Source organism: Carettochelys insculpta, chromosome 1 (assembly GCF_033958435.1).
Source record: "Carettochelys insculpta isolate YL-2023 chromosome 1, ASM3395843v1, whole genome shotgun sequence".
Taxonomy (NCBI): Eukaryota; Metazoa; Chordata; order Testudines; family Carettochelyidae; genus Carettochelys; species Carettochelys insculpta.
The window spans coordinates 136,176,235-136,248,323 of record NC_134137.1 but is presented as its reverse complement, the minus strand read 5'-3'; the positions used below and the strand labels follow the sequence as shown (position 1 = coordinate 136,248,323).

The 72,089-nt window shown below is 45.8% G+C and overlaps 2 protein-coding genes across 2 annotated transcripts in view; both read right to left on the bottom strand.

Moving 5' to 3' along the window:
* The window catches only part of ASMT (acetylserotonin O-methyltransferase), a 25,238-nt gene extending 13,842 nt beyond the window's left edge, over positions 1-11,396 (bottom strand). The window contains exons 1-4 of the mRNA XM_074983320.1: positions 11,325-11,396; positions 9,347-9,521; positions 6,886-7,015; positions 4,192-4,260 (exon numbers count right to left, since the gene is read on the bottom strand). Coding sequence (XP_074839421.1) covers positions 4,192-4,260; positions 6,886-7,015; positions 9,347-9,521; positions 11,325-11,396 — 446 coding nt within the window. The remainder of the gene's footprint in view (positions 1-4,191; positions 4,261-6,885; positions 7,016-9,346; positions 9,522-11,324) is intronic.
* A 6,825-nt stretch (positions 11,397-18,221) lies between these two features.
* Positions 18,222-31,511, bottom strand: AKAP17A (A-kinase anchoring protein 17A). The gene is made up of 5 exons (XM_074983318.1): positions 31,412-31,511; positions 28,897-30,113; positions 24,073-24,221; positions 22,364-22,604; positions 18,222-20,320 (listed from the first exon to the last, which is right to left on the bottom strand). Exons 2-5 carry the CDS (start codon positions 29,656-29,658, stop codon positions 19,421-19,423), a joined length of 2,052 nt encoding a protein of 683 aa, XP_074839419.1. The 5' UTR covers positions 29,659-30,113; positions 31,412-31,511; the 3' UTR covers positions 18,222-19,420.
* Between the last annotated feature and the right edge of the window lie 40,578 nt (positions 31,512-72,089).

Sequence of the window (72,089 nt, the reverse complement as noted above, 5' to 3'; positions counted from 1 at the left end):
TACAGCCTCACTCTTTTGAAAGGACAGGGTCAGGATAAAAAAAAAAAAATCAGGCACCACAATGACTGCTCTTTCAAAAAAAAAAGGCTGTGGGGAGCAGCTACACACTTTCTGTCACACAAAGTTTTCAAGAGAAGGTGCTGTTCCTGAACCAGGAGTGGAAGAGCGCTTTCCAAAGGAGCTCTGCATTCTTTTGATTTAATTTCAGAAGAACACTTTTTGTGTGTAGACACTCCGCTGGATATTTCGAAAGAGTTCCTTCTTTTGAAAAATATTTTGTAGCCGTGGCCTTTGTTATATTATTTGGAGTCACAAGCCGCGTCTACACGTGGCGGGCGCTATTTCGAAGTTGACATCAACGTAAGGCAGCGAGACGTCGAAGTCGCTAACCTCATGTGGAGGAAGCTGAGAGAGCGTGCAGGCGGCAGCCCAGCCACGCGGCCAGCCTGCATGCCCCTCTGCAGCCACAGAAACCCCCCACCACTGCAATGGCCGCCTGCCAGCCCCCCAGGTGCCCCCAGGCTGGGAAGCGGCAGCGGGGCCCCTCCTGGACGGAGGCCAAGCTTCGGGACCTGCTGGGGCTCTGGAGTGAGGAGGAGGTGCTCCAGGTAATGGGGAGCAAGAGGCGGAACACAGATGCGTTCGCTTGGCTGGCCGAGGGCCTGGCCGCCTGGGGTCACCCTGCCTGGCCACTCCTGGGGGATGGGGGCGGACCATCAGGTATGTACCCCCCTGGGGTTGAGGGGTGGGGGTAACAGATATGACCATGCCCTCCACATGCCCAGATGACCATGGCCCCAAGGACAGCAGTGGCATGTCCCTCAGAAAAGTGCATCAGCCCCTGCCCCCCCAGTACGACAGTGCCATGCCCCATCCCTGGGGATGGGGGGAGCGGAACCTAGGGTCCCCCGGGGGGAGGGGGTGGGACACCCATCATCATCATCAGCATCTCCCGGGGACGGGGATGGGGAACCAGCAGCAGAGGGGTGGGGGGACAAGGGCCACGGCTCTGGGGTCACACTAACGGCTGTCTCCACTCTTCTTCCCCGCTGTGTTCCGCAGCTGCACCATCGGAGGGACCGGAGAGCGCTGGCGAGGTGTCAGTGGTCCCGGAGAGCCCACCGGGGCCATCAGTCCAGGCCAGCCCCTCGGCGGAGCACCGACTGGCCCCAGGGCGGGGATGACGGCGGAGCCAGCACTCCCGGACGGTGATGGACCCCCAGCTGCTGGCGATCCTCTGGCGGCAGCTGGAGGTCTCAGAGCAGCGCCTGCGGGTAGAGGAGCGGCGCCTCGAACTGCAGGACCGGGCGCTGGCCTGGCGCCAGGAGGCATGGGGGGCCTTTATGCGCACGTTCGAGCGCATCGCGGACCACCTGGCCCCCCCCATGCCGCACTGGCTGCCGCTCTGCCCACCCTGCCTGCTCCACCCGCTGCTCCACCCGCCGTCGCACCTCCATCCGCCACCGAGGGCCCTTCTGCCGAGGGGGACCTGGGGCCAGCTGACACCCGCCGGCCATATCTGCCGGTCTGCCCGGCCCCCAGCCAGCCCTGGCCAGGGCTGAGGCTGAGGCGCGGGTCGCGGACGCCCACCCCCAGTGCTGGACATTAGGGGGTGTGGGGCCCAGGACGTGGCTCCGCCCTCCCCCTTTGTACATATCCCCTTCACTTGTCTTTTGTAAATAGTTTGTATTAGACCCCTGTTATGTTATGATGATACCTGCCCCCCTATGTAAATAGTTCTCCCCTTCCTTGTCTTCCCCTTTTTTTTCCTGTCATCTTATAATACATATATATATAATATTTATTTTGGCTGTAAATAGTATGATTATAATAAGAGTTCAACGTATTCTGGTTTGACGAACAACATCTGTTTTTATTTACAAGAAAAGTGGGGGGGGTGCTCTTGGGTGCTCTGTGGTGTGGGCGTAGGGGCAGGGAGTGTTGTGGAGGATGGGGGGGGTGCAGTGGGGGGCCTGCCAGTGTTCACCCTGCGGCCTCGTCGAACTGGGCCCGCAGGGCCTCCCAGACCCGGGTCCCTTTGGGGTCCACCTGGCGACTGGTGGCAGCGGGTGGCTGCACATCGGCCCTGCCAGCCTCCATAGCCCAGCCCTGAAAGAATGCCTCCCCCTTGCTCTTGACGAGGTTATGGAGGGCGCTGCATGCGCCCACAATCTGGGGGATGTTGGTGGGGCCCGCATCAAGGCACCTTTGAGGCGGCCAAATGTGCGCTCCACCACCTGGCGTGTGTGGTTCAGGCGCATGTTGAAGCGCTCCTGGCTGGCTGACAGGTGGCCCGTGTAAGGGTGCATGAGCCAGGGCCAGAGGGGGTATGCCGCGTCTGCGATGACGCAGAGGGGCATGGTGGTGTCCCCCACAGGGATCTCCCGCTGGGGGATGTAGGTACCTGCCTCCAGCTGGCGGCACAGGCCCGAATTCCGGAATACCCGGGCATCATGGGTGCTGCCAGGCCAGCCCACATATATGTCCAGGAAGTGGCCCCGGCTGTCCACCAAGGCCTGGAGGACCACTAAGTGGTAGCCCTTCCTGTTTAAGCAGCATCTTCCACTGTACTCCGGGGCATGGATGGGGATGTGGGTCCCATCCAGAGCCCCGAAGCAATTGGGGAAGCCCAGGGTGGCAAACCCCGCGATGGTGGCATCCGGGTCCCCAAGCCACACGAGCCTGTGGAGGAGCAGGGCATTGATGGCATGGACGACCTGCAGGGGAAGCATATGGGAGAGCACCAATGAGGGGTGTGCAGGGTGTGTGTGGCCCTCCCCTCCCAGGGCTGCCTCCCCCTCTCCCCGTGGGTCCTCTTACCTCCATGAGGACAGCCCCGACGGTGGCCTTGCCGACGCCAAACTGCTGGCCCACGGATCGGTAGCTGTCTGGAGTGGCCAGCTTCCAGACAGCGATGCCGACCCGTTTCTCCATGCTGAGGGCACGCCGCATGGCGGTGTCCTGGTGCCTCAGTGCGGGGGTGAGCCACTGGCATAGCTCCAGAAATGTCTGCCGGCTCATCCGAAAGTTCTGGAGCCAGCGGTTGTCGTCCCACTCTCCGAGCACCAGCCCCTCCCACCAGTCGGTGCTCGTGGGGTAGCTCCACAGCCGGCGGCGTGTGCAGCGGGGTGGGGGGGCAGGAGGCTGCAGGGGTGGGGGTTGCTTCCTACTCCCCTGCGGGCAGCTCCTCCTCTGTGGCTAGGATGTGCTCAGCTGCCTCCTGCATGGCATGGAGCAGGGCGAGCACTGCTCCTCCAGGGGCAGCTGGGTGGACCTCTGGCTGCTGCTGCTGCTGCTGCTGCTGCTGCTGGGGGTCCATGACTGCGTCGCCCGAGGTGTGTGTGCCTGTGGCTCTGCAAACTGCGTGCTGTGCAGGCTGAGTGTGTCTGGGAGGGGCCCTTTAAGGGAGCGGCTAGCTGTTGCTCCGGAAGTGCTAGTCAGCCCTGTGACCCTGTCTGCAGCTGTTCCTGGCACCCTTATTTCGATGTGTGCTACTTTGGCGTGTAGACGTTCCCCTGCAGCGCCTACTTCGATGTGGTGCTGCCCAATGTCGATGTTGAACGTCGACAGCACCAGCCCTGGAGGACGTGTAGACGTTATTCATTGAAATAGCCTAATTCGATGTCGCTACATCAAAATAAGCTATTTTGATGTAGCTTTCACGTGTAGACGTAGCCACAGAGTTTAGGAAGTAATTGCTTGAAACACAGACAGCTGCAGAATTTGCAGGTTGTCTATTTTATTCTATCACACAGAACTAGCTACAGCCAGCCAAAACTGGGCTAACTCCTAAGGATCCAACTCGCTTACTATAAAAACAAGATTTAACACTATGACAACACAATACACAACAATAAGTAAATCCACCCTCTTACATACACGTTTACATTTTTATGAGACAAAAGCTATTACACTTAGGATATAGCAGAATGTTTTGAGGTTACTCTGAAGAGTTCCCAGGCATTTTCATTTAATAGAATTTTCCATTACCAACTATTTTACATAACATGTTTTTCAGGATAGTTTACAAGTAAGAACTTTATGCTTAGATACCAGTGCCAAGCACATAAGAAAGACCAGACATTCTCAACATGGGATACTATTGAAACAAAGGATTTTTCATGTAAAATATCATTTCACCTTCAAAATGATAAAACAAAAAAGTCATCCCCACGCTAAGCTGATCACTACCTGTAGAGAGCCCCAAAGAGGTCTTCTGATGAAATGCCAAATGCTCGCTCATACTGGTTTTTCCCATCCCTTAAAAAAAAAAAGAAAGGTTGTGAGCATATTTTTGGTTTAACACATTGCTGCATTGGTGGCTGTAAGTAGATCCCACTAATGGCAGGGTTGCCCCATGGCTAGGCCCCCACAGTTCCCAGGGGCCCAAAGTGTAGGACTCCAGCCCTCTCACTACAGCCTGTAACTTCAGTTTGGGGCATGGCCCAAGGGACTAGTTTTCCCCTCCTCACAGGGAGGGTTCTCTGGGATTATGCCCCTTTGAGCCTGGGGAGGGCTTGGAGGGTGCGTCCTCCAGAGGCAATTCTGGCTCAGGCCTTGCAGGTATCTCAGCCAGCTCCTGCCTCTTGGCTGGTCACCCCTGAACTGAGCTAGCTTCCCTCCTTTTATCCAGCCTCCAGGCCTGACACTGGCAGCAGGTGAAATGGGGTGGGGCTAATTACGCAAACAGGCTCCATTTAGCCCTTGGACTGCCAGGCCTTCCCCTCACTCCCTTACAGTGGCAATTTGGGTACATTACGCTATCTGTTGTATTAAATTTAAGGAAGAAGGGAATCACTGCCGGCATTACAAGCAATTGTCCTTCGTTTGCTTGGCTCATTCAGAAAGCTGCATGTGCCACACCAAAAGACTCAAAAAGGAAATCAGTCTACTTTGCTATTGCTTAAAGTTCATTACTGGACACATCTAAGATGAAAGAAAGACAACTGTTACTTGATGTGCCAGAGACAGAGCTCAGCTTCTCAACTGGGGTAAATCCATTAGAAGCTGTGCTGATTCAAACCTGGTGAACTTCTGGCCCAATATAAACTGATTTCCTTCTTCACTTGCTTCTGTCTTTGGCAACAGAATCAAACAGGGTCCCTGCAAGTATCCTTCAGTTAACACTATTCATCATCATTTGCATGATGAAACAAGGTTTCCTTCCACAGAAAGTGTCCTAATTAAATGTTCTCCTTGGGCAGAGCCATCCCATCCATATGGGGGACAGCTGCCCCAAGCCCTACTCTGTGGGGGAGCCCCATAGCAGCCTCCTCAAGCATCCTATGGATGGGACAGTTGCCCATGTTAGCTGTGGGGTTCCTGGCAGCTGGGGGGATTACTTGGAGGGGCAGATGTGGGAGCAGCAGGGGGCAGCACTCATCACGTCAGTGGGACCCAGAGCTTCCTGGAAGTCTGCTCTGCTGCCACCTTCCATCCCATTGTGCTCCACTTCCCTGTGGTGAGGTGAAGCACTACACCCTGGCCCCAGCCCACTCCCCCCTTCCCACCCCAGCTGGCGCCCTGGTAATCCCACAGCTCACATCCCATGGCGAGGGGACTTGAGGGGAATGAGTGCAATGGGGTGGGAGATGAGCAAGAGAGGGGAGTGGTCTGGGGGAAGCAGGGTGGGATGGAACCAGAACAGAGGCACCTCAGGGCCTGCAAAGGATGGATGGCCCTGTCCTTGGTACACACCAAATAGGCATAGTGCAGAAGTGTGTTTCCTCAATCTGCAGTGAGTTTATCCACTGAAGCAGTGACACACACACACACACAGTAGTGGTACTTAGCACTCCAACATGCTCCTGCAACAGCTGCCCACCAACCTTTAATGCCAATAGTCCCTGGCCATCTCTGGGTGGAATTGAACCTAAGTCCTCAGGAGCCAAACACACAAGTATCTACTGCGTGAGCTAGACGGTACATAGCTATTAAACAACGCTGTAACCTACTCGTTCATATCTAGGTTGTGTCAGTGTCACTGCGTGGGACACAGCACTGTGCTCAGAGCAGTGTTGTTCAGGTCTGCGGCCGACAGGAGGGGCAAAGGGAGCAGTTGCCCTGGGGCCCAGCATTCGAAAAGGACACAGAGCTTTGCCTGCCACCGCTACTGCTTTGGCAACAGCAGAGCCTGAAGCTCTGGGCCCCTTTGAAGTGCCCCAGAAGCTTCTGTTCCACCGCTTTGTGCAGCTTGGAGGGAGTGGGAGCTGCAGGTGCTAAGGGCTGACTGCCCTAGGCCCCGCCCCTTCCAGAGCATGGAACCAGCCCCACCCCCAAACTTGCCCCAGGGCCCATGGTGGCTGTTGGCTCTGCTGGTGTAGTGACTTAGTTCTCCTAACTCAGGCAGCGTGTCCCTAAGCTTCAGAGACCTCTGGGTTGATATCTCAAATAAGCCCCCTGGGGGAGGGTTAGCTCAGGGGTTTGAGCACTGGCCTGCTAAACCCCTGATTGTGAGCTCAGCCCTTGAGGGGGGCATTTAGGGACTGGGGCAAATAGCTTTTAAAAAAAAAATGGGGATGGTGCTTGGTCCTTCCAAGAGGGCAGGAGACTGGACTCAGTGATCTCCTGAAGCTCCTTTCAGCTCTATGAGATGTGTGTAATGCAGAGACCAGGGAGTTCTGCAGATGAGATAAATCTGGAGCTAAATGTATAAGACTAGCTGTAGTGCATGAGCTAAAAGCCATATCTTTGTTAGCAAACACTGCAGCAGAATCTAAGTGCCACCAGCTGGGACAGAGTACAATACCCAGGAGGTATACAGGTAAAGGATGTCTACATTTTCTCTTGTTCCTCCGGATTCGCACTGCTTCCAGAGCAGGCTCACAAATGGAGCGAAATGTTTTATTGCAAGGGGTGGTGGCACACAAGATGTTTTCTGCTTACCTCACGGCATCTGTCAGGTAGTGCCAGCACAAATAGACGGTTTTAGAGTAGTACATCAGATTATGATACAGAGATTTGGGACTTGCTTTTGTAAGATAGAGCCTGGAAAGCTCTGTGTTCCTGTAGAATGCTACAAGGAAAAATGACGGTAAGTTAACACTGATACACCTGTCACTGTGCAAAGCCTGTTTCACAGCATAATCTTCGTAGCAAGAGCAATCTATGGAAATGCAGCCAAGGAAACCGCAGGAGGTTTCCCATTTTAGATAATCTGGGAGGAAAAGGGAAAGGCCCAGGGGCAGGTATGCACAGCACCCCACACCTCCGTCAATTTCTGCAACAACTGGCATGAAGGGTTCCAGGGCATAAATATCATACACCATCACCACCAGCCTGTCTTATATGAAAGAGCAAGGAGAATATGTATAAGACACACCACCACAAGGGCATCTCCATCCACTATGCGCTGGAGTGTATGTGCTCAAATGCATTTCAGCAATAACGCCTAATATAACCATCGTTTTCTGCCCAGTGAGGAAAGCAATAGGGAGAGATAAGGCCCCAGCACATTAAACCACCCATTATCCCTAACTTGAATACCTTAGACACTTCTGAGGCCACCTCTTGCTGTGAAGTTCTTTATCCTCACTTGCTATTAGGGGAGTTATCTCACAGATGCAAAGCTCTGGGCATTTACTGTGGTGCTGATCTGTAATGGACAGATATGTGGGCAGCTGTAGAATGTGCTATCTGTCGTAGCAGAGGCAGACCCCCATTGAATTCAATGAGAGGAAGATTAGCCTTTAAACTGAGTCCTCAGCTGTGTGACGGGAAGACGGGGGGTATGGGAAACTCCAGGAGAGTGTAACAGAGAGTAAGCCGTGCTAGTCTATACACTATCAAAACAAAAAGCAAAACAAAAAAACAACCCAGGAGAGTGTGTGTGTGCCCATGCCCAGTCACAGAGAAGAAAAGTGCCTCTCAAAAATCCAGCTCAATTCCACTAGCAAGGTGGATGCTGCCTCATTGTGTTCTACAGCCAGGCTGGTGGCCATGGAAAGAATACAGGTGGCTCAGAAGATGACACAGATTTCTCGGAAATTGTGCTCATGGTGACATGGACTGCAATAGCTGCTTGTAACAGCTCCCCATGGGGACGCTACTGTGGACTATCAGTGTCTTTTTCCAGTGTTGTTTAATCCACTTTGAAAGTGGATCAGGCTAAACTGGAACAAGCCAACTCCTATTCCTGATTCCGATGAGAAGGACAGCCATGGTGGAAGGATGGGGAGAAGGTTCTTCAGAGAGCTTGAGAGCCTGTGTGATCAATGAGGAACACTCTGAGAGGTTGCAAGGGAGTACAGCAATTGCTAAGAGGCTCATATGCAGGGGCCTGGCACAAATGCCGAATACATTTGCCATTGACTAATTTGAATTGATCGTTTGGAACTGCAGATTTTCTTAAACTTTCCAAAGACAAGGTTACAAGTTATTTACTGTTTTGAGACCGACAGGAGGTATGAACAGGCATAGACAGTTTTGTTGACTTCAGGGGTATTCCACTAATGAACACCAGCTGAGGATGTGACCTTATGTCTTTAGGTCAGGAAATCTGAGACTGCACATAATGAAACAGACAACTGGCCAAGCTGGTAAGAGGATTTAAAGTCTCAACTTGTGTAACTAACGCCTGCTTCTGGCCGCCACACTGTACATTCATTGTACGTCTTACAACACTTTCTTAGGGTATGTCTACGCAGCAACATTATTTCAAAAGGAGCTGTTCCAGAGTAACTTATTTTGAAATAATGCTGCCACACACAAAATGCATTTTGAAACAGCACTTTGCTATTTTGAAATACTGCATCTCCACACATACAGCCTATTTTGAAATGAAGCCATTGGACGCACTATGGCTTATTTCAAAATAGGCTCTATTCCTTGTATTAAAAGTCCCTATTTTGAAATAGATCATTCAAAATACATTATTCCTTGTGCAGTTAAGTGTACCTATTTTGAAATAGACCAACTGCTATTTTGAAATTATTTCCAAATAGCAGCTGTGTTGTGTAGATGCTAGGAAAATTATTTCAAACACATTTTGCTATTTTGAGGTAACTTTGCCGTGTAGATCTACCCTCAGAGTCCGTTACAACTAATTTGACTCAAATTCATTTACACCTGGGCAATGAATATGGCTTGTGAATTTCGTCCACAGAATTATAGAGGTTCTGAGGAGAGGTAGAAAAGTGACCATAGGTTTGTTTTACTCTTACTCCTACCCAAGTTCATGTTTTTTTTATAAATCCGTTGTACTGAAGTTTCTCAGATCACATAGTTCCTGATCTCACATTCTGGCATTTTTGCTTTTAACATTATCAGTCTCACTGATGGGACTCAATGAAGCCTTAAAAACAACAGGGATTTAATCGCTAGTTGTCTCCCTGCCCCCCAACATTACCTCCTTCACTTTTAATTTCTACTGCCAGGAGCTTTAATCCCACACAGGCATCGAGTAACCGCTCCATTCCACTGGCGTTGGCACCCAGACATTCAGCAATGGCATCTGAAGGCAGGGGCCCTTCTGACTCCAGCAGGAGATCAAAGACTCCCAGTTCGCAGGCAGTGAACATAACCTGAAAGCAAACAGAGGTGAGGGTAGTGGAGTAAAACATAGTGCAGATATGAGCAGTTCTTTAGGGGAGAAGTGTTAGTCTGTATATACACAGAACAAAACAGCAGTCCTATAGCACTTTAAAGAAAATAATTCTGTGATGCAGACCCACTTCTTCAGATCCGGACGAGTATCAGAATTTTCCAGATCTGAAGAAGTGGGTCTGTCCCATAAAAGCTCATCACCTAATAAAATTGTTTATTTTGTCTTTAAAGTGCTACACAGCTGCCTTTTTGTTTTCCTTTGTGGGAGAAAATTTTACAAGAACTGCAAAAACACCCACTGAAGTGTTTTTAGCTATCAGAATTCTGTGATTAAACTGCAGTTGCTTTTAGCACTGAGACCATTGCTTAAATTGAACTGCTTCTTTCACTTCTGCTGTCTGCTGAACTAATCACATATTAAGGCCAGGTAATGTGCATGTTGTGTTGTGTTATTATTTTTTTATTTTGTTTTTGCCTTTGTAGGTCTTACAGTACCAAAATTAAAGTCACTGTTCTGTGATTACTGGACTGATGATGTGTTGTATTGTTAAAAAAGAAACAATAACAAAAGTCTCATGCATCTAAGTGGAAAAATCCTAAAGGTTTTGGAGCTCTTAGACATATCTAATAGCTTGTGCTCCATTTCTAACAAACGTATTTATATCTATCTAGCATGAAATACAATATTCTACTGCTTATATATCGTTATAGAAAACCTTTAATAAAATGCCACTCTGGTCATTCTAATCTCCAGTTTGCCTTAATCCTTTGCGCAGAACCACAGAGTTCTTCCTTTCCCTCTCAAAGATAACACTTCCCAGCAGAATCAAAATTACTTTCAGATTATCTTTCAAAAATATTTTACAAGAGTAAGAATCTGAAACTGTTGGCCCTCCACTGTCTCACGGAGTGCTTAGAGTACCGTTGTTGTTTGAACTAGCCTATATTCTCTCCAAAGTGGAAACGAAACACATTGGGCATTTAATTCTACACATACCATGAATGCTATTTCTTGTTTTGCTGTGTTTACTTCTGACAGAGCAGGAAATATTAAATAGTAATTGAAAAACATGGTTTGTGTTAAAAAAAAGATCTTCAAAAGAGGAAATGAATTCTCAGGGTTCCCACCTCTGCCCTACTACCATCCTGTTCCTTGAAAGCTGAATATGTTTCCTGCCATCCTCAAAGGATACAAATGACCAAAATAAAACTAGGATACTGTGTTCTCTTTTGCACACAATAAATACATATATGAAAAATTCACTGTAGCTGATAATGTTTCTGCAAAACTGTTATTTTGGTGCTGGATTTTGCAAAAGTCAAAACTAAGGGTCATTTGGATCTGTGGTCTTGTTTATGCAAAACCCCAAACTTTAGAGGTATGGGGAGATAATCTGTTAGCAAATTAGACTGGCACAATTGGGGGTGATTTTAATTTCCGAAAAACACCATTTGGAAAAGTTTATAGTAATATAACTTGGTTCAGATTGGGGGTTCCCTTTACCCAAAGCCCCTACATGCAAGTGGTTTGGATAAATGATCTCAGGATTGACCCTCTCCTTGAAGGTAATATCTCTTGCAAGGTTTTTTCCCCCTGCAAATTATTATCATTTCTTTCAAGTTAAAATTTGACAAACTTTTTGCAGATTGAGCTTAAAATCCGAAACACTTCTATTTAATGTTTCCTTTAGTGAGATGTAACATAATCATCTAAACTGAATTTAGAAATTTTTATCTGCCTAGTTTTAATATAATTTCCAAGCATTTTTTGCAATTCTTACCTTGGAGACCAAAAATCCATGGTTATATTGAAATAAAAGCTGAGGATAGTCAAGGTCTTCTGTGGAGCTCATTTTCTTTCAGCACTCTGCACGAGATCCTTCAGCCTTCTTCATTTAAATAAGCCTCTTTTTAACTGGACACAGATCATGCTAGGTAGTTCGTTAACCCTTATTAGTTGGGGGAAAATATTTTTATTAAAACACACACATAGTTGGTAAAGAATTTTAATCATCCAGTTACTTTAATCATCCAGTTACTTCTATAATTAGATTAGAGAATTGGTATGAATTTATGCATTTATGAGTTAAAATAAAATTTAAAAAAATGAGAAGTTACAGAAAGAAAAATATGTTTAGATGATGGTGTTTACAATGTCAAAAACCTGAATTGGTATGTTAAAATTTATCAAGACACAATAAATCAGTTACATTGATTCAGGGTCTAATTCACAACCATGGTCCAAAGGCAAAATTTTATCCCAATTTTGTGCTATTCTGAGTCAGTGATTTTGGCACCCATGTGGAACTGTAGCTCCTAAAATAGAAATCTTTATGTATCTCCAATCACGTTTATCTGCCAGTGGAATTATGGAATTCCTCATGTCAGCCCAACCTCACAATTTTAAAGTAGAATTTGAAAAAAAAAAAAAAAAAAGGAAAGTGAATCATCAAACCATCCCAAAACAGCTTAAAATTATCCTTTCAGGTGTATATAGACAAGCTTTGTCATCTATATCAGCACAAGATGATCCTCTATTATACAGCAAATATAATATGCAGTTATCATTTTGAAACAATTTTAATTTTTCTTGAATGGCACCGGTAATTGTAAGCTCATATTTTAAGCAAAGGTTCAAAGAATGGGAAAATCTTCAGTTTACAAGCAGAACTCAGAGGTGCTTTGGACCAAATGTGTCCTGTAACCTATATTTTAAACGTTATAATCTGCTGAATCTATAAATCCTACTTTTGTGCATTTATAGTTGACGTTATAAGAACAGCTCGACAGTATCCACCTTGCTACTGGAACTGAGCTGGAAATAGCTTGCCTCTGTAAGCTTCTGCCAAAAAGCTTCCCAAGGTCAGAGAATCTGTGACCCTGGGAGTTAGCTGCCACCACCCAAGTGAGAAAACACCTCTTTAAAAACCAGGAAGACATGCTTGGGATGCCTTCCTGTGGGGTAACCCCAAGCTCTTACCCCTCCCTTAGGAGAGAGAGTCTGAAAACAAAGAGGAAGAAATTAAGTTGAAATCTGACATGCATATACACAGACCCTTCTCTAGGACACAGGGATCAAATTATTGCCTCAAAAAGGAGATTTATTAATAAAAGCTTTACACAATAAAGCATACTTGGCTGCTAGGTGTTACAGAGTAACTGAACAAAAGTTAAATTAGAGCACAGACAATTACTTCCCTGGGATTTAGTTTAAAAGTTAGCGCATAGGGGTGTACATCAGCCAGCCTAAGGCCCACACCAAATCCAACATGAAAATAACCTGGCTGGGTCCTAACATTTCCTTTCTACTTACTTATCTGTATGCTCAGATCTCCTTGCGGCCTGGATATTTACTGAATTCCTTAAGTCTGCTCAGGCTTACACACACACACACGCACACAAACACACACGCACATGCGATTCCTCTGCAGGCAACTGCTTCAGTTAACAACCCTCACCCACCCCCAGCTTCCCCCATTGGCTCATCTGGTCGCTTGCTAACAGAGAACCCATTTTTTCTGGGCTCAGTCCTTTATAGACATTCATTTATGATCCGGGCTAATCAACATCTGAAGAACTTTGCTGTCTGCAGTCAGACCTGTGAATAGGCAATTGCCAATTACGTAAAAAGGACAGTGACAGGTGATTCACTCATGTGACAATCTCCACCTTGAAATATACTTTTAGACAAAGAGAAAAATTGAAATTCCTCCACACTGGAAAGGTGTAAAAAGGGCTCAGAGGTTCCTCCATTTTTGTTTTCAGCCTGCCTTGGAAATTGCCTGATGCACTCTAAAGAGTAACAAAAGAGCTTTACAATATTCTGGAAACCCAAAGCAGCAGAGGGCCATTTCTGACCTTAAGCTTTCACTTGATATAAGGACAACTATTTAGGGAAAGAACTCAGAAGTAACTAGATTCTTATTGGAATAGAATTAGCTGTGCATTTTCTCTTTTGTTTAATTTGGTAATTCACCTTGACCTGCTTGTTTTATAACCACTTAAATCCTACTGTTTTGCTTAATAAAAACTCTTGTTTTAAATCAAGCCCTATGTAAATTGTTATTACTTGGAAATATGCACAGTGATAACCTTCCCCCCTTTTTTCTGATAAAATGGCTTACTTAATGAACCCTCCCTGTGCCAATATTTTGCAGAGAGAGAGAGAGGCAGAATTATCTGGGGTTTTGATCCTTTCTGGGAGTTGATTTCCTGGGTGCTGTGCCCTAGAGCTACACTTTCCAGAGCTACAGGAAGTCTTGTGGCACCTTATAGACTAACAGATATTTTGGAGCATAAGCTTTCGTGGGCAAAGACCTGCTTCATCAGGGTCTTTGTCCACGAAAGCTTATGCTCCAAAATATCTGTTAGTCTATAAGGTGCCACAGGACTTCTTGTTGTTCTCGAAGATACAGACTAACATGGCTACCTCTCTGATACCTTCCAGAGCTGTAGTTATGCAATGTCTGCATTGTTCATTTGGGGGTGGGGGGAGTATCCCCAACTCTGTGCCTTGGCTGTGGGAGACCAGAGGATCTGGCTCAGAAGGACGGAGTGATAGGGAGCCCCAGAGGGCAAGAAAGGGAGTGTCAGTGGCCTAATCAGCACACCAGAGAACATCGCCATGGGTCTTCTGTGACCACACCCCATCACACACCTAAGCTCATGGTCCCCATGAAGTAGCTGCCAGCTGATATCCCAGGTAGGCCGTGGAACCAAAATGGAATACAAGCTAGCCCACCAGGGTTCCCCAATCTCCACAGATGGAAGAATGACCACCATTCAGGGCCAATTCTAAGGGTGGACACTCATGGGACAAGTGCCCGATAATATGATCCAGAGGACCACCCAGTGCAGAATCAGCTCAGCAGAAACTTCAACCAGACTCTCTCACTGCTTAGGTGAGTGCTTAAAGATTGAGCTAGTGGCTATTCTAGATCAGCCCACACTCTCCAGCCTGGCCCTGACGTTCTGAAAATGTAAACAAAATTGTTCCACAAAAGTTTTTGGTTTTGATGAATTTTGTGTTTGCTGATTTTTTTAGAAAAAGCATTTTGGCTAAAATTTCCCACCTCCCCCACTTTCAGTATTGCAGCACAGACTTCAGCCAGTTGAACTGAAAACAGCAGTTCCATTAGCTGGCAACAATTCTCCTTGAGCTTGCAGACTGCTTTTCTTCAGGTAGAGCAGTCACTAGAGGGAAATGAGACCTTAGTCTGATTTTTACCTTAGTTAAAGGTTCACAAGTGTGAAAGTATTTTTGATATTTTATTCTTGTTGTAGTTTTGGCTACATAACTAAACTGCTGGGACTCTGTAAGACTGACAGACCAAGCCAAAGATGGGTGAAACTTGGCTTAATCAACTTTCTATTACCTCACTTGGAGAGCTTTCCTACCATGACAACCAAGCTTTCTTTTGAGGACAGCAGAGATAATCATTTTAGAAGATTATTGCAGGCAAGGCATCAGAGGAGGAGGATTGCAGATATCTGCACTAACCTGCTGGGATTTTGAAAAGCAACATGTTTTCACGTACATTGCTCCTGGGGCTCCTGATAAGACATGGAAGAATTCTAAGAAAATAAAATTAAGGTTGCTTTCATTCTCATAAAGCATCATCAGACCTCTTAGGACAGTGCCAAAACCATGAGATGTTACTTCTAGGCACTTCAAAAGAAAGCCAGTTTCCTCAGATAGTGCCAATATACATTTAGTAAACGTTTTGCTTAACATGCCAGAAGTGATGACAATAATGAGTTTCTCTGCTTATGTTAGATTAACTTTTAACCTAAACTTGGAGTACATGGGGCAAGGGAGAACCCTGACTAGCTGACCTAAGGACCAAGGTATGGTTGGATAAAGGAAAGTGTGAGGTAATATGGAAGCCAGCTGCTGCAGGGCTGGCTGCTGGAGGGGAGCTGGTTGCTGTGGGGCTGGCTGTGGCTGGCAGAGTGGGGCTTCAGGCCCTGCTCAACTATCTGGAAATGTGATTATCCACCAAGCCTGTATTGGATAAAAAAAGAATGTCGGATAATTAAAGCTTGGATAATAAATTTTAATAACTATTTGAGTTTACAGATGGCTTTATTGCAGCAATGCATCTCTTTGATATTGAAATTTCCTGTGCCAAGCTAGCATGCTAATTTAAATTAAAAAATATGTTTCAAAACAGATTTGCAAACAACTTTTTACTTTACAGACATACCTGTAAGGAAAACTCAGAAGGTCCATTCCACTCTTGGCATTCTTGCCATACTACTGCCTCTCCTAACGAAGTTAATTTCATGTTTTAAATGAAAAAAAAAAAAAAGTGTTTTACAGGGTGAGCAGTACATGTTAATTAGGCTAAGAGCCTGTTGACTGGAGAGATTAAACTTCAGTGAACAGGAGTATCTGTTTTAAAGCCACTACAGATGGTAAAGGATAATAGATTAAATAATATCCTTCTGACTATGTGAATGTGATGTTAAGTAGCAAGACTATTTTAATTTAGTAGGAAATCACAGAAATATCAATGGACTTTAATCAGATTGCTCCTGAAAGTCAATCTTGCATGATAAAGTGATTGGATTTTCAGTCAGCAGTGTTTTAAAAAGGAATCTATAAGATTTCATATACATGTAATTTCCAGAACATGTTTTAGTTTCCGTTGGGATCCAAGAATACCTGGTTTGAGAGCTAAAGACACTAAGTCACCTACAAACATACCAGGATACAGACCTAATTCTGAGAAAAGAACCGTTACTTATCCTATAGCAGTTGTGTTTATAGTCAATGTAGCCTGACAGTGGGCTTTATGTCTACACTAGTACCCCCCTCCTTTTGAAAGGGGGATGCAAATGAGACACTTCAGAATATGCTAATGAGGCACTGCAATGAATATGCGGCACCTCTAGGATAATGGCAGCCACGGCACTTCAAAAGTTCTGCTTGTGACCATGCACAGCTCATCCACCCGGGGTCCTTTTCAAAAGGACCCCACACACTTCAAAATCCCCTTATTCCTATACCCAAATAAACCGTGCGCGATTGCAAGTTTCAAAGTGTTGCAGCTGCTATTATGCTAATGAGATGCTGCATATTCATTGCAGCACCTCATTAGTATATTCTGAAGTGTCTCATTAGCATCCCCTTTTCGAAAGGTGGGTGCTAGTGTAGACATAGCCTCCGTGTGCGTGAAGACCTCATGCATGTAAGATTGCCATCTTTTGGAAAACAGTGTCCTTGGGATCACACATTTACCCCATTTCTTAATACTCCTGAGAGAGGACATAATAGGAAGCTGCACCATTTACAGGAGAACATGACCCAAAGGACAGGTCTATAAGTCTGGATAAAGCCAAGTTGAGAACCTATTCATGGACAAGGGACCAAACCTGTGGAAAATCTGTTTAGATCTCTCTGGAACCTGACTGTCATGTTATTGGAAGACACCATCTGACTCTGGATAGGCAGATGAACAGAAATGGCTGCCAGATGTCCTTTAATAGAACAGTATGCCAGGCCCTGGTACTTCAAAGCAGGTAGTCCCAAAGTGACTGGACCAAAGATTGGGAAGGAGAGATGCTCCTTTAGCAGCACAGTGGGAACACCTTGCCTACTTTGACACATAACTTTGTCTGGCTGAGGACTTTGTGCTCCCAGTGTGGATCTGCTGGGCCCTCAGAAGAGGACCATTTGTCAGGGTTGGGCCACATAACATCCCTGCTGTGAGGTGGAGAAATGCAATGAAGGGCAGCAAGATGCCACTGTGATTCTGTGACAGCAGGTCTGGTCAGTCTGGAAGGGATCACGGCCAGGCTCAACAATGTTCTGAACCAAATGTTGGCAAAGCCACACAGGAGTGATTATGATATGCAGAGACAAGGCTCAGTTATTGAGTAGGGTATATCTACACTGAGTTCTTTTGGAAAAATCTAGCCATCTTTGCTATTGCTAGACCAAATGGGAGGACTACAAACTGATATTGGTTGGGCCCTGCAATAAACCAGAAGAAACGTCTGAGCTCCTTGGTGGTGGTATGTAGAAATGTGTCTTTCAGATTCAGACCAGCATACCAGTTTCCTGAATCCAGGGAGATGATGGAGGCTGGGGAGACCATGCAGAACTTCAGTTGCACTAGCTATCAGTACCAGTTCTGCAAGTCTAAAATGGGTTACAGACCACCTTGGGCCTTAAAAATTACCAGGAATAGATTTGTTTCTGTATTCCACAGCACCTACCTTCCCCGCACCTAGCTGTGGTAGCCTCTCTACCTCCTGCATGAGGAAACTCTTTTGAGAAGATTCCCTGAAGGGGAACTGGGGTTGGAGGGGTAGAAAGCAAATGAAGGTTGTAACCCTGTGTCACCATATTGAGGATCCATTGGTAATTCTTCCACTCTGCTCTGCGCTGGTCAGAGTATTGTATCCAGGTCTGGGCACCACTTTTCAGATGATGGTACAGGAGCTATTCGTGGGGGGGAGGAAGTCTAAAAAAGCCAAGGGGCAGGGCACTGTAGCCACATGGCTATGAAAATGCAGAGAGTGAGAGAGAAGCTCCTTTGTTTTCAGTGGCTAGAACTGAAGTTTTTCAGCAGACTCAGCTTAATATGAAATTCTAAGCCCTTTACAAGGCCTCGGCAACAGCAGCTTGGTAGAAAGGCAACCATTTGGGAAAAGTAATTGGGCTAAACAATTTTTGTACCGACCCCAGGAAATTGTCATATATCATAAGTTGAAACCCAAAACACGCTACAGAATCAGTGATCTTTTGATATGAGAATTAGAGGGGATATCTAAAAAGATGCCTTTCATTACTGAACCACATCTTCAAGTAATTTTTTAAAAAAATATCACAAAGCAAGGTTTATTATAGTACTTTTGCACATTTTTAATATACTGACATATGAAAACAGCAATTCAGCTTCACTGGAAATAGATTTTTCAAGTTTACCCTAAAAATGAAAACTAAACTTTTCTTTCACCATCATGTTACAAGTTGTTTTAAGATTCCTGAGCTTCAGTTTTAGAAGCAAAATGTTATAAAAATTATTTAGCTAGATAAATTGCATCCTTGAATCTGAACATTGCAAGTAAAAAATAATTTAGCAAGAAGGCCCCTTTTTCAAAAGTCCATCTGTATGCACTTGAAACATAAACGTAACTGACTCTAAATGGTTAAAAGACATAACAGACCAGCTTTCTGGCCATTTCTGAATATTTTCAGGTATTCGAAAAGCATAACAGTGCACCTGTTTTGAAATGGCAAGGAATTCTGAAATATAAATGGCATCAGATGTCATCATTTCTATCTTTCAATTTTCCACAAAGTAAATACAACTCAAAGAACAGTGGAGGAATTGCGGCACAGTTTAAAAAGATATTTTGTCAATATGTCATTTCCAAATGCCATATAAAAGTATTGCCCCCTGGTTCCATTAGCAAGAATTCTGCTTTGCTACATGTTTTTTTAATTGAGTGCACAAGGACAGGTTTGTAGTCAAGACCAGAATCCTGGTAAGTGGTACATATATCTCTCCTAATTCTGAGATGTTGTGGGTTGCAACCTTAGAAACTTAAGTGATCTAATTAGAAGATTTAGAAAATGGAAACTAATGAAAAAAACAAGTTATATTGGTTATTTGCACTGAAGAAATCAAGCACATAAGGTTGTATCTACAGCATTGTCATCACGGAGGAAGAGACAAAACAAAACACAAAGAAATATCCAAATCTAGTTATCTGTATTTTGGTTCCATGAACTAGATTGAAGTTAAATAATTCACCAAACACCAACTTCATTTTTTCCCCCTAGTCCAACAGATGAGATCTACTTCAGAACTTTCTGGCTCCGATCTGTCCTGTAATAGCCCCTTTTAAAGGCTAATTCCTCTTATTACCTCCTCCAAGGACTTTGCTTATTCAGTGATCTCTTTCGGTGCTTTCGTTTCTTGCCCAAGCTTTTGTGACCATGACTTCTCTCTCTATCTTGCCTGCTCTCTCTACTGAAGGCCCTCTTATGCTGGGTACGATCTGGGCTCATGCTTCTTCGGTGAGGGCTGTGACTCTTGCTAGGGTATTTATGGAGTTTTCTCTCTTTCCTGTACCTTTCATCTTGACTACTCAAGTCCCTTCTATATTTGCTTTTTTCCTTTTTATCATTGCTATTATCAATACTTGTGTCACTGCGTGAATGGCTGCTCCCCTTACTTGGCTCTCTGTTACACTTGCCTTGCTCAGAAGATAGGTCTTTCTTGCACACATTCTGGTCACAGTTTGATGTACTCTTGTGTTGCTGGTTATTGGCAGGAATACAAGAAAGCACACCTGAACTCCTTTTATCAGAAGAGCTTTCAGAGCTATTGAAATTAAGTTCCTTAACATTAGTTTCCTTGTGAAGGTTTCCATTTAAATACTTGGATTGAGAGTTCTCACTTTCACTGGCTATTACTTCCCTCTGACAGCCCAGATTTGAGTTACCCATAATGGACTGTACCGAGGTAGACGTTATGCAGCTGGACGACACAATCTTTGGACCACCCATAGCAGTTTTCAACAGTCCAGACTGAGAAGCCTTACTTTCCTCCTTGCTCTGTTTGGTCTCATCAATTTTCTTGCTGAGGAGATTGCTTAATAGCTTCTCCCTTAGCTCCTTCTCTTTTCTTTGTAATCCAAGTGCTCTCTCTTTTTCCTCCTCTACACGTCTGAGTTCAGCCGCTTGGAGCCTTCGTCTCTCCTCCAACTCCTGAAGACGAACTCTTTCTTCGTTATGTTCCTGCTCCAAAAGCTTTACTGTCTGGAAGACATTGAGGGAGAGGCAGAAAATGGAAAAGAAAATTTAAGGATTATTTTTGCTTCTGTTTCCCAAAAATTCTGCTGTTAAATAAATTAGAATTTTTCATATACAAGTGAAACATGCTGCAAAAAAGAAAATAATTTAGGTTATGTCTTCACAACAGGAAAGATCAACCTTACTGTTGTTGTTGATCTTCCGGAGTTCAATTTATCATGCCTAGTGAGCACATGCTAAACTGAACTTACAGAGTGGGCTCATCAGCACTGTTACTCCTGTCTCCCATGAGGAGCACGGGAAGTTGATGGGATAATGTGGAAACCCAAACTAAGGTATATTGACTCCAGCTATGTAATTAACATAGCTGAACTGCATACCTAAATTCAACCTTCCACTGTAGTGTAGACCTGCCCTCACAGAACTCTGTGCATTAAGGATACTGGACAACAGATACACCTGAAATGAAAAACGAGTCAGTAAGTAACTGGTAATGGGACATGGTACTTTAACTCTCCCTGTTACCAGTCAGGACCCAATATCTGAGCAATAATCATTAATATCCAACAACTCTTCAGGAATCTATATGAAATGAGTTGAGCTCAGTCCAGTTCCTAATAGATAAGTGTCAGCATTACAGTAATTAGCAGTTAACATTACTAGTAGTAAACATCATTAGTATTTTTGTTGGCAATCACAAAACTCAAGCACTGTGGAATGGGTCAAAGACTAAAACTCACCCTGCTACAGTAAATTATAAACACAGTTAAACTAAAACTTTAGGTCTAATTTGAGCTAAATTGGCACAACATGAGCAACAGAAAAATATTTAGTTACTTCATGTACATTTAAAATTGAAGTTTCTATTTTGTTAATTGTCTAATAAAAATCAACAAAATATTGTTATTTAAATATTACTCAGCTCTGAGATACAGAGGCTTAGTTTAGTCCTCTGCAAGTTTTACCCTAGATGTGAAGGGAAAGGCAGCTAGCCGCAGAAAATGGTACAGAAATTATATTTTCTGGTATTTGATTCAGTGCAGAGCACAGTAGTACCTCAACTACATTTTAAGCTGCAGCAATGAACAAGAATTTAAGGTTTTTTAAAAAGGAAAATCTCTGAAATTCTTTAAGCATTATTTTACTTGGAGTGAAACTATTATTAGACTCTACACAATGGGTATCAAGAACTGCTAGGGTGATGTACACATGGATGATGTGATGGATGAAAAGGAACACCGAGTTAAGATGCTAGTGCTGCATTTATGCTAAAATACATTAAAATACCATTCATGTATGATGGCAGCAAGAGACAAAGCTGTTCATTGCCAGCTACTGTTATGTTACTAATTAGTAAATGTTAACCATTTTCCCAAAATATCTGCTATTATAGCTTTTTCAAGAACTAAGACAATATTGTATCCTATTTTAGGGACCATTTGGAAACACTGTTGATAACCACAGACTCAGACATGATTTGAAACAATTTCATCCTCACTGTCAGTGGGTAACATCTTTGCATTTTTGCAGTTTTCTTACTCCTGCTTTTGCAACTATTAGCAAATGAAACTGCAATAATCCCCACTCAGTGAAAGGGAAAGACAACAGTTGAGTAAACTTCTCATGGCCACGAGTAATGCAGTGACAAAGCCAAAAAAACCACAAACTTGGAAGCATCTGTCTTATTCCCTGGCTCAGTTCACTCTATACCATGTTTCCCATACATTTGTTTCTTGGTTCTCAAAGTATTGGAGCAGGCCTCTTTCTCAACTGAGGCATACTGTTACTCAGGTAAGTAATTTCAGGCTCTTTTTTTACTCCATCTCTGCCTTGTTAGGTAATAGATACATAGGCAGACATCCTGTGGCTGCAAGACAGGCTCTTTATGAAAGTTCATAATCTGTAATATTCAGAGGGCTAACTTTTGGCACAGGTGATAGCTACATGCTTGGGCTTAGGAACACGTAAAAGTCAATTAAAATTTTACTCTATCAGATTTTATTTTTGTTAGCTCTTGAAATAATATAAAAGATCTTTTCAAAAAGTTACCTTTGCTCTGCTAAGAAGTTCTGCAATTAGTCTAATGGACTGAAGATTTCTCTGAGCTAACAGGAGCTTCCTCTCCTCTAGTCTTATTTTTTCCTGTAGTTTTTTCTGCTCTTCCGCTTGCATTTTTTCAAGTTTCTTTTTGTTTCTACGAACTTCACGATCTTTCTGTTTCTGTTCTCTTTTGCGTAACTTTTCTTCTCTTTTTCTCTCTCTCTCAAGTTCTTCAAGTTCCTTCTGTTTCCTAAGAGTGATTAGTTTGTACATTAGCCATAACAGGAACAATTCTAGACTTTCATTCGTATTACAATTTAAGTTAAAAATACAGCATTTTGTTATTTTTCAGAAAAGACAGGTCTTGTTAATGGCTGATACCTAGACAGAAATAGGAAATATCACATATGAATTTGGTGGACATTTTAAAATATTTTTATTCCCACAGAAAACTGAACGGATATCAGATGGAGCAAGGGCAAGCAAACCATGGCAATTTTTTTAGATTGCCTATACAATACAATCTTGAAAGGGGACAGAAGTAAATAATGCCTTTAAAGCATTTGTGAACATTTTTGCAATTCTCCAGTGAAACAATTAGTGTTGCAAGCTTCTTGTCTGGGATGTTTCAAGTGTTAGATAAATACTGATAAAAATGAAGCATTCTGCTTACTACTTATAATTGGAAACTACTGGGTTTTTTTCTGTTATCAGTATCAATCTTTCATATCCAACTCCAATGCAGTATAAGTGTGATAAGAAAAATAAATTACTACTTAGTGTATGCTGTGTGATAACTGATGTAACAGGTGATAGACTTTTTCCACAATCTTTTTTTTTTTTTGTTAGCAATATATTTATGGAGATGGGGAAGCTTAGGTATTCCAAACAAAAAAAACTCTTTCAGCCAGGATCAGCAGGCTCTTCATTAAGAGTGAGCATCATTCCTACCAGAACAAAGTTGGAGTCTAGAACAGTTTCATTCAGAAAACCTGTTGGGTTCTCATGAAATGAAAGTCTGACCCAATCCATCAACATGCCACTAGGCTGCAGTACAGCTCCTCCACAACATCTTTTATCAAGCCCCTTCTAGTCTATCCTGAAGATTAACACAGTGAACAGTACATCACTGTTTTCCCTACAGGGTGGGTTTGGGGCTACTCCTTCAGTGACAAAGCAGTTCAGTGGTTAATATTGTGTGAAGATGTCACCTTTGAGGCTAAGCTTGAAGAATAAACAACAGTCTGCTGTATGAGAAAATCACCATATTTAAGGTATTTTTCTGTGTGCTTCTTTGGAACACAACACCTTTGACTTCTGAATGGAATAAACAAACATGGGGACACAAAATCTTCGTTCTACAAGAACTGAGATTTAAGCCTGGTCTATGCCAGGGAACAAAATTGATCCCAGATACACCATTTTGGCTATGACATTTGTTCCCTGGTAGATCAAGGCTCTTTGGGCTCTCATGGACATTCCTTAGTCACCGTGACAGCGTGGAGTACCAGGGTCAACGGTCAAGCGTAGAGAGATCTAGTTTGCCACGTCTTCACAGATGCAGCAAAATTAAATCCCAGAGCATTGATCACGGCATGTGGACGCGTTGCAAGTACAGTATTGCCTATTCATAGTAGGAAGAGAATAAGGGGAAGAAACGTACTTTTTTTTGCTTCATCATATTAAAATTCAAAAAAATAGATACAAGTCAGGTCTACCTTTCCTGCTCCTTTTTTTTTTCTTCTGCTTCTTTCTCTCTTCGTTTTTGTTCTTCTCTTTGCTGTTCAAGTTCTTTAAGCTTTAGCCGTTCAAGCTGTCGTTTCTTAATCGATGCATCACTCAGGTGTTTTGTTGAATCAAAGGAAACCTTTAGAGAGAACAGTTAAGAAATAATGAGTTCAAGAGGTTAAAAAAATTCTTATCTAGTACATTTAAGTGGCAGCTTTGCTTTCACTTCATCCTGAAAACAAAAGATTTGGGGACTTCTGTATTTTTATGCTTGTTCTTGCAAGTTTTGTCATGCAAGAAAGAATAAATATGTTTTTTGCACAAATCTGGGGAACCATCCAGCAAGAAGTACATAAACAGTGCATTCAAATGTTTCGTCAAACCTTGAGACATAATTTTCTAAACTTGCTAACTTCCATTTGGTATCAAAAGCCTACATTTTACTCGTTTATCAAACTAAGTGAATGGTTCCTAACTTAACACAAACAAATATTATTTAACCAAATTAAAAAGAAAATTACATTTTCTTATGCTCCACGAATTTAAAATCCATCTGAAATTTAACTTATTCAAAAGTAATACTGATTTCTGCTATTTGAAGACCTGAATCCTAAGCCCTGTACCTAGTGAGCTTAGCCTAAAATAATAAATGTACGTACTTCTACATGACTTTCAATTTTAAATTATCTCATAAATATCAATCCCCTATATCTGCAAAAGGACAGTGGAGATAAACCTGCACCCCAACAGCCACATATGAGCCACTGGGTTTCTATGGTTATGTCTACACTAGTTCCCTACTTCGAAGGGAGGATGGTGAGTAGGGTGTCAGGAGATTATTAAGGAAGTGCTGCGCGGCATATACAGCACTTCATTTAGCTAATTCTCCCCCATGGCAACTTCGAAGTATTAAACTTGAAAATGCCAGCTCGCTTGTAGAGATGGCTCACCAGCCGGTACTTCGAAGTGCCTGGGCAACTTCTTTTGAGTAAGTAAAGGGACTTCGAAGTTGCCTAGGCGCTTCGAAGTATCTGCAGGTTAGCCGTGGTTACATGCGAGGTGGCACTTCAAAGTTTAACACTTCAAATTTGCCACGGGCGAGAATTAGCTAAATGAAGTGCTGCATATGCCACACAGCACTTCCTTAATAATCTCCCAACACCCTACTCACCATCCTCCCTTTGACGTAGGGAGCTAGTGTAGACAAGTCCTGTGTGTGTGTGTCCCACAAGACATTTTGTTTACGATTGCTCACATGCAGGATATCAGATTCCACTGGTTTCCAACTGCAGAGTTCTCTCCCTAAGGGTATTAAAAATTACATGCACATAACACAAAGGCACATGCAGTGAGGCGCATTTTGGTTGCACATACTGAGTGTAACAGACATGTGCTTCCTCTGCCTCCTGCCAAAGCACTGGTATAGTTCAATCAGTACGCCCGCTAATTCTAGGTAATCAAGTGCAGCTAGTGAAAATTACCCTATCCCAGGACAACAATTTTGCAGCCCACTGACATTAGGAAGGGCCACTCATACAGCCACTCACTAGCCTGTGTTGCCCATTGCTGAGATAGGGGAATATTATATTTCATTATATAGCTATAAAATTAATGCTTAAGCATTGGCCTTTGTAGGCATCATACAACCATGACATATACCTGTTATCTAATATTGTGGCCTTCTAATTAACAAGCAGTAGAAGGTGCAAAAACTCAGTGTATTTTGTGAGTGTGCTATGGGTGTGTATGTATTTACAAATGTAAGTCACATGCTGAACCTAAACTATCTATTTGTTTGGCACATTCATAGGAAAATTAAACTTTTACAACAGAGATCCTTTTCACAGAGAAGAAACCAAATATAGTGTTAAACTCATGGCAAGCATCTATAGTATGAATTCAACTTACTCAAGTGAGCAGAAATCTGAATTGCATTTGAAGTGCAGATAAAAATAAAATTTGATAAATTTGTTGCATTATGTGATATCAACCCATTTTTAAACTGTACTTGAAAAATTCATAAAAACATATTTGCATAACACCTGAAAATCTGGTGCATATTTTCATGTTATTGCTACTATCCTGTTGAAAGGTTTTAGTTTTATTGGTAAACCTGAGATGCACAGGCAGCAGACACACAAAGAAACTAAAGATCAGACTCCATTTGGAAAACAGAAAGGGGTTCTGTCTTCTGGTGGGGTGTGCTCCCCCACATTGACATTGAAAGGGTTAGCATAGGTTAACTGTCCTCTCTGGTCTATTAAGCCACAGGATGGGTAATTTAAGGCTCAACAGAAAGCCTTAATTAGTGGATCACCTGTGTAGGAACAGGCAGGGCACATACATAATACAAGGAGTTGACAGCAGAAGAAGGTTGCAGGGAAAATAGTTGTATAATGCAGACCTTGACTGCTGACCATGTGATTTCAGCTGGGACAAGTAGAGGGTAACACCAGCTTCCCTTAGCAGCCATTGGGGTAATGGCACCACACAGAAAACCACCAAGAGACTGTCTAAGATTGCTGGTAAAGAAAATGGAACCCCAGGACGAGAAAAAACATGCGTACTGATCTAGCCAGAGGCCTGACTCACAAAGAGGGAGCTCCCTGAATTGTGAAGTGAGAGAGAGCAGCAACAGGGCATGCAACAATCAGAAGGTTGTCTTAGAGCAAGGAAGAGCTAATCTGCAGAGACACCACATGCGGTGAGCTGACCTCTTGACATATCTGCCTTGTGCTAATATATGGGGTATAGACCTTAGGCTTCTAAGGATCCTAATGGGAGCAGGAAAGGATCCACTGATTGTCTTTCACATGGGAATGAATGATACTGCTAGATTCTTACGAGAATGCATCAAGAGAGACTATTACAGGCTGGGGAGGACACATGGGATGTGTTCACACCAGCCCCTCTTTTCAGAAGGGGCATGTTAATGAGGGAGTTCAGAATATGCTAATGAGTCACTGGCATAAATATGCAGTGCCTCATTAGCATAACGGCAGCCACGGTGATTCAGAAGTGCCGCTTTCAAATCGCACACCAGCCGTGTAGCCGGAGGCCTTTTGAAACAACCCCCAGAACTTCGAAAGCCTCTTCTTCCCATTTGTTTTGGGAAGAAAGGGCTTTCAAAGTCCTGGGGATCATTTTGAAAGGCCCCCGGCTACACACCATTTGAAAGCAGCACATTCAAATCACCGTGGCTGCCGTTATGCTAATGAGGCACTGCATATTTATGGCAGCAACTCATTAGCATCTTCCAAACTCCCTCATTAACATGCCCCTTCCAAAAGGAGGGGGCTCATGTAGACACAGCCTTAGAGAATGGAAACTCTGATGATGCTCAGTAGCTCTATCTTTCCCTAGAAAGAGAGACCAAAGACGAGAAACAATTCTGATGATCAACGGATAGCTCAGGAAGAGTTATAGCAGGGATACTGGCATAGTGAAACACTGGGAGTCTCATGGACAGAGTACTGTTCTTGCAGAATGCTCATTACCTGATGAGGCAGGCAAGGAAAGAGACTTCCATGAAGGAGGATAACAAAATTAAAAGTTTTTTGAACCAAGACTTTGGGGGAGACTGTTGGTAGATGATTCTATAATATCCAGGTCAATACTAATATTGAGCAGGAGGAAACTCAAGAAAAAAGATTCAACAATGGGGAAGGAATAGCTGAGAACAGGAAGAGAGACATCAAGAGAAAAGTGAGCACTAATAAAAATGACAAAAGCAGATAGGTGGCAATACTGTCAGTAGAATGACTGCTCTGTACTGGGTTAGAAATCGGGGCAAAGCCCACCAGAAAATACTAAGATGTTTGTACATCAATCCAAGGAGCCTGAACAACAGAATACAGGAACTAGAATTACTGGGGCAGAAAGTGAAACCAGATATTATAGGAATAACAGAACATGGTTTAGTGGTACTCACAACTTGAGTACAAGGATTGAAGGGGATGTGTTCCTCAAAGATTGAACAAGAGAAAGGTGGTGAAAGAGAACTGCATATTCTGAGATATACTAAAGAAATCAGAAGTGATGGCACGGATAAAACATGAGTCTGCTCGGACAAATGGGGGCTACAAAAATTGATCTGCAGTTTCTTTGTGAGAGAAGGGAGATTGTGCTAACAAATTTAGATGAGGCGTTAGCCAGGATTGGGAAATTCTGTTGCATTTCCCCAAAACCAACGGATAAAACATGCGTTATAGTCACTTCAGGGGGAAAAATAGTGGGACAGCACTTAGGGTATGCTATAAACCCCCAGGATCTTATCTGGATCTGAAAAGAGGCCTCTTTCACAAATATTACTGTGATCTTCTGAGAGACTCATTTCCAAGATATATAGCTGAAAACAAAAGCTCAAATGGCTCACTGGGACCAAACCAGTGGGCCTGAATAATCTGCATCCAAGATTAAAACAGCTTGATAAAAAAATACACCTACAGATGTTTGAAGTTACTCATGGGCCTGGATTATTAAAGGAAGATCCAGGGAAGATGGGTTAACATTCACCAGCACAACTGTTTAAGAAATTAAACATGGCATTTAGAACACAGACCTAGTTCGCACATTTAGTTTCCCCTCACTGTGCTATTCCAAGCCCAAGGACTCCATCAATATTAAGAGTTTATTTGGTGCAACATGATCCCTCCCTACCACACCTTACTTTTGAGATTTCACTGTAGATGTTGAGAGATTGTAGATAGAGAGTCAGCATAAATTGCAACTATATATTTTAACATACACGTAAAGGACATTCAACAGAAGTTTTTTCCCCTTAAGGTATATTACATAACTCTGCAGTTCCTCACCTTTATATTGCAAGCCACTGCTTTGCCGTCATCACCTTTGTACATAAGTTTCATCCCTCGCAGGGCATTCATGGCCTTGATGAAACCTACATACTCGCAATACTGAACGTAAGCTTCAAAATTCAAATGGCCTCCAAAACTGAAGGTATGAAAATTTCTACCAGTCATTTCTTCTCTATATGGATCCAACATTGGTATATCCACATTACGTATTTCTCCAAATTTCGTAAAGACTTTTATAAGGACTTCTTCACTTGGTTTTTCTGAGCCAGAGTCCTTCAGTGCAAACCATTTGCAAGGTAACCCCTCTAAGTGAATGGTGTCTGGTCTCTCCCCCGGCAAAGTTTCATTCATATCTTTTGCATCACGAAAAAAAGAGTCCCAGTCATGTCTAGTAGGAAAGTCAATTTTATATTCTGCAGCACGAACTTTTAAAATGTCAGAGAAGCCACTAAGTTTTATTGTTTTGCCATCAAGGCATGCGAGAAAGGACTTAACCAAACTCTTGTTTTCAACTTCTCCTTCAAAACGAATAAAATCCATGGTGCTTTTGGAAATCCGTAGTGTGGAAAATTGATGAGTTTGCACCATTCCCTTTAGTCTTTCCATCACTTCCCAGTTGGAAATTGATTTTCCTGGTTGCTTCAGCTGAGGAAGGGCCACACTGATAGTCATTTTTGTAATGGGTTTAAGATATAACCCATAGGGAGCACAGAGCTCTACTGCTTCTGATGTATCATGAACTATGGTAGCAGCCGCCATAGCACAAAGGAAGTATAAAATCAGTAAGGAAAATGTATACTAAGTTAGCATTAACTGAGGCAAGTAGTCCCTATCTGTAAATAACTGACCATTTCTGAGACTTAAACATTACCAAGTAAAACAACTGACTCTTGGAATAAGCATTAATTAGGAAATTTAGAAAACCATTCATAATGCCAATGCTGTTAAACATTAAGTATATGAATTTAGTTCCACAATGTAAATATTATAGTCATAAGTAATATGTCCCCAGGTAAACTGAAAAACTGAATGATGAAAGTGATTTGATATACACCAACTCAACGGTTAGCTAGACTTCAAGAGGAAGCATTGTGGAAGTCATGTCATCAGCCAGTACTGACACATGCAGAATAATTAAAGTGTCAACCAGCAACAGTTACACTGCAGTGGTCCAGCCTTGAAGAAGTTCATATTCTCAATCAGATGGCTTCATTCTGTAAGGAAAAAGAGAAACAAATGCACATTTAAAGTGAAAAACTAATCTTATGACTCTTGCCCAGACCTGAACAAGTTACAGGTGGTGCAACATGAAGGCAGTGAGAGCCTTCCTCCAGGACTGGAAACATCAACAAAAAACCCATTTGGTTACCAAGGCCATAAATATGGGGGTAAAGAAGAAAGGGTTGGAGGAATTAATGGTCAATAGAATATAGTTTCTCAAATCACATGTGTGGGTAAATCACGTAAAAAGATAATTTTAAAAATTGGTTAGACCTATGTGACTTGACACAGATTTACCGGAGATTTACAAATACAACACTTTTGATTAATACTATAGAAATAAACGTGAAAATAATAGACTTCTATCACGTAGGCCGTGATACGTGTCTACACTTAGGAAAAACTTCGAAATGGCCATGATAACGGCCAAATCTAAGAATACTAATGAGGCGCTGAAATGAATATTGAGCGCCTCATTAGCATGCTGCCAGCCGCAGAACTTCGAGAGTGCCACGTTTCACTCCTGTGAGGCTTGGCTACACAGGGGTCTTTTTCGAAAAGGACCCTGCAAACCTGGAAAACCCCTTATTCCTATCAGCTGATGTTTCAAAGTGCTGCATTTCATTATTCCCATCAGCTGATGTTCCATTTCAGTGCCTCATTAGTAATCTTTGACTTGGCCATTAGCATAGCCATTTCCAGGTTTTTCCTAAGTGTAGACATAGCCTAAATATCAACCACTGACTTCACCTTACACACGCAGACATGAAAAAATATTTCCATCTGTAACAAGTGACATTTACAATCAGGCAAAAAAAGAGGAAGGCCGAGCACCTGTTGCGAGTTTGCTTTGCAGCTAATTATTTTGCGTATTCGGGCGATTGACCTTTCAATCATTAGCTCTGAGAAACGCCGACGGGCAGCAGATAATTACTGTCTGATCCCGCCCCCCGGAATTCTGCACAGCAGCGGAAGTTTAAAAGGGCAGAAACAAAGTTTTGAGAAGCTGTAAAACCACCTCGGCTCGCGCCCGCCCGGGGAACACCCCGCAGCCGAGGGAGCGACCCCAGCACAGCGCAGGGAGCGGAGCTGAACCGTCCCTCGTCCCACTCGACTCCGGGCCCCAACAGCACAGCGGGGGCGGCCCGGGCTCCGCACAGGGCGACGGGGTTGTGGGGGGAGCGAATATTTGCAGGGTCAAAGGTCACAGCTTCCCCCTCCCCCGAGGGCTCCGCTCTCCCCGCCGAGCGGAAAGGCCTCGAGTCCCGCATCCCCCGACGCCCTGACTCACCCGCCGCGTCGCTCTCCGGCCTCTTGCCGCCGCCAGCTCTGTAGGACCTCAAAGAAAACAGAACAGCGGCCCAGCTCGCCGGCGTCCCATAACCCCCTGCAGGCCAACTTCCGCTTCCGGGTTGGCTCGCCCATCGGAAAGCGGGGAGCGAACGAACGAACGAACGATTCCAGAGCGACCTGGAAGTGGCCGGGCTGGGCCGCAGCTCCGCCTCCACGGACGACCAGCCCGGCGCGGAGTGCGGCCGCGCGCCCCCTGGCGGCCGGAGGAGGGGGCGGCGCTTCCTGTGGGTGGAGCTTCTGGGGCCGGGGCCAGAGCCAAACCCTGGCGCATCATCACGCTCCCCGTCCCCCCACCCTGGACCACCGCCAGCCAGGCTGGCACCCGCGTGGCACTGCCCCAGCTCAGTGGGCCGGAGCGGGGCCTCTTGAGCAGCCTGTGAACTGAAGCCCGGGCCGGGTCCGTGTGGGGCTGGTAGCGGGGCTGCAGGCACCCGGCTGTGACAGACCCCGCTGTAGGAGTTGCCAGGGCTGCCTCTTCACCTGCCCTGCCCCGCCCCGTCCCCCACCCCCCTTGGCTGCCCCACAGGAGCGGCACCGCAATCCGCACTCCCCCATCCTAGCAGGCAGGCGCTGCTGCTGGTGTCTGCAGCCCAGCCCACGGTTCTCACTCGTACTCTTTCCTGATACTCTTTCCTCTCAAATCTCCCACCACCATTTTCCGTAGAGTGGCCACTTCTTTAGGCTACATCTATGCTACGAGATAAATTTGACTTTAAGGTAGTTAGTTCAAAATTACCACTTGACTTTCTTCACTGTAAATACCACCAGTGTGATTAAGGAAGTTCTAATATCGAAACAATGTTGTCCAAGCTGGCTAGGGGTAGTGCCAAGTTCAAATTTAAAAGTTCTAATGAAAGCCGGTGTGGAAGTGGCATGTCTTAAAATTGAATTTATTAGCTCCAGAGGTGCCCTGCGTGTAACCCACAATACCCCACAGTAATACACTCTGGCTGCCTCCATCTCTGCTGTTCTCCAGAAGCCCAGGAATGAGGTAACAGGAAACCTGCAAATTTGAATTTAGCACCAGGAAGCCTGTAGCTGTAAGGTCATAATTGTATGAGAGGCTGAGAAACTTCTTCATATCAGCACTGTGAGTGCATCCACTTACTCGAAATAGCCCCATCATGGAGTTCATGTGTAACCTTTCTGCCGGAAAGAGTCGGTAGCACCCAGGGCTGGGTTCAACATCTAGGGGTTCCTTTTCATCCATCGCACACAGAACTGGCTCGAGCCCCCACTCAGTAGCCTGGGAAATTCACACATCCCTGGGTGTCTTGGAGAGACAGTGCTTCCCCACTTGCAAGCACAGAGTCTGAGTGTAGAAAAAACTTTTAATGAAAGAGGCAGAAAAGTCAATTGGCATAAGCTTGGGAAAATACCACACCCAGAGTTCATAACCAATCCTCAAGTAACTGTCCTAGCTCAAATGGATTAGCAGTGTCCTTGGCCTCTCAGGCTCACCAGTCCAATACTGTAAACAGCCAATCCACACACCCAAACTTTCTCCATGCCCCCAATTCAAACGCCCCACTTACAACTTGGTCAAGTCCATGCAGGCTCTGACACATCACGCTGATGCAGTACTTGACTGAACCTGAGGCAATGCCACCTTTGCGCTGGTTCAGCATTCTGCTTGCTCCCTGTCAGCTGCCCCACCGGCCGGCCGCCGGTCATGCCGTCCTTCCGTCCATCCATCCTCTGCTGTGCCTACCGGCCTTGCGCTGGTCACGCCATCTGCCTCCCACTGCTCCTAGTGGCCATCCACAAGTCACGCCATCCGTCCATTGCTCTGCCTACCAGCCATCCGCCACTCCACCTACCAGCAATTCACCAGTCACGCCATCCATCTGCTGCTTCTCCTACCAGCCAGCCTCCAGTTGCATTGTCTGCTAGGGGTTTGGCCTGAAGCAAAACCCTATAACATCAACTCCCAGCACCTACCAAAGTAGAGTTTCATAAAAGATACAAACACTGGTCACCAGCTCTTTCTTTTAACAGGTGGGGAGGACTAACAAGCCAGGCTTATAGTTATATAATCAATGCTTAGGCAAGGCAAAGGGACTCAACTACCTAGCTCAACCCATACCCCTCTCTTTCAGATTTACAAGACTTTAAACCAGGGGAGCCCTGTGCAATCCATGTCTTACAAAGTTACGATGACTGCCCTGTCCCCCACAACAAGTTGGAACATTGGTGAGATTTCACAATTCTTACACTGTTAGCATAAATTGTGATTTTACAATAACATGTTTACAATAGACAAAACCTCATTGCTTCCTTGCTACCCATCAGGCTTTGTTTGCAAGGTATCAGATAAGGGCCGCGTCTACACGTGCACGCTACTTCGAAGTAGCAGCGCCAACTTTGAAACAGCGCCCGTCACGGCTACGTGTTGGGCGCTATTTCGAAGTTGAAATCGACGTTAGGCGGCAAGACGTCGAAGTCGCTAACCCCATGAGGGGATGGGAATAGCACCCTACTTTGAAGTTGAATGTCGAAGTAGGGCACGTGTAGACGATCCGCGTCCCACAACATCGAAATAGCAGGGTCCGCCATGGCGACCATCAGCTGAGGGGTTGAGAGACGTTCTCTCGCCAGCCCCTGCGGGGCTGTATGGTCACCGTGTGCAGCAGCCCTTAGCCCAGGGCTTCTGGCTGCTGCTGCGGCAGCTGGGGATCCATGCTGCATGCACAGGGTCTGCAACCAGTTGTCGGCTCTGTGGATCTTGTGCTGTTTAGTGCAACTGTGTCTGGGAGGTGCCCTTTAAGGGAGCGGCTTGCTGTTGAGTCCGCCCTGTGACCCTGTCTGCAGCTGTTCCTGGCACCCTTATTTCGATGTGTGCTACTTTGGCGTGTAGATGTTTCCTCGCAGCGCCTATTTCGATGTGGTGCTGCCCAACGTCGAAGTTGAACGTCGACATTGCCAGCCCTGGAGGACGTGTAGACGTTATTCATCGAAATAGCTTATTTCGATGTCGCTACATCACAATAAGCTATTTCAATGTAGCATTCACATGTAGACATAGCTAAGCACACCTTTGCATTCTCATGCAAATGATCTCTGGAAGACACATTCCTCCCAGCTTTCAGCAGCATTGAGTTCCTGCTGGCACATTCCTTACACATGGTCCTGTCTCTACCTCTACAAGCTGAGCACTTGTTTGTTTGTCGGTTTGTTTGTTTGTTTGTTTTTCTGCACTGGTGCCAACTCCTTCCCTGCTGTGCCATGTGGTGGTTAGACTGTTGGTGGGGCGGTGGGTGTCATGCTTGTATGAAAGGCCGAGAAACTTCTGCGGTTTATATTTATGCAGGGTCCCACTCCAGCCCCCACAAGCACCACGCAGTTGGGGGTCTTTCCTGCACCCGACCACATCACGTGGGTAGCCCCTGACCCAATGACTGTGTAACCTTGGGTGAAGTAGACTTCACTCCCTTCTCCAATGCCTAAAGAAAACCCACTCCATCACCATACAGTAGTGGAGACCCAGAGTTCAGTCGGTCAGGACTTTCAGCAAGGATTGCCCAGTGTCAGCCTCCCAACATTCAAGTTCCAAAAGAAATTAAAGAAATTAATTTAATTAAATAATGGTATAAAATCTTATGAAGAAGTAAATAACCTAATTCCTGTAACAGAACACAGCTATTTTATAACCCAAAGATAGTATCCGTAGTTACAGTATGTTTAAAAAAAACCACCCCTTTTTGAAATTTGGTGAGCCCCCATTCCCTGTATTGGACAACTCTGTGTAGTGAATGGGGAAGCCAAAAATCTTTTCACTAATCTTTTCTATCCTTCTCTTTGTTCAAGCATTGGCCCCCTTAACACAGGGGAAAGTTGCTGGAGGGGTAGTTGAGAAGACACAGACACAGACACAGACATAGACACAGACACCGACACCTTGCTGCAGTTTAAGCCCGTTGCAGACACCTGCAGCTTTTTGTAAAATCTTTGATAGTTCAGTTATTTCTTATCCTATTCTCTTTCCTCAAACTTTGGCCCCCTTAACACAGGGAAAAGTGGCTGAAGGGCCAGTTGAGATGACACAGACTCCTGAGTGATCCCAGGACACAGAAACATTCATGTGTGTGTAAATTTGGTGAGTCCTATCCCCCACATTGGGCAATGAACTCGGAAGCCAAAAACCCTGCCTCACAAAATCTTTTTTTTCCAAACCTTTGTAAGGGATCCTCCCTTATTCTGGCGCTCTGAGTGCAGACAGTGAGGTCCCACAAAATCTTTAAAACACATTGCCTATACCCAGGATTTACTTTAAAACTTCCCCATGTTAGCCCAAGACAGCTTGGCCGTGTCTACACTAGCCCCAAACTTTGAAATGGCCATGTAAATGGCCATTTTGAAGTTTACTAATGAAATGCTGAAATACATATTCAGCGCCTCATTAGCATGCAGGCGGCCGCAGCACTTCAAAATTGATGTGGCTCGCCGCCGTGCGGTTCATCCTGACGGGGCTCCTTTTCGAAAGGACCCCGCCTACTTCGAAGTCCCCTTATTCCTATGAGCAGATGGGAATAAGGGGACTTCGAAGTAGGCGGGGTCCTTTCAAAAAGGAGCCCCGTCGGGAAGAGCCACGCGGCGGCGAGCCGCATCAATTTCGAAGTGCTGCAGCTGCCTGCATGCTAATGAGGCACTGAATATATATTTCAGCGCTTCATTAGTAAACTTCGAAATGGCCATTTATATGGCCATTTTGAAGTTTGGGGCTAGTGTACACATAGCCCTTGAATTGTAGTTTTTCTCAACAGAAGATGGGCTAGTCAGCAGAGCTCTGCTCCCTCTGCAGCTATCATTGGTTCTTTTTGTATAGTTAAAACAAAGGTAAGTTGAATAAAAGTACCAGAGGTTTATTAATAAAATGAACAAATAGAATTCAATAGTACAAATGAAATCAGGACTCCCGACAAAATGAGAATAATAACTCAGATGTTAGCCTGATGTAGGCCCTCACTCTAGGAGTAAGAGTAAAAGAGAAAGATGGTACCATATCATAGACGGCACGGAAGACACAGGGACTGGTCACCAGGGCGTCAAGTACTGGATATCAGGAGCGTTGGAACAGGAATGTTGATTTCTTTCATCTTCTGTCTTCTATTCTTGACTCATAGTCCTGTGTGGAGAAAGCCTAGAAGAAATGAATTAGAGGTGTATGTGAGTGTAAGATTTCCCCTGAATTAAAATAAAAAACTAGACTGACCTAGAAGGCCTAGCAGTTCTCTGACTGCTGCCCTAGCTACCAGCCGCCTTGCTCAAATCCTCCATCTGATTGGCTTATGAGGCCCAGCAGTTTGTAGTTGTTGCCCTTGCTACCAGCGGTGACAGGGGACACTAGACAGAGAGAAGCCCTGAGGTTCGGGCTCCACCCTTTTTTATAGACTCCTGTCTGCAGGCAGACTAGAGTCATTTTCCTGCCTTAGTCTTCCCACCTTAATCTTCCCACCCTTATTTGAGGGGAGAAGATGATCCCACGTAGGCAGCCATCTTTCAAAGTGGAAGCCAATCATGGAATCCATATTGAAAGCAGAGACAAAATGGAGTCTATCTAAAAACAAAATAGAAGCCATAAAACTCCAATTTAACTCTAACACCCAGGGTTACAGATCACCTGGAAGGTAGCTGCCAGCACCTGAGTGGGAAAAGACTCCCCTAACCCAGGAAGACACACTTGGGACGTTGTTCTGTGGGTACCCCAAGCTCTTAACCCCCACTTCAGGAGAGAGCTTAGACACGAGAACTATAATTCAGTAGCTGAACTTTCAGTTTGCCATGCATGCATACAGACCCTTCTTTCGACACAGACTTAGATCAATTGCTTAAAAACAGTGATTAATTCACAAAACAAGAGAAAGTAGATCATGGGTTTCACACAGAGAAAAATATATCCCTAAGAATCAGCTTAAAAGTTAGAGTGGAAAAAAAATCAAGTCAAACAACGACACAAAAAAGAAAAACAGAGCAGCCAGTCCAACCAAATTCAAAATAACCATAACTTGATCGAAATGATACCTTTCCCTTTTACTTATACTTTGATGGCTGGTTTTGCAATGGTCAGGATATTTCTGATTTTCATTCCAAATTGCTTGGGAGACATCTTCTCCCCAGTCCCCCAGACTTTCTCTCTGCTGTTGTGCAGATGAAAAGCCCCTGAAAGCTGCAGTTGTTCTCAGTTTAAACAAAGCTACTTCATCCCATTGGCTTACGTGTACTCAAGTTAATAAGGAGTGATTAAGTCCTTTCCTGCACTCATTCCTGGTATGCCCCCCAAATTACAACAGTGGAAGGACATCCACAATGGTTGTAATTTCCTTCAGGAGGTATAGTTAAGCATAATTAATAAGATACATGCACCACGTAAACTTTACTGTGAATTACATGAAGAACCAATAAAACATGTTTACATTTGAATAGTACAATGCCTGGTATACAAGAAGAGTCCTAAGTAGCTGAATCTGGAAACCCCTCACAAGAGAGTGCATCAAGCCACTGTGTTAGAAGCTCCTGAAATGTGTGCTATGTCAAAGTTGAAGTCTTGAAGAGCCAAACTCCATCAAAAGAGCTTTTCGTTAGACCCTTGGCTGTGTGAAGCCACTTTAGTACAGAACGGTCCGTCTGTAGATGAAAGAGTCGTCCCCACACGTAAGGTGCGTCTACACTAGAACACAACATTGAAGTAGCAAGCACAGCTTCGAAATAGCATTCATCACATCTACACATGGAGCGTGCTGCTTCAAAGTTGAAATTGACGTTAGATGGCGAGATGTTGAAGTCACTATTCTTATCAGAAGATGAGAATAGCGGCCTACATTGAAGTCTAACATTGAAGTAGGACATGCGTAGAGGTTCTGTGTCCTGCTACTTCGAAATAGCAGAGTCCGCCATGGTGGTAATCAGCTTTTAGGTGGAAACATGCCGCCCAGCCCCTGAGGGGCTCTATGAGCTCTGCGGCCAGCGGCTCTTAAAGCTGCACGGACCCAGAAAGCCCGCAGCAGGAAGCTGAGACCATGCAGGAAGCAGCCCTATGACGAGGTGCCCCTGTACAGCCCACAGAACAGATGGCAGCCAGCCAGTCCCCTGAGCATCCCCATGGCTCCCCCTGCAACAGGCCATCCCAGGGTTCCCAGGCCTCCAGCCAGCAGGGCAGGAAGTGGGGCCCTTACTGGACTGACTTTGAGCTCTGTGACATGCTAGGGCTCTGGGGAGGGGAGGAGGAGCTCCAAGTAATGGGGATCAAGTGGAGGAATGCAGAAGCATTTGCCTGGCTGGCCGGGGTCACCCTGCCCACACTCCTGACCATGTCAGGAGTAAGGTCAAGGAGTTGCGGTAAGGTTACGCCCGGGCGCGGGACTCGGCCAGCTGGTCTGGGGTCGCCCCCACTGCTTGTCCTTCTTACTGGGAGCTCAGGGCCATTCTGGGTCCCCGGAACACCTCCTACCCGCCCCGTCTGTCTTCGATACTGGGGCCGAGGAGCCACAGCAGGACATAGAGCTGGAATCAGGACCGGAGCCCAGGCCTGCACCACCAGGGCAGGAGCTGGGACCATCTGCCCCACCATCTGAGTGATCCAGTGAGGAGGGGGAGCTAGTGGTGGACATCCCCTCCTGCAGTTCCAGCCAGGCATTCACCTGACGGCCCTCCCCTGCCCATGGCGGTGGACTCTCAGGTACGTACCCCACAGGGCACACACTCCCAGGGCATGGGGCGGGGCACCGTATGTGACCAGGGGGCCTCACACCCCCAGCACACCCCAGCTCACCAGGGCCTGGGCAGACCATGGCCCAGGGACGGTGCCATGGCCTTCGGAGCCTGTCAGCACCCTCACCCTCGGACAGTGCCATGCCCTGCCCCTGGGGGAAGAGGGAGGGGGCAGACCACACAAAGGGGCCACCCACAGGGCCACTGCCTGCACCGATGGGAAATGGGGGATGGGGGCCAGAGCCCATGGGGGAATGAGCGGTGTGGGCCATGGGGCAAGGCTCAGTACTCATGGTCTCCCTCTTTCCTCCCGCCCCTATTTCCGCAGCCGCACCATCTGATGGCCAGGACAGCATGACACCATCCATGGTCTCGGACAGCGCCCCCCAGATCCCAGGACCCTGATCACCCAGGGGCACCGCTGGCACCAGCATGGGCCCGCCCCCACAGGGGCCGGAGGTGCACCACTCTGGACCCCGAGGTGGCCGCTGGCCTCCAGTGCCAGGCAGAGATCATGGAGTGGAGGCTCCACTTCAATGAGCGGGAGGCTGCCTGGCACCGGGAGGCCTTGAAGGATTTCATGGCCACCTTCAACTGGGTGGCGGCCACCTCTGAGGAGCTGGTGGCCTGGCTGCTCCCCGCCGTTGCCCTCCATGCGGCCCTCACTGCCACCCCACCTGATGTCCCACCTGCAGCACTGCCTGTCACCCCGCCTGCCACCCTACCTGCTGCACCACCTGCTAGCCCCCCAGGGCAGGAGCCTGCTGGGACCGAGGACCTGCCCCAGCCATACCTCCCCATCCTCCCAGCCCCCAGCTGGTTTCACGGGGGACCCTGGCTGAGGGGGGACCAGCAACCCAGACACAGCAGAGATTGCGCCCGTCCACGCCCACAAGAGTGATGGGCCAATGGCTGGCCCATCCACACCCCCCTCCCAATATAAATAGTTACACCCCTGTGTATATAGTTATCCCCCCTGTGTTTTTAGTTGTCCACCCCAATGTACATAGTTAGTTATGATGGTGTCTGTTATGTTCAATACTCAGAGGCAAGCTTTTTTGGTTGTTTAACAAGCAATCAATTTTATTTTTCACAACCACCCATGTTACATGTGCTTTTGGTGGGGGTGGTGTGCAGGTGGTGGGGGCAGTGTGTGGGTGTTGAGCGGGTGTGGGGGGGTGTTCAGGGGGTCCACCCGGGATGGCCTGGGGGGCGCTCACTGTGCCCCAGATCAAAGTAGTCCTGCAGGGCCTCCCAGACCCGGACCCCCTCCTGGTGGGCGTGGCAGTTAGAGGTGGCAGCCAGCTGGGGGGTAGCCTGTTCTGGCCCCAAGTGCCCAGGCCTGCATGAAGGCCTCCCCCTTTGCTTTCCACCGGGTTGTGGAGCATGCAGCAGGCACCCACAACCTGGGGGATGTTTGGGAGGCCCACATCCAGGCTGGCCAGAAGGCACTACCACCAGCCCTTCAGGTGCCCGAAGGCCCACTCGACCACCTGCCGGGCGTGATTCAGTCAGGCATTGCAGCGCTCCTGGCGGGCATTGAGGTGGCCCGTGTAGGGTTGCATAAGACATGGCTGGAGGGGGTAGGCCACATCTGCCACAAGGCAGAAGGTATGGTGTTGTCCCCCAGAGGGAAAATACATATTCAGCGCCTCATTAGCATGCAGGCAGCCGTGGAACTTTGAAATTGACGCAGTTCACTGCCACGTGGCTCGTCCAGACAGGGCTCCTTTTCGAAAGGACCCCGGCTACTTCGAAGTCCCTTTATTTCTATGAGCAGATGGGAATAAGGAGACTTTGAAGTAGGTAGGGTCCTTTTGAAAAGGAGCCCCGTCTGGACGAGCCACGCAGCGGCGAGCACGTCAATTTTGAAGCGCCATGGCCACCCGCATGCTAATGAGGCACTGAATATGTATTTCAGCGCTTCATTAGTAAACTTCAAAACGGCCACTTGCGTGGCCATATCGAAGTTTTTGGCTAGTGTAGACACGGCCTTAGTGGCCCATAGCTGATTATGGGTCACAGCGAATGTTTTCTACAAAATATTGCATATTATTTTAGTTAATAAATCAATCCTATATTTATGTAGCACTTTTCCACAAAGTGTTTAGCGTTCTACAAACTAATGTGCAAGAATTGTGCATAAATCCTGAAGTGCAGCCACTTCTGGAGTGAAATCTGACAACAGCTTAACAGCTAATTGTAACACTGCACAAGAATTCACAAAAGGAAGATGATAATACACTAATAACTATTCAATAATGCCACAACCAGCTGTCATTATGAATGTGTTATGCAGGAGCTCAGAGTGGGCGATCATAATGTTCCCTTGTGAACTTAAAATCTGTGAATCTACAAGATCATTTTAGGTTGACAAAATTCTCACAATTTAGCCAGGACACTAAGGATATGTCTGTACTACTGCCTAAATGCTAAATAAGTTCAAGATAATCTAAGTGTAATCTAAACAGCATCAAAGGTTGAAATAAAGTGATATTTTGAAACATCCCTTACTCCTCCTGCAATGAGGACTATAGGGATGCCAAAACAGCATGACCATTATTTTGAAGAAATATTTCAAAATGACAGGCACTTGCCAAAGACACAGAGTAGCTATTTCAAGATACTGAAGTATCCCAAAATAGCTCTGCTGCGTAGACACAGCCTAAGTGTAAAGATTCCTTCTCTTTCATGTAATCTATAATAACCACAAACAGTTCAGTGGATCTAAATTCTCAGGACATCAATTTCATGTTGCAGCAAAAAGGCACACCCTCCAGCAGCATAGGTCCCTAAAACTGTGTGAGAACATTGATTCAACATGGATTATCAGTAAAGGACTACAAAGTGAATCAACACTACTTCCTGCAGAATGCTGTTTTCCTTCCGATGGTCCCTGGTCCTTCCTCGTTCTCCAGAAGGCCACGTCAGCTTACCTTGTGAAATCTGTAAGAGGGGTTGCAGAGACAGTTGCGCTATATGCCAATTTTATTTACTAACTTAGATGTTCTTAAGGAAACTCTACAGCTTGTGAATAGTGGCAGTTAACCGGAGCGTTTCAGAGGGCATTGTTGCACACTCCGTGCTTGGAAATAGCTGGACCTGGGGAGTGGTACATTTGGTCTCTCTGTGGGGTGCTTGTTTGGCTGTTTGTTTGTTCTCTGTTTGTGTGCAGTAGCTGAACTGCGGTGCAGCAGAGTAACCAGCTGCGACAGGTCTGTTTGTTGGTGCCCTGGCAGGGCCCACAAGATCCTGACCCTGGGAACTTTGACCTGCTCTTCCATTTGAAGTCCCGGAGTGGTTAGTTGCTCCCTGCTGGTGAAGTCTGAACCAGCCAGAGGGTGTGGATGGCAAAGCCCAGACTCCCATCTAAATGTGAATGTCTCTGTTGCCCGGTTTTAGGTTGGTAGTGCAAGCTTAAGTCACTTAACCCAGGCTGTGACACTCACTGCCATGGGAGTTTTATTGCAGTGTAGATATTCCCTCACAAAACTTGCCATCAGTTATCTCTATGAAAACAAAATGCAACAAGATGCTGAGAAGTACCATCTTTCCTTTATTCTGGACTACCCACTACAGCTAATATTCAGCAGGAGGATATAGCAAGGGAGCAAGCAAGAACACAGGGTAGGGAAATGGATATCAAGAGTAAAGATAGCACCAATACCAATGACAACTAACAGGTAGGCAACGCTAGCACTAGAATAGCTGTACACAATCAGGTGGAGAATGTGGATGAGTCTAACACATCGGGAAATGGCAGACAGATAATAACAATTTTTTAAAGTGCTTATACACAAATGCTACAAGTCTAAATAATAAGATGAACGAACTGGAGTGCCTCATGTTTAAGGATATTGATATAATAGGTATCACAGAAACTTGATGGAATGAAGACAATCAATGGGACACGGTCATACCAAGTACATCAGAAGGACAGAGCAGGTCATGCTGGTGGAGGAGTGGCACTATACGTGAAAGAAAATGTAGAATCAAATGAAGTAAAATCATAAATGATCCAAAATGTCCCATAGAATCTCTATGGATAGTAATTCCATGGTCTGTTAGGAAGAATATATCAGTAATATATATTACTTGACCAGGATAGTGATAGTGACTATGAAATGCTAAGGGAGACCAAGCTGCAAGCTGCATGGAAAATTTTCAAAGATACCATAATTGAGGCCCAATTAAATGTGTACCCAAATTAGAAAACACTGGAAGGGCTTGTCTTCACCACCACTCTCTTTCGAAGGAAGGATGGTAATTGGGCGTCAGGAGTTTACTAATGAAGTGCTGCCATGCACAGGCAGCACTTCATTAAGCAAATTCAGCCCTGCAGCACCTTTGAAGTTTTAAACTTCGAAGTACCAGCTCACGTCTAGCCACAGCTCACCCGCCAGTACTTCCAAGTGCTGGGGCAACCTCGAAGTCCCCTTACTCCTCAAAATTTTGACTTTTGTAACTTATCCTTTAAATCAGCTTTTTTACCTGAAGACTGGAAGATAACTAATGTGATGCCAATATTTAAAAAGGGCTTTTTGAGGGAACCCTGGGAATTATAGACTGGTAAGTCTGTATTAGTACCAGGCAAATTAGTTGAAACGATAGTAAAGAATAAAATTGTCAGAAGTGTAGTTGAATGTAATTTGTTGGAGGGAAAATCAACATGGTTTCTGTAAAGGGAGAACACAATTTACTAATCAACTAGAGTCCTTTGAGGGAATTTATAAGCATGTGCACAAGGAGGATCCAGTGGATATAGGATGCTCAGATTTCCAGAAAGCCTTTGTGAAAATCCTCATCAAAGTCTCTTAAGTAAAGTAAGTTGTCATGGCATAAGAGAAAAGGTCCTCTCATGGACTGATAAACGGATAAAAGACAGGGAAAAGGGGTAGAAATAAATGGTAAGTTTTCAGAAGTGGAAAGTAGTGGTGTCTTGCAAGGGTCTGTACTTTGACCAATCCTATGCAATCTGTTTGTAAATGATTTACGGAAAGGGGTAAACTGAGGTGGCAAAATTTGCTGATGATAATAAATTGCTCAAGATAATTAAGAACAAAGCAGACTGTGAAGAGCTTCAAAAAGAGCTCACAAAGCTAAGTGATTGGGCAACAAAATGGCAAATGAAATTTGATATTGATAAATGGAAAGTAATGCACAGTGGAAAAATAATCCCAACTATATATAAAAAAGTGGAGGACTGGATAGTTCAGTGGTTTGTGTGTTGGCTCCCTAAACACAGGGTTACAAGCTCAATCCGTGAGGAGCCCATTTAGGGATTGGGGCAAATAAATGTCAGAGATGGTGTTTGGTCTTACCAAGAGGGCAGGGGACTGGACTAGATGACCTACTAAGGTCCCTTCCTGGTATGTATTTCCAACTAATTTAGCTGTAACCACTCAAGAGAGAGGTTTTTGGCATCACTGTGCATAGTTCTCTGAAAACATCCACTCAATGTTCAGCAGCAGTCAAAAAAAGCAAACAAAATGTTAGGAATCATTAAAAAGGCATAGAGAATACAACAGAGAATATCTTATCGCCTCTATATAAATCCATGGTACACCCATATCTTGAATACTTCATGCAGATTTGATTGCCTCATGTCAAAAAAGATATATTGTAATTGGAAAAGGGCAACAAAAATTATGGGATGGGTGCCATATGAAGAAAGACTTAAAAATACTGGACATTTTCAGATTAGTAAAAAGGAAACAAGTGGGGGGTGCGATAGAGGTTTATAAAATCAGAGCAGGTATGGACAAAGTGAATAAAGAAAAGTTATTTATTTGTTCCCGTCACATAACATCTAGGGGGTTACCAAATGAAATTAATGGGTAGCAGGTCTAAAACTAACAAAAGGATGTTTTTTCTGCTTGTAACTCATTGTAGGCCCGTGGAAGTCCGTGTCAGAGGATGTTGTGAAGACCAGGACTTTAACAAGTTCAAAAAGGAATTAGATAAATTCATGGTAGTTAGGTTCATCAGTGGCTATTAGCCAGGATGGGTAGGAATGGTGTCCCTAACCTCTGTTTGTTAGAGGCTGGAAATGGGTGACAGGAGAGGGATCACTTTTATGCTTAGCTCTTCTGTTCACTCCCTCTGGGGCATCTGTCAGTGGCCTCTCTAGGAAGATGGGATGCTGGACTAGATGGACCTTTGGTCTGACCTTGCTTGGTCATTCTTATGAGCATCTTATGATTCTTCACTTGAAGCTTGCTAAAAACCAACAGGCAAGTATCTTTAGTTCTTATGAACCAAATCTAGATGTGGAAGATGATGTGAAGGAGACATTCTACACTCAGTTGGACACATCCCTGAAAGACATCCCCAGAGAAGTCAACATTATTCTCTTGGGTGAATTTCAGTGCCCGGGTCAGAAGAGATGCAGACCTCTGGCAGACTACCATTGGAAAGAAGGAGCTGGCAACAGCAACTCCAGTGGAGTGTTCCTCCTTACAAAATGTGCAGAACATGAGCTCATCGTCATGAACACCCTCTCCCACTAGAAAAACAAATTTAAGACCTCCTGGCAATCTTCTCGATCAAAGCACTGTAGCCTCATAGACTATGTCATCATCGGCACTCAGGATTGGTGTGATGTCCTTCCCACACATGCAGCGACTAGTGCTGATGACTGCTGGACTGACCACCATCTTATTCGATCCACAACGGTGATTAGGATGGAGAAGTCAGAGAGAACAGATCCAAATAAAGATCAACATGCGGGGCTTGAAGGACCCCATCAGATGAAGTGATTTCCAGATAGCACACCAAAGGAAGCTGCCAACTGTACACTCTGATGATGTGGAAGAACAATGGTGTCCAGTGAAAAATGCCATCATTGTAGCTTGTGGAGAAACTATTAGCTACCAGTCCAGGAAACATCAGGACTGGTTTGGTGAGAACAATGTGGAAATTGAACACTTGATTGAGGCAAAGAGGAAAGCCTGGCAAAGCAACATCAACTGCGTAGCAAAGAGTGAAGTGCATGCCAAGGCCAAGGCAGAAGTGCAATGTAAAACAAGGACTCTGGAAAAGCAGTGGTGGACTGAAAATGTGAAAGAACTTCAGCATCTTGCAGACATCTATGATAGGAGAGCTTTCTTTAATGCTACCAAACCTGTTTATAGACCAAGAAACCACGAAATCAGTCCCCTGAGATTAAAGGATGGTACCCAACTCTTGAAAGACAATGAGGCCATTGCTTCTCACTGGAGGGAGCACGACAATGAGTTCTTGAACTGCCCCTTCACCATAATCCTATAGCCCCTTGACCAAATCCCTCAGCAACCACCTAAGGACAATCTTGCAATACTTCCTACCCTGAGTGAGGTCCAAGCTGCCATCACAGCAATGAAGTGCAACAAGGCAACTGGACTAGATGGAATCTCTCCTGAAGTCTTCAAAGAAGGTGGGTCAGAGCTCCACAAACAACTCCACCTCCTGATTCTCAAGATCTGAGAAAGTGAGCAGATGCTGCTAGATTTCAAACACACACTGGTCATCAGTCTCTTCAAGAAGGGCAACAAGTCGGACTGTGGAAACTATCATGGCATCTCCATCCTGGCAATGGCAGGGAAAATCTTAGCTCAAATCCTTGCAAACTGACTCCTGCCACTCTCAGAAGAAATTCTCCCAGAATCCCAGTGTGGCTTCCAACCATTCCAAGGAACAGTGGACATGATCTCACTGCCCAATAAGTGCAAGAAAAATGTTGTGAACAAAGCCAAGCCTTATATATGGGTTTCATTGACCTAACCAAAGCATTCAACTCAGTCAATCGTAGCATTCTCTGTACCACCCTCTTAAAGGTCGACTGCCCCAAAAAATCATTAGCTTCTTGAGGCTGCTTCACGGCAGCATGACTGCAACAGTGCTGAGCAACAGCAGATCCCAAAGCGCTGTTGAGGTCAAAATGGGAGTCAAACAAGGCTGTGTCATTGCTTCATCACTGTTCTGCATCTTCATCACCATGACCCTTCAGCTCATTTATGGCCAGCTTATAGATGACATGAAGATTGTCTATAGAATGAACGGGAAGCTTTTCCATCTCAGGAGGCTGAAGGCTAAACGCTAGACCTCCACAACCTTGATAATGGAGCTCCAGTACACAGATGACAACATGGCTGCGGCTGTTTCTCCTGCAGCCCTTCAGACCATCTTAAGTGTCTTTGCTGAAGAATACAAGAATCTCAGCCTCACACTAAACATCAAAAAGACAAAGGTGCTTTACCAACCCTAGCCGACAGGACAATCTCATGTATCTTCTATTGAAGTCAATGGAGAACTCCTGGAAAATGTGGAACGGTTCGAATACCTTGGAAGTCATCTTTTTGCTAAAATCAACATTGCCATGGAAATACAGCATCATCTGAGCCGTGCAAGTTCTGTTTTTGCCCGCTTGAGACAAAGGGTCTTCGAGAACCAGGGCATCTATCCCAAGACAAAGTTCCTTGTATACTGTGAACTGGTTGTTTCAGTGCTACTATACGCATGTCAAACCTGGACAACGTACAAGCATCATTTGAAGTCACTTGAACAATATCATCAACACTGCCTCAGGAGAATCCTAAATATCTCTTGGGGAGACAGGCACATAAACATTAGCATCCTGAAAGAGCTGAACATGACCAGCACTGAAGCCATTATCATTCATCAACAACTTAATCGGACTGGTCATGTGGTTTGGATGTTTGTCCAGCCCCTCCCAAAACAGATACTGTTTTCAAAATTGGAGGAAAGACGGAGGAGCATTGGGGGACCAGCTGAAGTGATATAAAGACATGCCGAAGGCACACATGAAAAAGTGTGTCATTGGTGTCAACACTTGGGAGAACCTTGCCCAAGGCTGCTTCTACACTTCTCACTCTCCTGTCAGAGATGGCATGGTGATGGGGCAATTTGAAGCACGCTAGTGAGGTGCTAATGTGCATATTCAGCACCTCATTAGCATAATGGCAGCTGTGCGAATTTCAAAGTGCAGACTTTGAATTGCAGATTAACAGTGAAGATGGGGGCAAAAGCTTCAAAATAAGTGCCCCACTTCGATAGTCCCTTACTCCGATCTAGTTTTGTGGAAGTAAGGGAATATCAAGGTGGGGTGCTTATTTCGAAGCTGGCCCCATCTACACTGTCAATCTGCAATTCGAAGTCTGCACTTTGAAATTTGCTTGGCCATCATTATTCTAATGTGACATTGAATATGCACATTAGTGCCTTATTAGCCTGCTTTGAATTGCCTGATTACCATGCCACCTCCAACTGGAGAGTGAGCATGTAGACGCAGCCCAAGACTGACCCCAGTGGACAGCGGTAATCTGTGAGGGGGTGGCACAATTTCAGAAAACTTGCCGCAGTGCAGATGAGGAGGGGCAGTGCAAAGAGTGCCAAAACCTGCCTCAAACCCCTCCAACAGCTACCAACACCTGCAGCTCCAGAATTGGGCTGATCAACCATCAATGCATTCACAAATAGGAAGGTGCTATGAAGATGTCCTACTCATTATCGAGTGACCGCCAAGAAGAGACTGTGTTGAGGGGCTGTTACCCCAACTCTATGCCTTTTCTATGAGAGACCAGAGCTTCTGTCCCAGTAAGACAGGGTGAGACAGAGAGAGGGTAAATGGGCTCAGGAGTATGATCAGCACCTTGGTTGACAGTCTCAAGGGGATCCTGGGATCCAATCCATCACAGTGATATGATGAGACTGCATACAACAGCATATAACCAAACTGCAATTGCTAACAACATATGTGTCCAGCAACTAGTGATGAGACATTATATAGATGGGGAGGGTTCTGAGTTACTACAGATTATTCTTTCCCGGGTGTCTGGCTAGTGGGTCTTGCCCACATACTCATAGTTCAATTGGATCACCATATCTGGGGTTAAGAAAGAATTTCTCTCCACCTGAAGGTCAGATTGACGGAGACTTGGGGGATTTTCACCAGCCTGTAAAGCATGAGGCAGAAAGTAATTGAAGATTTAACTAGTGTAAAAGGTGGATTCTCTTGAAATCTTAAAGTCATAATTTGAGGACTTCAGTAACTCAGCCAGAGGTCAGGTGTTTATTACAGGAGAGTGATGTGCAGGAGGTCAGACAAGATCAGTGGTTCTTAATCTTTACGGCAGCCCGCACCCCTTTGGTTCTCAAAATATGTTCTCGTACCCCTTATCAAAAATAAAAAATGGAGATGGGGGGCCTATACACTTTTGAATGCATATTAAATATATGGAGAATAATTTTATGTTATTAATCACCACAAATAATAGTACCGTATGCATATAAAAAATCCAACTACTACCCAGAGATGTTGCGGAGTTTTGCTGTGGAAGTAAACTGTAACCAACGGCCTAACAGCTAGTGGCTGACTGAATTCATACATAGGTTTGATGAAACAAAGTAGTCGTACTTACGTGCCAGTGCTTAATTTGTGTTTTCTATGATTTACCTTCTAAAAAAATTTGGCACGTCTCTCACCCCCAGAAAGGGCACCATGCATCCCCAGGAGGTGCGTGTACACCAGGTTAAGAACCATTGGACTAGATGATCATGGTGGTCCCTTTTGGCCTTCAAGTCCATGGCTGTGGCCACACTTGGCCAAAACTTTGAAATGGCCACACAAATGGCCATTTCAAAGCTTACTAATAAGTCCCTGAACTGAATATTCAGCGCCTCATTGGCATTAGGATGCTTCCAGTGCAGCTTTCGAACGCTCGCAGCTCGGCATGGCTCAACAGAAGGGAATAAGGGGATTTTGAAAAGTGCGGGGTCCTTTCAAAAAGGACCCCCGTGTAGCTGCATCGACCTGTGAGCATTCGAAAGCAGCACTTTCAAAGCGCTGCGGCCGGAAGCGTCCAAATGCCAATGAGGCGCTGAATGTTCAGTTCAGCGCCTCATTAGTAATCTTTGAAATGGCCATTTGCATGGCCATTTCAAAATTTTGGCCAAGTGTGGCCACAGCCTATGAGTCCATAAGTCAGTAAGCTTAAAAAAAACAAAACAGTCTTTCCCTGTACAATTGTGCCTGGCCATTATTTTGACCTCTTACTCACCAAGCAGGACTCTGTGTTTTCTCATCCTAGGGAGATGAGATATTGAAAAGGATTAATTTATATTCTCTCCTGATCAAATGCTTTCTTAAATATGACAAATTAACAGAATTACTATCTGAATGTTTTTTCTGAATCCTTTGTCCCCATGTAGATTTTCTGGGTAAGGCACAAAGAGATAACTAGAAAGTGCGTATCATCCCATCTGACATTGCTAGCAAGGAAATTCCAAGCTAATGTGGTGAGGGTCTGCATGCCACCTATACTCTAATCTTCTCCCACTGCTGTCCATAGCAGCATTTCCCCTGGCATCCCTGGTAAAGGATTAGGCCCAAAAACATGGGTTCAACAAAGGGAATCACCTGTTATTAAGAGTGTCTTTTTAAACAGTTTAGACCAGTCAGCAAAAGTGAAGTCTTTGTTCACAGAAAGAGTGACTAATGCTCCACCCAGGAAGTCTTCTTGTGTACTTTTTACTTTTTTAAAGGGGAGTGCAGTATTTCTTCATGTAACCTTGCCAGCATTTCCCCTTGTCAATTCAAAATGTGGCCAATGTTGCGACAAAAGCTTTGAGTAAAAGTGTTGCAACTTTGGTCTCCAAGCTCATGCTCTTACACAAGAACACAACAAATTATGAAAATAATTCATAGCATGGCCATAACTAGCAACTTCTGAAATTCCTCAGTATTGGCCCTGGGATGGACCCCTTTCCTCCATGCTTTATGGAAAATAGGTTATGGATATAAATGTGCATAACTGAGAGATGATTTAGAAAAAAATGCCACCTGTAACATATAATTTTTAATGTTACAATCTGCTGGATGCATATATCCTATTTTTCTGCATGTATCATTCTAGCATGTGAAGTTAAGAATATGAAATGTATTTCTGTTTTTTAAATGTGCAAATGAGGGCCACCAGTGGTTTCTCTGGGAACTTGATGACTGGGCAATCAACCTGATGGCTTGTCAATGGTTTTGTTTGTCTTGTAAGCCCAGGAGGTGCTTGGTCTAGAAAGACATCTGACCATGCCAGCTGGTACATGTATCTGTTTCGGAATTCAGTGGTTTTCTGCCTGGGGAAACGCTAAAATAAAGTTTATTTAAGATATGGGAACCTGTCAGTTCCTGTGCCCTCAGCCTACTTTGGAATATTCCTGACACAGCCTAAGAAGAATCAAAGGACTATGAAAGGCTGTTGACCCAAATCAGAGAAAAAGAACAGCTCTGGTTTGAAGATTTTCCTTGACATAAGAACTGATCTTTTGGGTAAGAATCTGTATGCCGTTAAGTCTCTTAGGGAAGTTAGAACTATGCATTTTTCATTTATTTAATTTGGTAACTCATTTTAATCTGTCTATTTTTACTTATAACTTCTTAAATCCTACCCTTTTTGCTTAATAAAATCTCTTTTGTTTGTAATAAAGCCCAGTGTAAATAGTTATTACCAGGGGAGGGCTATTTCTGTCATTGATAAAGGGGGCTTATCTAATGAGCCCTCCCTGTGCAAATCTTTTCCACAGAGAGAGATGGATTTATTTGGGTGTTTGATCTCTTTTGGGGGTTGGTTTCCTGGCTGCTGTGCCCTAAAACTGCATCCTCCCAGAGCTGAAGTAAATCCATGTCTACATTGCTCTGCAGTGGGGGTCGTAACCCCAACTCTGTGCCTTGTGTGGGGGAAACCAGGACATCTGGTTTAGCAGGACAGGGTGATGGGGGAGCCCCAGAGAGCAAGAAGGTGGGTGCCAGTAACATGATCAGCTCACCGGGAACATCCCAAGGGTTCTTCTGTGACCACACCTCGTCACAGGCCCATAATTCTTCTGATCCTGAAATAAAAGATGTAAATTCTTTAACTAAAAAGAGCAGAATAGTGCAAAGCTAGCAGCAAACTATTTATATTGGAACACTATATCAGCTACTGGAAAACACTGTCCCAGGACACCAAAAAGATCGCCATTAAAGCTCTACCACAAAATGTCCTAGGTCAGTGGAACACTGAATTGATTTTAGTTTCAATAAGAAAAATTGCAGTCTTTGCCTTTCTGGGTCAGCTCTTACAATCAGGTCTGACAGGTTTGCTCAGTTACTTGCATAGATCTGTATTGTCAGTACTGATGAAGCATTTCAAATGGCATGGTAGAAATTAGTTACAGGGTATTTGTAACTGATTACAGATATGGCTGTAAATCATGGGCCCAATGCTGCCAGGTTTATGGAAGTAGAGGAGAAGTTACATGAACATTCCAAATGTCTGCAGGAAAGACTAAAATCAAACATCATTTTTAACATATTTGGCTGATTCCATTTTTTTACCTAGTCCCTGTTCTCTCTGAAACATGATTTTCTTCTAGAAAACAGAATAGCCTTCCGCTCCTTTTCTGAATCTTCAAACTTCTTTCCCTCTCTTAATGGCTGAGCCTTAATCAAGAATAGGAAAAAGTGTCTCATCTGCCAACCTCATGTAAAGAGGTCCAGTAAGTTTACCTAGAAGACAACATTTAACATACTTATAATCAGCCAGAACTTCTTCCTAAGTCTTCATTTTCAGGTATTTATTACTTAGGTACTAAAAAATCCCTTAGTGCTGAAGCATAGCTCATAAATATTGTTGAAGGCCAGCTGGACCTGGAGTGACCAAACAGCTACTGTGATACCTTGGGATGGAGGTGGGAGGGAAATAGGGTACTATGTAAGACAAAGCCCCTAATATTAGGACAGTCAGACACACTGACAGCAATTGCAGGCCCAGGGCAGAAGAGATAATGGGCCCTTAAATACATGCACAAACTGCCCACGCAGACAGTCTGCCTGATATTTGGGGAGTACTGTGCCTGCATTGGCTGGTGCCCAGAAAACTGCTCGCTGTACTGCTGGGCCCTCTCCTCTGGCAAGGCCAAAGCTTTCACCTGCCTGTCCAAAGACTCTCCTGCAAGATCCTACCCTGTCCCTTCCCTGAGGTCACACTCCTGTTTTGCCCTTTCTCTGAGGCTCCACCCCCTGCTCAGTCCATTCCCCGCCCCCATCACTCAGTCTCCCCCACTCTAACTCACTTTCACTAGGCTAGCGGGGTGGGACATGGGAACAGGGTGCTGGCTCCAGGAGGGGAAGTTTGGGTACAAGGAGCGGGCTCTAGGCAGGTGTGGGATGTGGCATGGGCTTCAGGCTCTGGGAGGGGGTGCTTGGGTGTGGGATCTGGTGCAGAGTAGAGCTCTGGGAGGGAATTTGGGTAGGAGGGGGGTGATGGGTGCAAGTTCTGGGCTTTGATGGGGGTTGGGCTGAAAGAGGGGGTTGAGGGTTCAGTGCTTTCTTCAGGCAGCTCCCAAGAGCAGCTGGCACATTCCTCTGACAGCAGTTCCTAGGCAAGGGGTCCAAGGAGTTTACATGCACCACTGTCCAACGCCACCACCACCACAGCTTGCATTGGCTGCAGTTCCTGGCCAATAGCAGCAGCAGAGTTGGCACTTGGGGTGGAGCAGCACCCTTCCCACTGGGGCCACAGGACTGTGCCTGCTGCTTCTGGGAATGGCACATAGGAAGGGTTGACAGAAAGTCCGCTTTACTCCTGCTGCACTGCTGGAAGTGGCTGGGGGGTCTCGGCCATGTTCCCTCTCATCCCTGACATGCCTGAGTAGAATGAATTTTCTTATGTGCACCGATGCGGAGGTGATGTGTAATGTACTGGTGCACATAACAAAACTCGTGTGGTGGGGATGGGACAAGAGGCTCTGAGTGTGCAGGAGGGCTCAGGCTTGGGACACAGGGTTGGGGTGCAGGCGTGTTAGGGCTCATGCTGGGTGTGCCGACTCTAGAATGGGGCTCAGCTTGAAGGGCTCAGGGCTGGGGCAGAGCACTGAGGTGCAAGGGCTCCGGCTGAAGGTGCAGGGCTGGGGTGGGGATGAGAGTTTGTGCGGCAGGAGGGGCTCCTGGTTTGAGCAGGAGCTCAGGGCTAGGAGCTGGTGTGCAGGAGCAGGTGGAGGCTCTGTGTTGTTGGGTGGGACAGGGTACCAGCTCTGGACTAGAGTGTGCAGGGGGGTGAGCTCTGGGGTGTGGCCAGGAATGAAGGCTATGGGTGCAGAAGGGTGATAAGGGAGGTGGGGTGGAGGGGGCTTCAAACTGCAGTTTGGGCTTACGTGGGTGTCTCCCTGCTGGAGATAGTGAGGGAGAACGTTTTTCCCTGGCCACAGCAGCTTCATGCTAGAGCTGGCAGGAAGAAATGCCTCTCCACTGGCCATGGTAGCTTCAGGGCTTGGAGTGAGAGCTCTCACCCCATTACAACCCTAAGCCCCTGGATGGAGCTTGCAGGGAAGCTGCACGGTAGCGTGGCCGTACAGTATATCATGAAATTAGGGCCCCATGGACCTTTTAAATTGCCCAGACCTCTGAGCAATTGCTCTCTTTGCGACCCTCTCCCCTGACACCCCAGTCGGTGGGCCTGGGGACTGTCCTTGTAAAGTCAGGACTTCTGGGCATCAAAGCTGGAACATATTTTCAGTTTCTTCTGTTACTGTTTCTGGTTCCAGCCTATTCGGTAGTCAGTAACTGGCAGATATACCTGGCCACGCTTGTGTTCTTAACTCACCTAAGGGCTTTTTTTTTTTTGGAGGGGAGGCGAGGGAGTGCGGGGGGGGGACAATAAAAGGAAAATGTACATACTTGATTTAAATGACTGTATTTGTTAAAACTACAGTGTTAGTTTTAGGAAATTAATTTTTATTTCCTATTTCTTCAAAAAGGGATTGTTAAACTTTTGCTGCTAAAATGAGAATTTCACTGGGGCTAGGTCTACACTAGCCCCCAACTCTGAAGAAGGCATAGTAATCAGGGTGATGGGAGATTACTAATGAAGTGCTGTGGTGAATAGGCAGCACTTCATTAGGCTAATTCTCCCCCGAGGCAACTCTGAAGTGTCAAACTTCGAAGTGCGGGCATGCGAGTAGCCGCAGGCACTTTGAAGTGCCTTTACTGCTCAAAATTCTGCGGAGTGAAGGCACTTTGAAGTAGAGTGGACACTTTGAAGTCTGACACTGCAAAGTTGCCATGGGGGAGAATTTGCCTAATGAAGTGCTGTGTACTGACCCCAGCCCTTCATTAGTAATCTCCCATCACCCTCGTTAACATGCCCCCTTTGAAGTTGGGGGCAAGTGTATTTTTAATTCATTTCTATAACCTCTTATCATTCACTATTTTAACAAATAAGGGCTATAGTAATTTGGTTTCCAATAACATTTTCTTCTTAAGCATTGATTTACTTGTGCCAAAACAGAGCCCTATTCCAAATTTCTCCATTTTATCTGTTTTCTGTAAGGTTTATTGAGATGCAAATCTATTCTAGGTCCGTCCTATTTCTCTGGCTCATCTTGGTTCAGTCTCTTTCAGCATTAGCTCAGATATGTCAGTTTTGAGGGCTGTACTTGATTTGGTGATGCAGTCTCTCTTCTGTTTGGTATTATGAGTAGCAATCCCATTCCAGAGACATCCCCTTTTCCATGCACAACCAAACCATTACATTGCTTTAAGTTATGATAAGAGGAAGCTGTATACTGAATTTGCTGGTCCTAGTTCTTACTGGTTAGGAAAAGTTCTTGATCAAACAGACAGACAAACTCTCCAAAATATATAGGAAATGAGTGATGAATGAGAGGTGCCCTGTAACGTATAAACAGCATGCAGACTCTTGTGGTTGAAGCACAAGGCAGAGTTGGAGTATTATCCCTGTCACAGATATGCTTTCTGACCTTGGGCAAATTATCTAACCACTCTGTACCTCAATTTTCCTGTTTGCAAAGAAGTCACGTCATGCTTGATTTCTTCTCAGGAGCGTAGCAAAGTATTATTTTGTAAGTAGTCAGAGAGCCTCTGAAGGAAGACATTACATGTAATGCAAAGAATTTTTATTACAAAAAGTCCTAAAAACAAAGTTAAATACTATGTTTGGGTCATACAATATGACTATTCACCCAGCATTTCAAGAGCTGTTTGAAGTTTTGTTTTCATTTAGGATCTTTAGCTTGCTGAGGGTCAAATCCTATTTTCAGCCATTCTTTGTCTATTTGCAAAGCCAAATAAAAGCAAAGAAGGACTTTTTCCCCATACTTCCAAAATATGTTTCATTATCTTGCATCAAACTCTGCTGTTATAACTAACATACTTCTGATGGCAAAATCTTTGCAAGCACTTTGCCTGGGAGTTAGTCTTAATACCTTAAGTAAATAATTACAGTCAGGCTGTGTCTACGCTTACCAAAAACTTCGAAATGGCCATGCTAATGGCCAGATCAAAGAATACTAATGAGGCACTGAAATGCACATTCAGCACCTCATTAGCATGCCTCTGGACGTGGCACTTCGAAATTGCCATGTTTCTCTCCCGTGTGGCTCGTTTACACCAACATTGAAATCCCCTTGTTCCTATGAGGGGATTTCTATGTTGGTGGGGTCCTTTCAAAAGAACCCCCATGTAAATGAGCCTTACGGGAGAGAAATGCGGCAATTTCTAAGTGCCGTGGCCAGAGGCATGCTAATGAGGCTCTGAATATGCATTTCAGCGCCTCATTAGTATTCTTCGATCTGGCCATTAGCATGGCCATTTCAAAAATTTTGGTAAGTGTAGACGCAGCCTCAGTGATGATTAAGATAAACTGAGCTTTACCAGCAAAGACCCACATATTGCTTTTTCTACGAATCAGTAACATTTATAGCTGCAGCTGACAACTAATGAAAGAACAAAGTAAGTTCACATTTGTACAGAGTAAGATGGGAAATACATGCAGATTCATTGCAGGGTGCCTCTCTACAGATAAGCTAATTTTGCCCCAGTCTCATTTGTGTGGGGAATTGCAAAGTAGTAATAGAAATAGGTGTATAGCTCATTTAAAAACAAATACCAGTAGTTGCCCACATCCTGAGGACAAATTAAATCAAATCCAGGTGGCAGAGTGCGATCTAGATTTTTCAGCACAGAATCATGCTTGAAGTACAAAGGAAATGAATGGCTGTGCATAAATATACCTATTTCTGCTGCAGAGAGGAACTCTCTGAAAACCACAGCAGCAGTGACTTTATTAGATCTGATATGAGCCAGGAAGAGAGACAAGATTGTTCTGTGAGAACCAGCCTGAACAGAGAGCAACACATAACGGTGGGCATGTGACGGAAGAGACAGAGACATGGTAAGAGTAACAATTGACTTGCACTGGGAAAGAAGCTAACCTTTTCTCAAGTCAGATCTCTCCTGTGAGCCAGTCCCAGGGCACATTTTCCCTGCTACCACCTGGAGCCCTGAGTGGATACAAAATTTGGATCTGCATGCACATCTGCAAAAATGATCCACAAATAACCACTTCCACATCCACTTTCTTTTAAAACCATGCTTACCTATTTTTCTCTGCTATGACAATTCATGGATCATATAGTACATTCCTTGTGCCAAGGAATGAGAACAAATATTTAAATTGGTGCAAGGGGGTATAACTGTGAGTTATGGACATCATTCAAAGAGAGACGACCTGTAATGAGTATAATCAAACAAAAAAAAAAGCCACTTTTCATCAGCAAATTCTCTTAGACTGGAGCAATCTCTTCCAAGGGTAACTTAATGAAGTCACATTGCCTGCACCAGTTAAAGCTAAACTGGACTAACCAATAGCCAAGATGTATTGTGAGGACCTTCGACTTGATCAGCAAGGATGGTCTGTTCGAACTGCTCCACAAGGTAGGATGTCTACCATGGTTACTCAAGATGAGCCAGTCTTTCCACGAAGACATGAGAGGAACCGTCCAATACGATGGCACATTATCAGATGCTTTCAGCATCAGGAGCGGCATCAAACAAGGATGCATCCTTGCTCCGACATTGTTTGGGATCTTCTTCACACTCCTGCTTAAACACGCCTTTGGATCTTCAACAGAGGGCATCTTTTTACACACACGATCTGACGGGAAACTGTTTAATCTTGCAAGGCTGAAAGCTAAATCTAAGGTGCGGGAAGTCCTCATCAGAGATATGCTGTTCACAGATGACGCTGCTGTCGTGTCACACACAGAAGACCAGCTTCAGAAGCTGCTGGATCGGTTCTCCAAAGCATGCAAGGACTTTGGGCTCTCCATCAGCCTAAAGAAGACAAAATGTACTTGCTCAGGACGTTGCTGTTTCTCCATCAATCAGCATTGACAACTATATGTTAGAGGTCGTCAACGAGTTCGTTTACCTTGGGTCCTCCATCACTGACACACTGTCCTTGGAGACTGAGCTAAATAGGAGGATCGGTAAAGCAGCCACAACTCTGTCCAGACTCAGCGAGAGAGTGTGGAATAACAAGCTGTACACCCACACCAAAATGCAAGTCTACAGAGCCTGCATCCTCAGCACCCTCCTTTACGGCAGTGAGACTTGGACCCTGTACGCCCGCCAGGAAAAGAGGCTGAACGTCTTCCACTTGCACTGCCTCAGGCGCATCCTTGGAATATCGTGGAAGGACAGAGTGACCAACACTACCGTCCTTGAGCAAGCTGGAATCCCAACTATGCACACCCTCCTCAGGCAGCGGCGGCTCCGCTGGCTTGGCCACATCCACAGGATGAATGATGGAAGGATCCCAAAAGACATCCTGTATGGCGAGCTAGCCTCTGGCAAAAGACCTCCCGGATGCCTCCAGCTGCACTACGAAGATGTTTGCAAGAGAGACCTCAGGGAAGTAGACATCAAGCCAGACAGCTGGGAGGAGCTGGCAGACGATCGCGGCAGATGGAGGCAGGAGAACTATACAAGGGCCTTCAGAAGGGTGAGTTGAGGATCAGACAGCTAGCAAAGGAGAAGTGAGCCCACAGAAAGCACAGCAAGGACCTGCCAGACACCCATTACATATGCAACAGATGCAGCAAGGACTGTCACTCTTCTGTGGGTCTTCACAGGCACAGCCGACGCTGCAAATGAGGATGCCAAATGGAACTACGAAGGGCGTGTTCCATAGTCTACATAGATTGAAGGATGCTACTATACTATACTATTGTGAGGACCAAAGCTGAACTGCAAGGGAAATGCTAAGTAAACCTGGTTAGGAATGTTTTGACAAAATGCTTTTTCATCAGACGAGTTTCCCAGTTCCAGGACAGAACTTGTGAGGTGAGAGAGGTGAGGGAGAGATACCAGAATAGTCAATACTCCAGTGGTTAGGGCACTTCCTGATTCAGAACAGAGTCTTAAATCAGGACTCCTAAGCCTATGTGATCACCTTAATTACCCAAGAATAGCCAATAGCCTCACTCTAAAACCTCAACATATTTCCAAACATGTTTGTTACTGGCCAGCCCTGCTTACCAAATCTATTCAGTCTGTGATTTCTGTTGTTCCATAAGAGCTTATGGCAACACATGGAGATGCTCTCTACCACCTTGAAATGTTAGCCCTTAACATCTCCATTCACTTTTGGTGAACCTGCCCTGGCTTCACATACTCAGCAGGCTTTATATCTCTTTTCTGAAAAACTACATGTGTTAGGATGGGGTTTTCTGGGCACAGCTAGAGAAATTAACCCATTGAACCTTTGCTTAAAATCCAGGCTACTTACTGCCCCAGGCTGGGATTTCCTTCTCACTAAGGCAAATCCAACCAGCCATCACAGCACCTCTGCCAGTCCCCCTGGCCAGCCAGAAGCCACACAAATGCACCCACAGATTTCTCAGCTGCTGTACAAGCCCAGATCAACAACTCCCAAATTAAGGCAAGTGGTTACTAAACCTGTTTCACAAACACAACACAGATTCTTCCAGACTCCAAACAGTCCAGCCCCAGACTCCAGTCAATATACATTTGGATCTTACCCAAACAACACACTCACCAATGCAGAAGATCTAAATATCTAAAGATGTATTAATAAAAAAGAAAGAACAGGGTTATAGAAAATAATTGCTATCCATCAGTCATAACTACTGATGCAGGTCAAGAGTGTTATTTGCTCATTCTTGAAAGTCTCTGAAAGTTCATTTCAGGTTACATAGTTTCAGTTATCAAAGCATCATAGATCTGGCCCACCGGGGTCCACATGCTGGGCTTGGACCGTTGGCGATCCAAAGACAAAAGGTCCAAGATGGACACTGCTAAGTCCACACCTCTGGTCCCTCTTGTTTGTTCTTGTGTGTTCGGGGGCAAAGCCCCTTCTCCTTCCCATAGTCTCTTGAGGGTCTGCCCTCATCTGACTCAGGTGGGCTGTTGTGGCAAACCGCCATTGGATGAATCCCAGGAGACAGTCTCAGATTTCTGAAATGGACCCGTTCCTTTGTTTCAGTCCAGGCCACTTGACGAGTGGGCTGCATCCATTGACACATCCCACGCATCTGGGATGTGGATTCAACCTCTGAGCACTTGTTTATAGCCTATTAATCCAGGCTGAGGCTGAGTTCACACCTCCTGTTGTGAAACTTAGAACTGAAACATTTTCTAACACAGCTACGTTGCTAAAATATAACAGGAAGCCCTGTGGCACTTAGAGACTAACAGATATTTTGGAGCATAAGCTTTCGTGGGCAAAGACCTGCTTCATCAGATGCATCTGATGAAGCGGGCCTTTGCCCATGAAAGCTTATGTTCCAAAGTGTCTGTTAGTCTATAAGGTGCCACAGGACTTCTTGTTCTTGAAGATACAGACTAATATGGCTACACCTCTGAAACTGGTAGCTAAAATATGTAACCTTACCTACATACATGCTACAGACATATAAGTAGCATACATAGATCCAGGACATCATTAGCTTTCATTAAACACCTCACACGGTCCCCCCGCTAGCACAACGTTTGGGCCAATAGCCACACTGGGCATTAAAATGGCTTCCAGAGCCAATATAAAAATCCAGTCATGTGACACTAGCTGCTTGCTCACCAAGACGATTTATTTTGCATATTTACTTCATTGTGACAGTTTATTAAAGTTGTCAGCAGAAAAGCTCAGTAGCAGCAATAGGTACTTTTGTTTGCATCATGGAACTGCAGGGTAGTATGAGGCAGGACAACTGAGGTGCTCTAACTCTACCCATATGGTTACAGCTGAGCTCTCTGGCTCACCCCCAATGGTTGTGGGATCTACTGGCAACTTCCTCTGTGGGCCCCTGGGCAAGGGAGAGAGGAGATGGCTCTGACCTCTCAAAGGGGCAGGGCCCAGGGTGGAAAAGCCAGGGCCAAAGGCTCCATGCTGTCTGGCACGTGCTGTGAGCCCCTCAGACCTCAGAGCTGCACAGAGCATGCAGCACAGTGCTCCGGTAGCAATTTAAAGGGCCTGGGGCTCTGACAGTAGCAGCAGCAGTAACGATGGCTCAGAGCTCTGGGCTCCTTTGAATCGCCAGGCATTGGGGCAATTGTCCCCTTTGCCTCCCACCCCCCTTGGCAGGCCTGCCTACTAGCTCTCCTTTGGAAGGACAGACATTATTATGCCAATGGATTCACCACAACGTCAGGGGTCACGTTGCCTGGCTTGCCCCCTATGGTGAGTACAAACCCAGTGGGTGAGGGAGAAAGGGTGGCCCTAGGTGACCATAGTGCCCCCAAGCATCAGTCAGATCACCACAGGACAGACTCCCCAGAGAGCTTAGAGCAGCGCTGTGCAAAGGGAAGGGTGACCCCTGAGGAGGGTGTGACATTTTTATATGGGGCACAGTGTGATCAGCCTCCATTACCCGCTGGCCTCTCCGGCCTCTCCTGCCTGCCCAGCCCCTCGCCCTCCTCACCGGCATACATGCAAACGAGCAGAACCAGCTGTGCAGCCACCGCCCTGCATGGACCCCGAGCTCACCGCCTGCAGCCACACCACGCCACCCAGGGAAGCTGAGTGGAGGGCACCAGAAGGCTGCCACTGAGCCGCGGTGACCTGCGTTGGAGGCAGTGAGACTGGACAGCAGGGAGTGTGAAAGGGGTGTGTGGAGGCTAAGGCAGCAGTCAGCAGGGGCATGGGGTCAGCCCCGGTTGTGCTTGGGGGAGTGTGTGAGGGACCCCGACCAACCTCTTCCCTACAAAAGGCGGGAGCAGGTGTTCTCCACACGTTTCTGCTAGACGGGGTGCTGCCTCTCCGAGGAGACTTGTCTGCAGCGTGAGCCCAGCTTAACGTGATGCCTGTGATGCTAATGCAGGGCTGTGCGGCCAGGGCATGCCATTTGGTAAGGGGGGTGTCACAGAGCAATCAGCCTCACTTCCTTGCAGCCTCTGCTACCTCCGACCACCCCCATGGCCACTGCTGCTATGGGAATAGGGCACGTCACTTCCAGGAGAACTCCCCTCACTTCTGGGCCTGTTGGGGAGCCCTGGCTAACTGTGGGGGCAAAAAGCAGGGCCTAACACAAATTTCCTCAACCCTGGGTTAAAGCAGCAAGAGGGTTGTCTCAGTGGTGCTCCAGATCAATGGCTCTCAGGGGCCAGTCTCATAGGTAAGGATTCCGAAGGCATTGGGCTGCCCAAGCACCCGCTTTTCTCTTGATATAATTGCAGGCCAGGACGGGAGGAGCTGCAGGAGCTACTGCAAAGGTTCACTGCAGCTACATCCACACGGGCAGCCTCGATTGACAGAGGTCACTGTCCGCAGAGAAACTCTGCAGCGCCTCTGTTGACAGAAAGCGTCTAAATGCACCAGCCACTCTGTCCATGGAACTGACCCCATAACCACGGAAGGCAGGCCCTTCCGGCTGACCTGTCCATGCTGAGATTTGCCTACCTCTTGGAAGGAAAGCAAAAGCTGTTGCAGGGCTTCTTGCTGTTTGTGAGAGACACTGCTCTTTCCAAACCACTCTAGGCTCTTCCTGACTACTTGCCCTTCCTGACACCTAACCTCCCCTGACCCAACACCCTTCTCCTTCACCAGACCCCCACCCTTCCTGACTGTGACCATGGCGGAGCAGCCCCCAGGCATGCCTGAGACCATGGACCAGCTCCTTCTGGCTCTGCCACTGGCCATCATGGGTCTCCATGACCATATCTGTGGAGACAACCCCGAAAGACAGCCTGCAGAGCAGCTCCCCCATGGCATGTTGCCCCAGCTGCAATCATCCCTCAGGTGTGCTGATGGATCCGGCAACACCTCACCAGCAGCAATTGGTGGGACCGGCTGGTCATGGGGCAATGGGGTGACCAGCAATGGACACAACATTTCAGGATACGCAAGGACATGTTCCTGTAACTGTTCAAGTGACTTGCTCCCGCCATAAGATGTCATGACACCAACATGTGGCTGGCCATCCCCAGGGAGAAGAGGGTCGCAATTGCCCTGAGGAAGCCAGCCACCTCCAACAGCTACCACCCCATGGGTCACCCAATCAACATCTTTATTAATGACCTGGATGAGGGACTGGGTTGCACCCTTAGCAAGTTTGCGGATGACACAAAACTAGCAGGAGAGGTAGATACATTGGCAGGTAGAGAGAAAATCCAGAGTGACCCAGACAAATGGGAGGATTGCGCCAAAAGAAATCTGATGTGGTTCAACAAGGAGAAGTGTACAGTCCTGCACCTGGGGTGGAAGAATCCCAAACATTGTTATAGGCTGGGGACCAACTGGCTCAGCAGCAGTACAGCGGAAAGGGACCTAGGCGTTATGGTGGATAAAAGGCTGGATATGTAAAGAGCGTGCCCTTGTAGCCAAGAAGGCTAATGGCATACTAGGGTGCATTAAGAGAAGCATTTTGAGCAGATCTAGAGAAATGGTTGTTCCCCTCAATTCGGCACTAATGAGGCCACATCTGGAATATTGTGTCCAGCTTTGGGCTCCCCAGTATAAAAAAGATGTGGATGTGCTGGAGCAGGTTCAGCAGAGGCAACAAAAATGATTAAGGGGCTGGAGCACAAGACCTATGAGGAGAGGCTGAGGGATTGGGCTTGTTTAGTTTACAGAAGAGAAGGCTGAGGGGTGATTTAATAGCAGCCTTCAACTTCCTGAAGGGGAGCTCCAAAGGGAATGGTGAGAAACTGTTCTCAGTGGTGTCAGACGGCAGCACAAGGAGTAATGGTCTCAAGTTGAAGGGGGAGATGTGTAGGTTAGATATTAAGAAAAACTACTTCACAAGGAGGGTGGTGAAGCACTGGAATGCGTTGTCTAGAGAGGTGGTGGATTCTCCAGTCCTCGAGGTTTTTAAGTCCTGGCTTGACAACATCCTGGCTGGGATGACTTAGTGGAGGCTGATCGTGCTTGACGCAGGGGGCTGGACTAGATGACTTCCTGAGGTCCCTTCCAGCCCTATGATTCTATGATAGGTAAGGAAATCAATTGGCTGCAGGCTGCGCACAGTGGGAGGGGAATAGGGGATGTGGGGAGAGGGGTACAGGGGGGCAGAGGCATGCAGGGCCCTATCCCCCACAGACCCTCATGGGTGTCTGCCCCCCCCACAGGTGGTGCAAGCCATCAACACTACCCTGCTGCGGAGGCTGGTGCAGATCAGCAATGTGGACGCCCTCTTCGCCAGCTTAGGCTTCCGCAACTGCTTTGGGGTGCTGGATGGGATCCACATCCCCATCGAGGCCCTGGAACAAAGCGCTGGCCAATACATTAGTAGGAAGGGCTACCACTCCGTGGTGATGCAGGCCCTGGTGGACCACCAAGGACAATTCCTCAACATCTACACCAGGTGGTTAGGCCGGAGCCATGACGCCAGGGTCCTCTGGAACTCCGGCCTGTTTTGGAGGATGGAGGCAGGCACCTGTGTCCCCCACCAGGGGCTGGCCATCGGGGACATGAAGATACCCCTGTGTGCTGTCGGTGATGAGGCCTACCCACTTTGTGTGGCTGATTAGGCCCTACACTGGGAGCCTGGACCCCAGGAATACTTCAGTGCCAGGCTGGCATGGGCATGGAACCCCACAGAGCTCGCCATCAGGCAACTGAAAGGGAGGTTCCAGTGCCTCTGGAACCAGCTGGACATCAGGGACCAGAACTTTCCCCACATCGTGGCCCACTTGTTGTGCCCTCTGTAACTTGGTGGAGTGGAAGAGGAGGACTTTCTGCAGGGGTGGGGGCCAGCAGGCCGTGGTCCCTACAAAGAGCCAGGTGCCACGCCCAGCCGCCAGGTACACACTGAAGGGCTCCACATCCAAGAGCACCGCATGAGAACCTCACCCTCTGCCCCCAGTAATGCTCCCTGGGTCACCCCCAGGGACAGCCCTATGCCTGAGGCCCTTCCAACTCCCCACCATTACCCCTCCCATCCCCTCACATGACCCCCGCCCCCAACCCACACCTGAAAGGAAGCAAGCTGACGTGGTCTTAATACAACAGTAACTTTTCAACAGGAACTGAAAACATTTGCCAAACAATAGGTAAATGTGAACGACCTAAACCAACTACATGTACAAAAATAGATACTGCCATAGAAACTTCGCACATCTGTGAACTCTACACATAACTGTGGTGGGCAGGGTGGAACAAGGCACATCAGAACTGGGAGGGGGCCTTCAAAGTGGGAGGGAGACACTATTCTAGGGATGGGGGTGTAAGGCCTCAAGCCATGCTGCCATGGGTTCCCCATCTGCCCAGGGCCAGGGTGTGGCTTGTAGCTGGGCTGGGGACAGGTGCACTGGGAGGTATGGGTGGTGGGGGGCAGCCGTGGAGTCTGGCTCAGTGCAGGGACTAGGGGGAGCAGGGGAGACCTGAAAGGCATGGGCGTGGGCTACCTCCACTGCCCACTTCAGTGCCTCTAACAGCACCTGGGGCATGGGCTCAGGGACTGTGGGGCGGGCAGCAGCAGCGCTGGGAAGGTGGGCAGGAGAGCTCTGGGGCACCATGCCCCAGGCTAGCCAGGCCTCGATCAGGTCCAGGGTGTGGTCTACTTGGGCCGGTCAGAGTTCCATGGACTACACCCAGCCCTGCTGCCATTCCTGCTCTGCCTGCGGCCATTCCTGGCCCACCTGCAGCCACTCACAGGCAATGGCATTTTGCTCCCAAATGGTGGCCGCCAATGGCTTGGACTGCAGGTGCGCATTGGAGGCAGGGGCGTGTCCTCCCTGGGCAACAACTGGTCCTGGTTCCACTGGCTCAGCTCCTTGGTGGGAGTTCCTGACTGGGTGGAGGGTCTGGCCCAGGCCACAGATGATGCATCTGTGGGGTGGGAAGGGGAGAGAACACTGAGTTCATCCCACAGCACAGCCCCTGTGGTACATCCCCTCACGAGCAGCAGCCCACCCCGGGCCGTGCGACAGGTTCATCCGGGGTGTACATGCCCCTGCCCCCTGGACAGTGGGCCTCACTGGATGAGGACAGTGTGGTATTGTGGGCACCGGCCTGAACACAGCCCCCCGTCAAGCTGGGAAGGAGGGCCCTGGGCAGCTCCTTCACCTTTGTATGCACCTCTTCAAGGGTGCGTGCAGAATGGCTGTGCTGTGCCAGGGCATCTGCTATATGCCTATAGCCAGAGGCATTGCAGCATTTAGCGCTAGGCTCCAGCACCAGGACCTTGTCAGGCCATAGGGCCAGGAGGTCCACAACCTAAGCGATGGACCACAAAGGGACCCATTTGCAAGTCCCTTGAGTGGGCTCCTGGAATGGCTCCCAAGGTTCTTGGGAGGGGCCAGGGTGATCCCAGGAGGCCTTGGCCACATTTGACTGCGCAGGGAATGGCTGATGGGGTATGTAACAGAGTATGTGCAGCAAGCATCCACCCACGCCCTCAGCTTCCTGCACGGGGCTTTCTGGAGCCCTGCTGTTTTAAGGGTGGGAGGGAGCATTGACCATAGAGCCCTGCTGGCTGTGGAGAGGGTGTCTCCCAGCTCCAGCTGCCAGCACCATGGAGGACCTGTTCTGTTAACAGAACTGTCTACCAGGGCATACTGTCAACAGGAGCATTACACCCGAACTGGGAGCAGTATAACAGTGCTGACTGATCAGCTGACTCTTGTCAACAAACTCTCAACTGAGTGTGTTAGCCATAGACGCTTGGCGAGTTTTGTCAACAAAAGTCCAGTTTTGTTGACAGAAGCTGCCCGTGTAGACATCACCTGCCAGAAGAAAATTCCACTGTGTGGGGAAAATCCTCCCCTGCCTGCTACTGTGGGTTTTAGGATTGCTGTCTTTGAGAGCTCAACACAAAGCTGCCTTAATGGGCCAGAAAAATCCAACCCCTGGTATTTTGCAGGTAGCAGTCATTGCAAAATAATTTGCTTAAGACGAAGAAAAAGAAGGCAGACTTCTTCTCAATCATTTATACTTTAAACCCTTGTACACTGAAACTTTGAATTTGTTTTTTGACTGCATCAATTGGTTTTACCATCTACTACACTTAGAAAAGCCACCACTAAATTATACGTTTCTGTTTGCAAGAACATGCGAAGTCACTGCATGCATATGTGTCATTGCCATCTGCTTAGTGAATACACTCCCTCCACCACACAAAGATTAATGAAAGCTCAGACAAAAAAAAAGATGTCAGAGTATAGCCATCTGTATTTATTGCTTCAGTTTTGCAGAGCAATAGCTGGAACATATGCGCATATGCATAACCTCTCATTGATCCAAATCAGCTATACTGTATTGTTTGTCAATGCCCGAGACATATTCATTGATCAAATAATTATGGGTAAAGAAAGCAAAATATCTCTTCCTAAGAGATACGTTTAAAGAGGCACTCGGATACCAGTGGTAAGTGTAGTCAAAGAACTTAGAGAGAAAGAAAATGGAACTTGTCTGAACTCAGAATGGTTATACGTGCAGCATTCAAGGTTCAGATGAGCAAAAACAGCACGTGCTCGTTGTCTTTTTAACACCTTCAGTCTGTGTGAATTATTTTCATATTAAATTTAGCTTGTGGTATACCTTGTAGCCCAAAGTTACTCAGAAAAACAGGCAATGAACGCATTATATATAAGCCAGGCAACTTAATTTTGGTAAGATTAGTTGATGTTTTGTGACCTTTAATGCTATTGTGGGCAAAGTGAGAAAAAGAAAGCAAAAAGACATGCAGAAAAAACATCTGAAATGAACTACTTGCATCTGTGGAGAGGTAGCTGTGTTAGTCTGTAGCTTTCAGAATAACAGAGGACTGCTTGTTACTTATATTCTGGGTTTATCTACAAATACCATCCTTAGCTGTTGTACCACCAAAACTCCATAATTATCACTGACTCTTTCATTAGGATGAGGCTTGTGCAAGGGAGTGCAACTGAGCAATGGGCTGATTTCAGAGACTCACCTCATTCTGCAGGTGAGTGAAGATATACTCTTTGAATATTCATTTTGACACTGTGCCTTCTTTGGAAATGGACTTCTGGATTCCAGCCTTGGGGAATATCTCAGATATGACAAACTCATGCATAACTACTTTGCAGACAACAAATAACATCGCATTAAGAAGTCATTACCCTGAACAATTTTTCACAGACCCCAATTATGGTTCCAGGAATCTCCTTCTACCACCGCAAGAAAACCTAGGATGGCAGGCCACGCTAAACCTGTAAACTAATATAGAGATGTCTCTGAGTTCTGAGAGCAAGGTCAGAACCTTGTAGGAATAAGTTATGGAGATATTTCCAATTTGTTACACTCTGATGCACCCCAGAACAGCAATCCCCAAACCCGAGGAAACTGAAGCAAACCATTCAGATAGGTGCTCAATCAACACATGTGAGAACCACGAACCAGTTAACTCAGAACAAAACATCATCAGTCAGAACAAAACACCGCCACAATTCCAAATGGGTAGCAGCAGCAGGCCCTGACTAACTATGCAAACCCAACTCTATATGTTCATACCCACTGGAACTGGAACACTGAGTTCAGGGATCAGAGACCAGGAAACAAAGTGGAACAGGGAGCCAGAAGCAATAAGCAGGGAAGCAGGAAGGCAACACACACAGCAGTCATCTCAACTTCCTTCTCTTCTCCTCAAAAGTTCAGCAGTATCCACCCGAGGGCACTGGGTGATCCTGGAACGGTTGGTTATGGCTCTCTTTCAGCTCAGGAAGTCAATGTTGTCGATCTTCTGGGGTACTGTAGATGTAGCCTAAGAGTTGTTACCATTATAAATACTTGACATATATCGTTATTGTGTTCAGTAATAGCAAGAAGTACTTATGGCTATACTATGTGCGCTTAGACTTATGTCTTCTGCAGAACAGATAATAATGCCCCTTACCCTCGAATTATTCAACTTTTTATGTTATCTGCATAACTTCACAAAAATAGCAGAAAAAAAATTACTCAAATCAGTTCATTCTACAAATAATGGACTTTTTTGATATATTACACAGTACTAACTAGCTCATGCCATGGTGTGACTACAGACTTTTGCATTAACTGAAGACAACACAGACCAGTCAGCACACAATTAAAAGACAACCCCCCCCAAAAAAAAAACTACCCCACCCCACATTCCCATACTTCACAAAATAGAAGGATCAACCATATGCACAGTTTAGGGTGCTAAGCTGAAATCCAAGTTTGAGTCCCTACTTTGCCAAAAACTTCCTGTGTGAACTTGAGCAAGACAAATTTCTCTGCCTCAATTCCCCATCTGCAAAATGGAGATAGTTGTACTTCTCTGTCTTGTGAGGGTATGATAAAGATTATAAGGTGTTCAGCTACTTCTGTAATGGGGAGTTAAATATTTACTCTATGCAGTTCAGCTTTTATTGTTTTATCTGTTTAGCAAGTACATTATAAAGTCACTTGGTGCCTCAGTTTCCCCATCTGTAAAATGGGGACATTGCTCTTATCTTCTTTGTAAAGACTTTGCGTTCTGCTGATGACAAGTACTGTGTAAGAGCAAGGAATTATTATGACTATTGACTAAGTACTTCAAATATATTATTGTTGTGAATACTTATGTTCTATCAATATATATTTTTATAGAATACAAGAAAAAATCTCTGATGTACACTATTTTCAGGCACTGCATAACCAAAACCCTTAACTGGAGATGTATAGAGTCTGATTCGAATGGTACTGAGTAGCACAGTTTCTGTCAGCTTTGACTGGAATTGTGTTTTCACTTCCTCTGAATAATCAAGCACCAGGTGTCTTGACTTAGGCATTCAAGATTAGAGGCAACATTTTAAAATTCCACATACATGTCTGCAACCTCAAGTGCAGACCTCAATAGAAACTCTTGAAATACCTCTCTATTGTAGATTCCCACTGTAGAATATATTCTCAGCCAGGCGGTGTCTTGATTCTCCCTGGAGGTACAAAGTAGGGCACAAGAAGGCTCTCTCCCTTTCCTTGCATCTTTGCTGAGGAGCAGAGCACACAGGACTTATGTCTAAACTGCAGTTCAACACTCTTGACTGGCTCGTGACAGCTGACTCAGGCACAGAAGAGTCAGACTAAGAGGCTCTTTTAATTGCAGTGTAGATGTTATGGGTTAGGCTGCAGCTCTAGGATCCTGGGAGGTATGAGGGTCCCAAAGCCTAAACCCCAGTTCCTACACTGCAATTCACAGCCCTACTGCCCAAGCCTGGCAAGGCTATCAGGTGGCACAGGTGTCTTAACTGCAGTGTAGCTATATTCCCAGAGACCTTGCACCAAGAATGCAAAGCCCCAGCCAGGCTAGTGCTTCTGCAGTTCATAGCCTCTTCAAAGGAAGAAGCTAAAGGTAGGCTCGTGGTCCCAATTGCTCCTGTCCACAATGACCAGCAAAGCTGTTTGTCTGGTTTAAGACGGCAGTTGCCTCAGCAGCCACGCATCCAGGAGCACTGGAGGTATTATTTTTGCTTCAAGTACAATGCACCCTGGAGCCCTTGCTGATAGCATGCATTTTCACACACTCAGACCCAATGCGGTCTACTGGCAATAGGCCACAATCAGTTCCTATTTCCTTTGTGCTGATTGCACCTTCTATCCACATATCTGTTCGTACCCACTTGTTTTCAGAATGCTGCGGCTTCTTTTTAGAACACCAGTTTATCCTCCTCATCTCACCTCTGCAAAACAAACTATTGCTACTGGGCAAACACATGGATCGAATTTTATGCTTCTCATGCTCTTAAAAATAATAACCCAGCTGGGCTAGAGGTATAACTATGCAAAATGTTGCTTTTTAGCTCCACACAGCAGATCTCATTGCTCATCGTCTGCTCTTCCAAGAGAGCAACACAAACACCACAGGTTGAACTTCTCTAATCCGGAACGCTCTCGGCCAGCAACAGCCCTAATCTGGCATGAGTTTAGTGAGCCAGAGGAGTTTCCTGGGGATCCATAAAGTTTGTTTACAGCCACCAGTCTTAGCTGTAATTTACCCCTACATGTCTTCTGAAAGCCCAGTAATCAGTGGGAGTGTTGGTAATGTGCTAGACCCTATTGATCTCCTATGGGCCAGCAAATTCTCTTGTTCTGCACTGGTCAGGTCTGGCCCTGAGGGTGCTGGAAGCTTGTAAAGCCTACAAAGGACGATTCTGAAGCCCATTATTCACTATTGCAAACAATGTAAACTTAAAACGAGACAGCAGCCAAGTAGCACTTTAAAGAGTAACAGAATAATTTACTAGGTGATGAGCTTTTGTGGGACAGACCCATTTCTTTGGATCTGAAGAAGTGGGTCTGTCCCACAAAGCTCATCACCTAATAAATTATTCTGTTAGTTTTTAAAGTGCTACATGGCTGCTGTCTTGTTTTGATGGAATACAGACTAACACGGCTCTCTCTCTGTCACAATGTAAACCTAGAGTGTGATTGCCTGTAAATGGCTTCCAGCATGTATTTTAAGTGTAGATGAGTTTTCTTTATATATTGACATTGCAGCCAAAACTAATTGATTCTTCCCCTCTCTCAGATCAGTGGTTTATCTCTTCTTGCTGCCTTTTGCAGCAATGCGCTTGTTCTGCTGGTTTTCCTTTTATGGAATTAAAAAATGTTTTAAAACAATCACTACCATCAGGTCCCTCTTTCTTCTGCTTCTGTGAG

Excerpts from the sequence above, each read along its gene's own strand:
- AKAP17A (XM_074983318.1), bottom strand. The coding sequence starts at position 29,658 with ATGGCGGCTGCTACCATAGTTCATGATACATCAGAAGCAGTAGAGCTC. Across the intron at positions 24,222-28,896 it reads CAGTGGCTTGCAATATAAAG|GTTTCCTTTGATTCAACAAA; the intron begins GTGAGGAACTGC and ends TTCTCTCTAAAG. Across the intron at positions 20,321-22,363 it reads AACTTCTTAGCAGAGCAAAG|ACAGTAAAGCTTTTGGAGCA; the intron begins GTAACTTTTTGA and ends AATGTCTTCCAG.